At 38.1% G+C, this 65671-nt stretch overlaps 1 long non-coding RNA gene and 1 pseudogene across 2 annotated transcripts; one reads left to right on the top strand and one right to left on the bottom strand.

Moving 5' to 3' along the window:
* Positions 1-19429: 19429 nt before the first annotated feature.
* Positions 19430-50614, bottom strand: LOC139133897 (cytochrome P450 3A8-like; annotated as a pseudogene).
* A 3752-nt stretch (positions 50615-54366) lies between these two features.
* On the top strand, positions 54367-58093 carry LOC139133896 (uncharacterized). Of its 2 annotated transcripts, XR_011552671.1 has the most exons (4): positions 54367-54550; positions 56863-56968; positions 57633-57697; positions 58007-58093. It is a non-coding gene; the product is annotated as an uncharacterized lncRNA (long non-coding RNA). The 2 variants fall into 2 exon arrangements; XR_011552670.1 differs by lacking the exon at positions 54367-54550 and having other exon boundaries at positions 56737-56968.
* The last annotated feature ends 7578 nt before the right edge of the window (positions 58094-65671 follow it).

Raw genomic sequence — 65671 nt, 5'->3', positions numbered from 1 at the left:
AAATCTAAAGAAGTATTTCTTGCCGTATCAGCCTAATTATGAAAATTTATTATATATGCAATACGCAATTAATTGACATGATATGATTAATGTTTTTGCATGCTACTACAACACTTTGAGATCAACGTCTGTACCGAGTTTCATCACATTTGGTGCAATATTACTGGACATAGCACACTAATTATGAAAGTTCATTAAATATGCAAATTAGCGATTGATTGACAAGAGACTGCTGAATGCGTTTATTAGCTATTACAACACTTTGAGATCAACATCTATACCAAGTTTCATTAAATTTGCTGTCGTATTTCTAGACATATTTCCTTAATTACAAAAATTCATAAAATATGCACATTAGCAATTAAATGACATGATCCTGCTAACTGTCTTCGCATACTGTTACAGCTCTGGTATATCAGCATCTCTACCATGTTTCATCGAATTTGAGTGGGTATTTCTTGGCTTAGTACCCTAATTATAAAAATTCATTAAATATGCAAAGTAGCTATCATTGACATAATCCTGCCATATGCCTTTGCAGAAAGTAATAGTTCTGGTATGTATACATCTGCAAGAAGTTTAATTAACTTTGAGTCAGTAGTTTTAGAAATATTAGTGGAATTATGAAAATTTGTAATTTATGCAAATTAGCAATTAATTGCAACAATACTGACAAATGTCTTTATGTGCTATTAGACCTGTGTGTGACCGATATTTGTACAACGTTTTGTCAGATTTGGTGCTATCTCTAAAGAAACAGGGCTTTGTTTTCAAAAATCACTAATTATGCAAATTACACTAATTCTGCGGGTCACACCCAAAACAATGGACGTACATATGTATGCCATAGTGCATTATTCTTGTACCAAGTTTGAAATACGGCTAGTTTTCAATCGGGTTCGAACCCACTACATACGGCATCAGTCGCCTAGCGCAGAGGCCACAGAGAGAACCGCTCGGCTAAATCTCCACTCCCAAAAAAAGAGTGGTTCACTATAGCCGGCTAAGTTGTTACATTTTTCTGACTGAGACCGCTCCACACGTTGTAGAATTCGAGAAGCACTCACGCACGCATGCTCACTATCACATTTCGCACATACAAACTATATTGTCCCAGACATGTCTGAGATATCTTCGTGGACGGACGGAACCCAAGCCATAAGTCCCCTAAGACTTCGTCCGGGGGACTAATAAACACTGACGTCAATAACCAATTAAGATACTAAACGATAATGTATTTTAATATACAAGGACGAAATAAAGCTCTATCGACAGACCTGCCACTTTTCCTTGTATGTAAATGGTGACACTTCATATCTACTGAGCCATGGTTGTGTTTTCTCCAATGGTAAAATTTGTCTAGCCAACGAGCTAGAATAACTTGCCCTGCAATACTATGATTAAGGGACTGGACACAAATTACAGGGGGGGGGCGGTGTTTTTTGGGGGTGGGTGGCCATTTTTCGCACAAGCATTTTTATAGGGTCATAAAATTTTGTGTATGCCTATGGGGGAGGGTCACCTTTTTATGCATTAAAGCTGAAATTGCATGTGCACGTATTGAAGGATATGGAATACTGAAAAAAGAAAAAAAATACCTCCTGGCACTTTCATTTTCTGCCATTTCCATTTTCGGCACGCCCTTCTGGCATACGTTTAAGGGTATAATAAACAATGTATTGATGGTCCAAACAGCCACATTGATTTAAGTTGTCATGATTTCTACTTATCCAACTCCTCTATTGTGCATAACTGTCCCCTATTATGACTCTTTCAATAACAATTTGGGAGATCACTTATTTGATATCATTCTCCCATTGGCAATACATCAGGTATAGGTCGGTGTCAAATGTTCATGTCGCTGTATGTACATTTTGTATTTTTTGAGGACATTGACAGAACACAAACTATTCAGAATAGTGCAAAATGTCATCAATAACAACTGGAAGCTTCAGGTCGAACAACTTTTGAATAATAATTTAGGATCAGATAACCTATGAGTCATTTGTAGTTTCCTCATAGCCTACAATGTACAGTGAATCAACATTTCGAAGAAATTCAAAAATCAAATTTCTTGCACAACTATGGACTTGAAACCACTCTGGTCTCATCATGAACATTAATACTAATAATTAGGTGTACATAAATGCACAGATTTACTTAGTTTTATATTGGAAAAAAAATCAATAGTTTTTGTCATAGACTGCCATGTATAGTGGATCAACATTTCAGTGATATGCCAAAATGAAATTTCTTGCACAACCATAGACTTGAAACCACTCTAGTCTAATCATTAGCATTAATACTAATAATTAGGTGTACATAAATGCACAAATTTACCTAGTTTTGTATTGGAAAAAAAATATCCATAGTGTCACCATAGATTGCTATGCATATAGTGAATAGACATTTCAGTGAAATTCCAAAATATAATTTCTTGCACAACCACGGACTTGAAACGCCTCTGGTCTAATCATGAACATTAATACTAATACTTAGGTGTACATAAATGCACAGATTTACTTAGTTTTGTTGTCAAAATATTATTCATAGTTTTGTCATAGATTGCCATGTATAGTGAATCAACATTTCAGTGATATGCCAAAATGAAATTTCTTGCACAATTATAGACTTGAAACCACTCTGGGCTAATCATGAACATTTATATCAATAATCGAGTGCACATAAATAGACAGATTTGCCAAGTTTTGTATTTTAAAACAATTATTCTTAGTTTTGTCATAGACTACAATGTATAATGGATGAAGTTTTTATGCGAAATTCCAAAAACAAAGTTCTTGTACACAGATGCACGTGTTACCACCCTCTTCTAATCAAGTACAAATATGTCAATTATTCAGGGCCCATATATGCACAAAAAGTGCATAAAGGTTTGTCATAGACTCCCATGTATACTGGATCAACATTTTGAGTGAAATACCAAAATCATATATCTTGTTCACATGTGCACTTGTAAACAACCCATGCTAATCAAGTATATTTATATCAGTTATTAAACATCAAAGATGAACAGACATTGCTAGTTTTATATTGGGAAATACACGTTCATAGTTTTCCTATAGTAAACTACCATGTATAGTGAATCAACATTATCGATGAAATCTGAAAATTACATTGTTTGTACACGCACGCACTTTTTACCTGCCACTTCAAGCAAAGTACATTTACATGAATTATCACACACATATGATTTGAAATTTTTTGGAAAAAGCGTTATATCAGCCACATTTTGCCTTCCTTTTGGGAGGGCGGTTTCAAAAGTATAGCAAGTCAGAAGGCAGGTCTTGAACACATTGCGGGTTTGTTGGGGGTATTGAGTAACAGGGAAGGGTCATTTATTTCATGAATGGATAAGGGGGAGGGTCACAAATTTTTGTGCATGAACTTTTGAAGGGTCACTTTTTTTGATGCAGCAGTGTTTCGAAAAACACCGGCCCACCCCCCTGTAATTTGTGTCCAGTCCCTAAGCTAAATTTGACTTGCTATCCTTATGGTTTTACCTGCCAAATATCTGCCATTATCATTAAATGATAACAGCCATAGAAAGATAGATAGACATACATACAGACAGATAGACAGATAGATAGATAGACAGGCATACTCAGGCACTCTTTCCTCCCTCCCTACCTCCCTCCCTCCCTACTAACATAAATGCAGAGATACATACATAGGCCTACATACATACATACATACATACATACATACATACATACATACATACATACATACATACATACATACATACATACATACATACATACACACACACATACAAACATACATACATACATACATACATACATACATACATACATACATACATACATACATACATTTATACATAGACAGACAGACAGAAAGACTGACAGACAGGGAGACACACACACATACATGCATACATACATACATACATACATACATACATACATACATACATACACACATACTCAACAGGTCAGATATACGTCCGCTTTAGTAGCTAAACAAGTTAAATCACTAAAACATAAGATTATTCTGACCTATTTTCGAGCACGAGCCGAGGAGCGATGTCGTGCCATATCTTTACAGTGCCGTCCTGTTGATCACTTTCATTATTACCTCGTAATATTTTTCACCTTCAAACAGTCGATATACATTTACCTTCGTTTCTTCTATCAGACGTTATTATCAAAGTATAGTATGGAGTTTCGCTCACTAACATGGAGGTGCATGCTGGTGACAGACGTCGCGCTAGGGGTTTCCTCCATGTCAGCCATTCAATGACGCAATGTTTATCATCACATATGAAAGTTAAGAGGTTATCGCATGTCTGTTACGTGCCCGTTTTTACGAAAGCTCGATTCTATTGTTTGCGTAGGGAGATGTATAATAATTCATTTTATGTTAGTTTATTTTATTTTATCTGAGTATGTACCTGTAGATTATCGGTTGTCTGCAATACATACGACACAATGTCGTTATCCTCTATTTAATAAATCAACTGAGTGTGTATTCCAGTGATTCTCTCAAATATATGACAATAAACCAGTCAAAATCTAGTAGTTACCTGCCTCAATGATCAGTTTGTAAAAAAATTGATTGACAGCTCAGGGAGCGATCATTTTTTGTAGTTACTTACCGAGTAAACGCACACTTTGTAATACCATTCCAAAGTCAATAAAATATCAGTTAATGCTTTAAAAATGGGAAAAGTTTTTAAAATTATTACAAAATGCGTTAACTGTTATTACAAAATGCGAATTATTACAAAATGCTGATACCCTTGTTACATTTTGCGTACACAATTTTTTATTACAAAATGCTGATACCCTTGTTACAAAACGCGTAGACTTGTTTATTACAAAATACTGCAGACGTTATCACAAAATGCGTCAGTTATTACAAAAAGCTGATACCCCCTATTACATTTTGCGTACGTTATTACAAAACTCATCAGTATTACAAAATGCCGCAGCACAGAGTAGGACTCGAATTTCACTGTTGTATAGCATGCTGCGATTTGACCTCAGTTTTTTAAAAAAGGTGGTATACAGATGACATCCTCTATACACCTCTGTAAAAGAGGTGCCCGTGAAACATGATTGTGTCGCCTGCAATTATAGTGACTTTCCAGTGAACTTAACGTTTTCAAGGTCAAACATCATTCTTTCATCTGACACAGTTGAAGTGAGAATCTTTTAACCACAATATCGTCTAGCAGCATAAGTACGTCGTAGGGTTCAAGTTTTTAGCTGACACATTAATTAGTCGCCCACTCTCTGTCCAAGAGAGGTAGTAATCATCTTTCATGCATTGTTTTTCGGATTTAAGGCTCCAAGACAAGAAATTGGCCTTTTTAAGCTAACAATTCTCTAGTGCTTAATAAACTCAGAACCGCCATAAATTTTATATTTTCAGAAAGCCTAGATATAGGGGAACATTTGGGTTACCATAAAGTCACCATTATTTACATAACTATTACGTGACAGGTAATTTGCATAGCCTTTCAAATAATGGTTTTTTCCTATGTTTTGTTTCAATGCTTTGAGATATGTGGCTGAAATTTTTGTGAGTGCAAGCTGTCCTTAGGATCGTTCAAAGCGTGTCCCAGAATTTTTTTTTAATTATCTTAAACAATTTTTATGCCAGAAAAACGTCCAGAGCGGTGTATTTAATCCTTGTTGATTCTTTAAAATTGTGCTTAAAAATACTAAGCAAGATATACAAAATCTGAGACATACTTTTAAAGAGCGTTGTGACAGCTTGCATTCCAGCAAGTTAGAGTCAGATATTTTGAAGTATTGAGACAAAACAAAGGGAAAACTGATTTTTGAAAGGTTATGCAAATTACCTGTCACGTGATAGTTATGTAAACAATGGTGACACTGTTGTTACCAAAATCTTCCTCTAGATCTATGCTTTCAGGAAATGTATAATTTACGGGGGTTCTGAGATTTATTAATCACAAGAAAATTGTTAGATTATAGAGGTCAATTTCTTGTCTTGGAACCTTAATGTCATTTAAAATAGTTACAAGTAAAACAGGACCATGCTATCACAGAAAGCGGTATCCAGGCAGATACTTCAAAGCCAAACAACTCCATGATTCAGTTAATATAACACCACAAATCACAGTGTACTGTTCATTGGACTTGACAAGAGTAAATGAAAGTGCTGTGTACTCTTCTCTAGACACTCTGTACAGTTGATTTATGAATTAGAAAATGCGCATCACATTCGCTTTAATACCTATGTTGTGCAGAGTATGTCCATGACCTATTCAAAGGGATTGTAGATGGGAAAGACTTGAAATGTGACCTTCTTCGCGGTGTCTAACAATAGAAATAATTACAAGTTTGATTGGCTCCATGACATTCTTTGATGTTCGTCACACAAACTTGATAAACATTTTAGCTCACGTGTTCACACACGTGGGCTAATGTTGTAGCGATGCCTGTCTGTCTGTCCGTGTGTGTGTGTGTGTGTGTGTGTCTGTCAGTCTGTTTACACGATAACTCAATTACGCCTCAACGGATTCAAGTCAGATTTAGTTGACAGGTACCATATGCAAATGGCAAGAACTAAGTAGATTTTGGTAAGTGTGGCTTGCATATTAATGAAGTAATGAAATATAATTTTTTTCATATAATACAGATTGGCTCCGAGTGTGCTGACAGCTCTGAATCGGCTCTGCATTTTACTCCAAAAATTTATTACTTTTTGGACCTGTATTTGGTTGGAATTGAGATATTCTTTTTTATGAATCATTGGTGAGCACGTTTGGACCGACAAATAGTCGAAGAAGCAGTGTTTGTTGGAGTTTTTCTCACGTTTCTCATGTGTCTTCATCAGTGGCTTTATTGACGTGTCACGTTGCCTGAAGAATACTAGATCGGCTCCCAGGTGTGCGTTGTTCATTGCGTAACATCGCATAACTGATTACAATGGTTGCGTGCAACGACTGTGGAACTGTGACCAGGTTAGTCAGGTTATGTCAAGGCGATCTCGACCTTTGCTCAGTATGTGAAAAGAAACGTTTCGGCAATTACGAACCAGTATTGACTCCAAGTAAGTCCGATAGTCGTGGATGTCCTGAAGAGAACATCGTGGTTAATGGTGTCGTAATTAATGAGCTATTGTGTTTTATAACAAACAAAATTGATGTGCTGGCCAATGTCATTATCGTGAAGCTTTGTATTGAAATTTTGACAACCAGCAGATTTAGAAAGCCAAAAGAACAATTTATGATCTAGTATGTTCCGATGCGAATGGTCGCTATAAGAAGAGACAGGGTCAACACAAAAAGTCAAACAGTGTGCAAGACATACTGGTCCTATTCCATCAAACTGACCCAACTGTACTGCCGTGTTTTGTAGCAAAAGATTTGGCAAAACTTCCGCCAATTGATATGTCCCATATCGACGTGTCAACTATGCTTAACGAAATGCGTTCTCTGCGTCAAGATGTAATGAGTCTAAAGGGTACAGCTCATCTATCTGAAGGTGAGAAAGCAGTTGACCAAATCGAAAGTCTACGTGCTGAAGTCAATGAACTGAAGCAGCTGTGTGTGAAGTCACTCGCCAACATATCAGAAAATGTATCTAGTGGAACGAATTCAAAATCCGATGCTGTAAATGTGCTCGACTCTACTTTGGCAAGAGATCTACATCATTCGGAGCTATCTTACGATCGTCTCGAAGAGAATTCTAAATCTCAGGAATCCAGCCTATGCAGCCGAACAACTGCTGCTACGCGAGGAAAATCGTGTGCGGATGTTGTGATTTATGACAAAAACAAATCACGTGCGCTAGGATATAGACAAGAAACGCATGCTATACGATCAGTTGCAATGCTTTCCAGTAACGACGGACCTTTTACGACAGTAAGTTACAAGAAATCAAGACCTAGACTTACAAAGCTATGCATTGGTACGGTCTCCTGTGGTAACATGGTTGCTGCGTTGAAAGCTGTCGACTCGCGCCTACCAGCAAGATTGTTTATCAGCAGGTTATTACCAAAAACCTCTGTGGCCGATGTCGAGAGTTATATTAGAAAGAAAATTGATTTGATTATGCAATGTGAGAAACTCAAAACTAAGAATGATACATACTCGTCATTTCTTGTCACTGTAGAAAATGGTCAAAATGACAAGTTGCTGGATCCGTCAGTTTGGCCTGCTGGTGTTCTGGTGAGAAAGTTTTATCCATCAAATAAGTAATGCCTCTTTCGTATTACAACGTATAATTGTCACGGTATTAAATCTACCATTGACGCTGTTCGATCTCTGTGCAATGAACATGATATTATACTTTTACAAGAACACTGGCTATGTAAGCCTGAGTTGCCGTTACTTTCGAACATACACAAGGATTTCTATGCATCTGGTATTTCTGCAATGAGTGATGACACCTGTATCAGAGTGGGTAGACCCTATGGGGGAGTTGCTGTCCTATGGCGGAAATCGCTTGCTAATACCTTCAGTATCAAGTTTAAACATAATAATGACAGTCGCATTATTGGCATTGAGATACGATGTGGCAATAAATCGCTTCTTATCCTCTGTGTCTATCTTCCGACCGTTTGTGGCACTAATTATCACAAGTTCGCTGAGTATCTGTCGAAAAGTGAAACTATTGTATCAGACCAATAAGTCAACAGTTTTCTTGTTGTCGGCGATTAGAATGCTGATCCTGGCAAACCCTTTGGCAGAGAACTTGATTTATTCTACAACGACCATATCTGACGTTACTATCCTAGGCGAGTGTTCCGATGTTTTCACTTATATCAGTGATACTCATGGCACAACCTCGTGGTTAGACCACTGTGTATCATCGCGATCAGCTCATAATGCCATTATCTGATTACGTGGCTTCAGACCATTTACCCGTTTCCATTTTCATGTCGTTCGAAGATCTTCCATTGCTAGATGACAGTAATATATTTAATTCAGAGATAACTAAGTGTGTTCATTGGGCGAAGGTCAACAACCAGGAATTAGATTCTTTCAATCATCTGTCCGACTGTTATTTGCAGCGAATCTCTCTTCCTGTTGAAGCTTTATATTGCCAAGATAAGTTCTGCAGAGATAGCAATCATAGATCGTTGATCGATCGTTTCTATAATGATGTAATTCATGAGCTTGGTCATGCAGCTACGGATTGCCTTTCTTGCAAGAATGTGCAGACCGATTACGTCATTCCCGGCTAAAACGATTACGTGAAAGGCTTTCATCAAAATGCTAGAAATGCATTCAGATTGTGGCTTAACCTGGGGAAACCTCGAACTGGGCCTATACAGGGAAATGAGCACAGCCCGTGCGAACTTCAAACGAGCGCTCAGGTTATGCAGACGTCATGAAAATGAGTTGAAGGCCGACGGTCTCGCTGCTTCACTCAGAGGCAAAGACCACAGGACTTTTTGGAAAAACGTTCGTTTGATGAACAGTCACGCCGCGCCTCTCTCGGCTAATGTAGGTGATGTTTCTGGACAACTTAATATTTCTAATATGTGGAAGGATCATTTCTCCACTCTGCTGTCTTCTGTTACGAACAATTGTCACGAAGATTTCGTCTCTAGTTGGCAAAATAGTAACTATAACAAAAGCAACATTCCAAGAATTACAACTGCAGAAATTAGTAAAGCCATTCATGAGCTGCCACTGGGGAAAGCAGCTGGTTTCGATGGTCTGCAATCTGAGCATTCTAAACATGCTAATGATCGTTTGCATACTATTCTTTGCATCTATGTTGTGAAGGAAATAATTGTTATCGCCACTTTAACAGTCCTGTATATATATATATGTTTCCTAGATGCTACCAAAGCGTTTGATAGGGTCAACCACTGGAATTTGTTCAAAAAGCTCATAGACAGAAAGATGCCTTGGTACTTTGTTCGTCTCATTGTTTTTTGGTATCGCACACAATAATAATTCTGTGTTAAGTGGGGCAATGTGTTGTCCGCTTTCTTCTCAGTGAATAATGGTGTTCGCCAAGGAGGTATCCTGTCACCTCTGTTTTTCAATGTACGTAGTTGTAACAAAGGTTGCAATGTAGGCAGTTTGATGATAAACCACCTCATGTATGCAGATAACACTGCTTTAATGAGTCCATCGATTGCAGGTTTGCGTGCACTGATTTCAATTTGTGAAAATTACGGAGTGGAACATGACATTGTATATCACCAGAAAAAGTCAGAATGCATGTACTTTATTCCTCGTTCATTTGGGCTTTCTGTTGACCTGGTTCCACCTGTCTACTTGAGCACCAAGAAAGTGAATGCCGTTTCAAAACATACTTAGGGAGCGTTCAGTTTTTACGGCCTGGGGGGGGGCCGGCAAAATCTTGTCGCCGGTGTTCAAAAAAATATAGACCCCCCCCTGCATTTTTTGTGAAAAAAAGATGACCCCCCCTTTGTCAGACGAAAAAAATGATGACCCCCCCCCCCCTGAAAAATAACCAAAACCCATATGTCAAATTTACCCGCATGGTTTGGATTTGAACTCCGGTACGCGGCGCACTTTATTCGATGCCAGTGCACAAACTTCTCAGCCACATCCATTGAAACGTCTGTTAATTAGGACGACTGTAAGGCAATTTTTAACTTCATTTCCATAGACAACTCATGTCCATGGACATTGCATAAAGTAAACTTTGTATAAAGTAAAAGTATAAACATTATTCAGTGCGTGATCCCAGGGGTCCCTCAAAAATGTTTCTAATACAAGCCGCGGCTTCAATTGGGAATTTTACGGTAAGATTGCCATGGGGTATTACATAAAGTCAATTATTGTAGTGGGCCGCCACAGGCGGCCCGCCGGTAAAGAGGGTCAATCATGGCCATTGCATGAAGTAAACCTAATTGGAGTGGGCCGCCAAAGGCGTCTGCCCGTTAAGAGGGTCATGGGTAATACATAATGTATATTTATTGTAGTGGGCCGCCGAAGGCGGCCCGCCGGTAAAGAGGGTCAATCATGGCCATTGCATGAAGTAAACCTAATTGAAGTGGGCCGCCAAAGGCGTCTGCCCGTTAAGAGGGTCATGGGTAATACATAATGTATATTTATTGTAGTGGGCCGCCGAAGGCGGCCCGCCGGTAAAGAGGGTCGATCATGGCCATGGCATAAAGTGAACTTTATTGTTGGTATTATGTTTTTGAAAATGTGGTGACCCCCCTTTCCTACCAGTGAAAAAGCGATGACCCCCCCTTTGCGGATTCCAAAATTATGATGACCCCCCCCTGGATTTTGCCGGGCCCCCCCCCCGGCCGTAAAAACTGAACGGTACCTTACCTGGGATATGTAAACACTGATAATTTATGTGATGACTATGACATTAAGAGACAAACACGTAAATTGTATGGTTATGCGAATTCACTCCTACGTAAATTTCACAATTGTAATACTGCTGTGCTCTTTTCCGTACATACTGTACCAACATGAATTGTTCACAATTATGGTGGAATTTCAGCCGTCAGTGTATGAACAACCTCCGATTGTCTTACAACAATGCGTTTCGTATTCTCATGCATTTGCCTCGTGATTGCAGTGCAAGTGCAATGTTTGTTGAAAATTCTATTCCATCTTTCCAAGCTCTGCGACGCAAGTTTTTGTTTAAATTCTCAGACCGATTGCAAAATAGTGACAATAGTGTGTTAGCCACAATTGGAAAATCGGATGCATTTGTCTATTCTAGCTTTAACGCGATATATAGAAAGTCGATGTATATTTTAACCTAGTAACTTTTGACTCTTTTAGCTGCTGTGGCAAGTTTATTTAGTTTATGTACTGTTATGTCCTTTTTTGTGTCTTCTTTTTTATATGGGATGCAACAAACTGTATTTTTAATACTTATTGTGCTTTTATCCTGAATTAAAGTTTATTATTATTGTACTTGGGCCTCAGCCCAAGTACATTTGTTTTCATTCCGTGGGAAAAAACTGTAAGGTATAACCATTTCTGGCTGAGACCAGGGAGGGCAAAATGTATTGGCTTCATCTTTCTTGGCATAATAAATGGCGTAATGATGTTAACTGAATGGAAGTGCTGCTCTCAGCCAGTCTTGAATAAGTGAGATGTGAATATAAATGCTTCTCTATCTGAGTTCTGGCCACAAAATCTTCTGAATATAATCAAAATGTGCATCGAAATGCACAATTAATGCACCCTCCGTTTCCTAGGCGATGGCACGACCCTTGCTATACCCACTGGACGAGCCAAAGTGGGAGGGGTAATTTCGGTTTGGTCGAACAGGAGGGCTCGAGACCAGAATTTAACATTTAAACTTGAAACATGTTTAATCACTGACAAGATGTGGATTAGTGTTAATCAAAGAGAAAGTTTGAAAAGGAAGGTTTTATATCCCGGACACAATGAAAAACATTACGACTGGAAACTGTACCCCCGGTTGAGAATAGTAATGCCCAAAGCGATGGAGAACACTTATCCTTGAGCTGAGAAAACCAGACCATCATTTCGAAATAGAGCTGCAGATTCGAGAAGCTCGTTAAAAATAGCTAGATACACCCCGTAAGGGGTGGTTTCGCGTCTTGAGGGCAAATTTCGCCTCCTTCATTTAGAAATCGTACGTTTGTTTTTCCAGGGGAACACATCATTTGACACAAAATTTGCATGAAAAGGGGTCGCCAGTAAGCACGTGGTCAAATCTGGCATAAGAAACAATATGAAATGTTGGGTAAAGCCAGTCCAAAATAAACTGATTTGAACTTTTGTGTTTTGTAATTTATACCACTGCAGTAACATGACTTTTTTTTGACAACATCACACAATGTAATACGTTTTGAAACTGAATACTCCGACGTATTCTGTGTCCCCTTTGCTAAAAAATACGGTATGCCGATTACCATGTAAGGAGATGATGACGTCAAGACAGATTTGTAGTGCGTTTGGTCTTGGATGGTGCGCGAAGTTTTGTCGAGGTAGCTTGTGTATTTATTTCCTAAATGGGAGATATTAGGGTCGATCTAAAAGAAGGCCGATGTTATGATACTCTAAGCGAGCTGAACTCCAATGCGAATGGTTGGATAATTTGGAGGATGTCTAGACTGATCTCGTCTCATTAAGATTATTTGGCGGTCAGTATTGAATTTCAACTGCGTCACAAGTTTGCGTCGAACGGTCAACGAACGATATTTTAGAAATCTGGAGACATGGCACATCGCAGTTTTATTTTAGTATTTTATATTTTACAAAAGATGTAAGAAGCAATGATTTTGTTGAAAATTCTAAAAAAATGTAGGAAGATTTGATCGCGAACACATTTTCACTTGGGGGTCAACTAGCCCTGCGTACGATGCTGTGTGTTCCGCTACAGCTAACCGCCCCGCTCACCACAGCCCTGCAAAGACCCGTACGTGTGGGTCGGTGACTTCAAATCCATTTTGGGACTTGACGTAAAAAGCCAAATTACTGCCGAATTCAGCGTTCTTGGGCCCAAGTCGTATCCCAGCCTACCTCAGCTACTCGATCGCTTCCAAAAATGACAGTCTTTTATTCACTTCTCGTAAATAACGTCGATGTCGGCAACTCTCTCGCTGGCCCTGCGTAAGATGCTGTGAGTTAGCTGTAGCACATAGCATCGTACGCAGGGCTAGGGTCAACATGGCCATGGGGTCGCAGCCATGTTGCCTCAAACTTATTTCTGTCTGCACTCAAAACTCAAAAATGTCGCATATGAACCTGAAAAATCGATGTAATTTTGTCAAACTTCGGCGAAATTTCAGCCTATAGACAAAATTTCATCTAGGTAAGGTAAATTTACTGAAATTTGATCGACAAATAATCCTGAGCTCGAACGTGACAGCTCGCCTTCTCCGGGAAGTCATGCATCCGGCCAGCTGCCCATATGGCCGGGTGCATGAGATTGTTTTCAAGCGACGGCGGCAGACCGTACGGGGCTCTGGATATGAACCTACCGCCGGTGTAGCTGTAATAACTGTTGCGTTGTTTTTAATCACCATGGACGAAGGCCGAGGCGACTTATAGGTTTGGTCATGTCCGTGCGTCCGTTCACGCCTTGTACCAACCCCATACAGATGCACGTCGATTTGTTTCACAATGCTTTCAAATTTGGCCGTGTTAGAGGACTTTTTAGTTTACACCTCCATAGACTCCCATGTATAAGGCAGTTCTCCATAGATTCGCATGTATGATGCCAAGAAAGATAAAAATTTAGTTTCTCATCGTATTCATATTGCCTAAAGGTGCAGTGACACAGTTTTTTTGTCCCCACGGATAAAGTCCAGGGGCTTATAGATTGGCTCATATCCGTCCGTGAGTCCATCAGTGAGTCCATCGGTTCACGCAGATATCTCAGACATTTTGACAAATATCATGTGACCTTGGTGACCTTTGACCTAAAATATACATTATTGTCCATAACTCAGTAACCACAAGTGCTAAACCTTTCATATTTGGTATGATGGGACACCTTATGACGCCACATATTGTACCTCATTAATTATGTGCATATCTAATTATGAGCGAGCCAATAGAGCAGAGGTCTGATTTCTGGTATATAGGGATAAGTTAACAATATAATTTGTTTGACAAAACTTCACGTGACCTCAATGACCTTTGACCTAAAATATACATATTTGTCCACAACTCAGTAACCACAAGTGCTACACCCTTCATATTTGGTATGAAAGGACACCTTATGACACCATATATTGTACCTCATTAATTATGTGCATATCTTATTTTGAGCGAGCCAATAGAGCTAGAGGTCTGATTTTTGGTATATAGGAATAACTTAGCAATACAATTATTATGACAAAATGTGACGTGACCTCAATGACCTTTGACCTCAAATATATATATTTGTCCACAACTCAGTAACCACAAGTGCTACATCCTTCATATTTGGTATGATAAGACACCTTATGACACCACATATTGTACCTCATTAATTATGCGCATATATAATTTTGAGCGCGCCAATAGAGCTAGAGGTCTGATTTTTGGTATGTAGGAATAACTTAGCAATACAATTATTTTGACAAAATGTCACGTGACCTCGATGACCTTTGACCTCAAATATATATATTTGTCCACAACTCAGTAACCACAAGTGCTACACCCTTCATAAATGGTATGATTGGACACCTTATGACACCACATATTGTACCTCATTAATTATGCGCATATCTATTCTGAGCAAGCCAATAGAGCTGGATGTCCGATTTTTGGTATATAGGGATAACTATAGGGTAGAAATCTAAATATGCCCATCTAAATATTAGACATCTACCATCGAGAACAAAAGAAATTTGCTGTAATTTGAATATTTAAGGAGTTTAAGCAATTCCCGCTATAAATAAAGAACCCCTGCCTCAAACTCCACAAAAGTTGCTAGACATATTTTGCCGTTGTCATGCCATTGCTTCGTTTAATAACCAGTTAATCAAATGCCTCATTGACAGGAGGAAATTCAAGACCATATTTGAATAGTAGTATATATTGTCCTCAAAATTACTCTATCACGGCCCAAGTACTCATTGCCTTCAGCAATACTGCCTTGTTATTATTATTATTATTATTATTATTATTATTATTATTATTATTATTATTACTGCACAAAATTCCATAAAACTTTCTGATATGACAATCTCAAAACATTATGATACTGTGAGTGTAATGTCATTTATAAGGTCATTTGCATATTTAATGAACTTTGTTATTAGTGATACAACTTTCTACTCCAACTTTGATGATACCTGCTATACATATTGATCTTATTGTTATCTAATTGTGCTGAGAAGCATTGGGCAGTGTCATGCCAGAAAATGCCAAGACATTTTGACCGGTTGACCTCGCTGTTAATTTTATGCAGGAAATTACAATAACAATGCTTGGTCGAATGACGCAGTGCCTTGAGGGTGGGATCGCCAGTGGTATATGGGGAGGAGTACCTTCCCGATGGTGATAAGTGGTGCAGATTACCGTCGCCTAGGTGACTTGCGTATACGCGTGCCAAAAGACACCTATGGTTGATTTCCTGTTGACCAGTCGGATGGCAGAGTTGCAAATACCTGGACTGAACCATTTGGTTTTTTGTGGGTGTCGGTGGTACTTTGACAATATAAGTAAAGATGCACATATATTGAGTTTATTGTCTTGTTTATGAGCGGCCAGTATTTCCAACAGCATAAATTATGTGCATTTGCCCTTGAAGAAATAAATAATTTCCGAATAAAACATCGCGAATGTAACTACATTCCTTAAGCTCGACGTACACTTAAGTGCCCCAAAGAACCATGAAATCGCCCGACTTCCGATTGAAGAGATGAGTTTTGCCAAACCGCTTATACAGAAAAAGTGGCAGATGACTTTATTTTTAGAATCATAGACAGTATAGCAAGATGTAAAAATGTGAAAGAGGCTCCCCACCTAACTATCCTAAATGTTTTTGTGTCGAGTTTGTGTTTGATTCGTTTCGAAAATGTGTTCCTACATTCTTATCCGATTGTTTGTGTTAATGAAATGTTTGTTTCGCTTTGGATATTTGTAGAGAAGTTTGGATTAGTGTGTACGGTAATGTTTTGTTTGTGTGGGGAAAGCCTATGGCGAGACGCAGCCGGACCTATGTTGTTACAAAAGTTGATAGAGTCGCCCTTTGACGCTTGCGTTTCGAAACCCGAGTGTGGTTTCTCATCAGTCTCAGTGTAGATTCTTTCCTTAGTTTGTGTTTGTGAAAATTTATTTTAATGCATTTTAGTGGTCTTGCTTTCCGATTAGCGAGGCAAGTATATTAATTTTGGTCACGTTGTGAGTCCGTTTGGTGGTTCGTTTGTTTGTTCTATATTTCTTTACTTCGGTAAATTTTGTTTTGACTGGTGTGTCTTTTAGATTTTTGCGGAGGTTTGTGAATTTTTAGGCAATAAGTACCACTGCGGGGTACGGATTTTATGTTTATTGGATCAAGATAATTACAAGTATCCTGTTTGATGTGCTTGTTCTCGTACATTTTAATTAATAGTTCGTTTACTTTGTTTACTGTTTGTTCTGGCTTGTTGTGTATAATACTGAGTGTTACGTAATTGCCTTTCGCATTCGAGTACGTAATCGTTTGTGTTGACAATAACGAAAAACCGACCCTTGTCGAAGGGTTATTTTCCCAAAATTTGTCCATTGTTTGCAAGCTGGTTTATCGCGATTCTTTTGGCACGCGACATGTTTTGTTTCCTTGTTTGAAAGGGTATCTCTAGAAGTGCGAGTTTAGAAGCTACAGATAGCTTTCAAGTTTTGTTTTGTTGTTGTTCGTGGAGTCCATTTGACTTTTCTTTGAAATGGTGTTGCGATTCTTTGTGTCTCACGATGTAGCGAAGTCACATTATACGACCTTATTTGTTGAAATCCTGAGGTGGTTTTATTCTGTTTTGTTTTTGTTGGTGTCCGAATGAATTTTAAGGCTTTTGCCTAGTACTATTTTTCGGAGTTTCATAGTTTGAGCGAGGTTGTTGTTGAATTTCATGTTGTTGTCGGCTTTTCTTTGGAAATAGCTGATTTATTTCCACGGCCATGTTTTCTGTTACGTTACTGTGATTGTTTATTTTGTATTTAATGTTGTGTTTCAGTTGTTTGTTATGTGTACGATTTTTGTTATTTCTTTTAAGTGTTTGTGTGTTCTATGTCATTTTATCGTATGTTTTGGTAGTTCTCTTTTTGGAGTATTTGGTGGCCCTGAAAAGGGCCGCTTGGTATGGGTTTTTGTTAGCGCTTGGCGCGTTTGTTTTGGCGATGAGCCTAGCTTTTTTATGCTTCTTTTCGCCGATTCGATGTGCTTGGTGAGTAGGTGTTTGCCGCCTTCTTGTCACTGTGTGTGCGTACATGGACAGTCTGCATAGCCCTTGAATGTGGTCTAGATTTTGATCAAACTTACAAAATTAGGAGTATATATCAAAACTGATAAATGATTTATGTGATTACTGTAGCTATAGATAGGCTACATTCAGGACGGGCAGCGACGGGCAGTAATTAGTAGGCAAAACAGGTGGTTTTCACCGTGGGTAGCACTCGGTGCAATGATACTGAACATTAATAGTAAGCCTGTCACCTTGAAGGTAATGCTGTAGGTGAAACAAGGACTTCAAACGCACGATGGTACAAACAACACCACAAAGTGAAACGCACACATAGAAATACACGCGTTCCTACGTTGTGCCCACCCGGGCCACGCGATTAAAATCAGTCATACTGCTGGATAGTGTTAATTGGGTCGGTAAACAGTCAATTAATAGTTTAATTGACTACCTGGGTGATTGGCAGGTCGTGTCCAACGACGCATATGCAAAGCAGGACAAAAGACAAAAGCCCCCAAAGATATTGACAGCTGGCCAGGGGTCACCATGAATACGTAATGACGCTTCACTACGCAGAAACTGCGCGCGTAGTCAAGCCCTTCTTAACCGGTCAAATTCTCTTGGCATTTTCCCTTAGGCAGTGTCAAGCTAATAAATATATCATTTGCATATTTTATGAAGTTTTGTAATAAGTCATATAATTCCCAAAATAAGTGCACCAAAGTCGATGAAATCTGCAGCAGATACTAATCTGACAGGTAGCTGACTATGTTGAGAAGCATTTAGTAAAGTTAATTGACGGTTCATTGCATATTTAATTAACTTTATAATTAGTGATATAATTCTGAAATTGTGGAACAAAATTAGGTGACACCTGCTACAGATATTGATCTGATAAATATTTGATTGTTGCATGAAGCATTTGGCAGTGTCAATTTAATAAATAGTTCATTAGTATATTTTATGAAATTTTCTAATTAGTCTTATAACTCCAGAATAACTGCATCAAATTTGATGAAATCTGCTGCAGATACTGATCTGACAGATATCTGACTGTGATGTAAAGTATTTAGTAGTGTGAAGTTAATTAAGGGTCCATTTGCATATTTAATGAACTTTGTAATTAGTGATATAACTCTGAAATAGTGCACAGCACTTAGAGAAATCTGTTTCAGATATTGATCTGATAAATATCTGATTGTCATGTGAAGAATTAAGAAGCGTCAAGTTAATTATGGGTTAATTTGTATATTTATTGAACTTTGTATTTAGTGATATTACTTCGAAATGACAGCCTTAACTTGATGACACGTGCGACAGATGTTGATCTGATAGATATCTAATTGTCCCATGAAGCATTGAGCAGTGTCAAGTTAAAAAAGCAGCTCATTTTCATATTAAATTAAGTTTTGTAATTAGTGATTCAACTCCAAGAGTACTTTGCGAAAGTTGATGAAACCGGCTACGTATTGTGACATGACAGATATCTGATTGTTCTGTAAAACGTACTGCCATGTAATCAACCTGTTTTAAACCACGTGAGCACATTCAGTTCATATTTGGTATTTGTATACTTTGTATTATTTACATCATTAAAATACACTAATTACAGAGGGGACAGAAATCATTTAATTGAAGTCACCATCAAACAGATACTTCCCCTATAAATGCCGATTTATCGTAAATCTATGCAAATGTGAAAAAGCCACGCTACTGATCGGACGTGCCATCTTTACTCCCAGAATCCCATAATTTTGTAATGTTTCAGGCATTCACAGTCATATAATCTCGCATATGATGTCTGTGAATAACATAGCGACTAAACTTGGGTAGAATATAAACTGAAAAATTGTTTCGTTTTTGTCGGAGAATGCAAATGTTTCAAAATGTGTTCCCTGCACGACCATTTGACCCCTCTTTACATATGTACGTCACGAAAGTGCCCAAGATGATTACTCAAATTTATCATACTGTAAAGCGATGCTATGAAATTCAAAAACTCCCGCCCAGTGTATGCAAATGGCTGTATCATCAGTAACCGCCCCATTGTGTGTCTGTGTGTCTAGTCCTGTAATTTCCCAGCAAGTTTGATCACGGAAAAACAATTTCTATTGTCAAGATAATGACATGTGTTCCACGAAATTCTGTTCACGGTTATCTGACAAATGACAGTTCACTTCCTTCGGTCGATAGGTAAATACATTTCAAAAGATATATAAAACATTTTGAAATTCGCAAACCATTTTTACTACTTTTACAAGGTGACACGTATCTTATACATAACAGTAGCTTATAAGTTCATAGATCTTGACGACTTCTTCAATCAGCACGCTCTATTTCCATTGTTCCTTTTTTCTGCCTTTTAAAATCTTAGTGTTGGTTCACAGAAGCAGAACGAATATATCTATGACAACTTCTATTCGCGAAAGTAACTGATTCAATGATCAGTAACGACTAAAAGAATCTATTAATTTACATCAAACAGAATGGTTACATCGCAGAACGCTTCTCCTGGATAGAAAGGTGAGCACATTTTAACCTTTCGAGTACAGTAGTTTTTAGTGCAACATTTAACCAATTTTTATGATTTTCTTCTGTATGTTTTGTGATAATTTTGGACCAAATGGTTATCATATTTCATTGGCAACTGTTTTTATCAAAATTTGGCAAAAAATCTGAAAAATTGACTTGTTGTTATATTATAATTGGCAACAGAAATTGACTTTGGCGCTCACATTGTTAATTGTAAAATCATCAACATCTCCTAAAATATATTAGATGTTCGCCTATTCTTTTCTAAGTGTTTTTATTTTATTTTTATTCAATTCTAACAAAACCCCAGAAGACGCCTCCTCCTCAATGGAATTTTCAGCTATTGGTACATAAATGTTTGGAGGCATTTAGAGAAAGTGAACATTGAGCAACAATCTTTGATGTATGTAAAGTTTACAGAAAACTGTTATTTGTACGCAAAGTCTTTAAAATTTTAGTGTGATCAACGCACAATTTCTTCTATAAAATAGTACGACAATCAATGTGTAAAAATGTTCATCTTTAAACCAGACGGAGGTGTGTCTGAGTCGATTCATACTGTCTCTAGGGATTTATCAAACGTTCATAAACTCTGGAGTTTACGTGTGATGTATGTTGAAATAGCAAAACAGCTCATGCTCTTGGCTTGACTGAAAGTTTCACGCCGTTTGGTGGTGACAGGATTCCAACCTTTCCAAGCTTTAGAGGTATCTGATGAAGAGATTTAGAACAGTTCATCATGCTCATTCTGCGTAAGAGCGATATTGAGACCACGTTCATTGGCAATAGCAATAATATTATTCCTACTATTAACACATACATTATGTCGTTGTCTTCACCACAATCAACGCCATCATCATAAAAAATTGTCATCATCATTATCATCGTCGTCGTCGTCGTCGTCGTCATCATTATCAACAACAACAATAACAACAACAACAACAATAATAATAATAACAACAGCAGCAACCTACTTAAACTCATCATTATCATAATCATCATCTACAATAACATGATGGTGGATGATCTTGGTCATTCTGCTGTGATATCGTGGATGAAATGCAATCTATTTTACACAGTTATTTTACACCATGATTCCATTGTCTTATTATTCATACCTCAGTCTCAGTGCAAGGTTCAAAGGTAAACTGTTGAAAAATACGGACAAGGCCGATCTTAACTTCCAACAAGGCAAATCTCATTCCGATACAGTTACGAGGACCAGCTCCAAATGGCAGCCATGCGTAAGGATGACGTTTCTCCTTCTCTTCCTTAGAAAACCTGAAAGGTGTTGTGAATTTGTCATTGTGCAGTGGTCCGTGAAACTGCACATGGACCACATACGCGTGTGTACGGAGTATTGAAGTATAAACACGTATTAGATATAAGCTCACAGAGCCTAGCAGGCAGGGAGATAGACAAACAATCAAAGAAAGAACATTTACTGTCTTGAACGATTACTTTGAAATCAGTTTTTATAAATCTATGAGATCGTGACTTTGAAAACAATGGAAGACTCAACCACATTTACACAATGTGGATAAAGCAGTGATATACGTGTAAGGGAGTGTTCAGAATATACTTCCAGGGGGGTCTGGAGATTTTCAGGGGGCACCCATTTTCTCCAAGAAAAATAGGGGGCCAGACAAAAATACCACCATCCTTTAGGGGGACAAGGAAAAAACATCAATTAAACATTTGTCAAGAAGTCCTGATCTATAAAATTATGCAAGGCTGTCAAAACATCCGGTGAAAAATGTACATATTTGTTAGCTTCTCCGTGGAAAAATGTGCATTTTCCAACACTTCTGTATGTGAATCAAGAAGATCTTGTGCACCAATACTAAGATGCCACGTTGTTGAATATTGATTATAGAATCCGGTGTACACAAGAAATTTGCTGTAGTTCATTAAGAATCCCAGTTGTAATAGATGAAATTATGAAAATTGTGGGTAGAACCACACATTGTGTAATGATGCTAATACTTTAGAATCTCATTCGTTCTGATTTGTATGATCAAGGATTTCTCAGTGGTGGCCGGCAGAAAACGCCAAAAAGTACACTGTAACATGTTTTGTTTCCTGTCATATGGAAACATGCGCATGATGACTATTTTAAAGTTTGGGGAAAAAATGCGAAATATGCATGCTCTGTCAACTTTGAACAAAAAATTGCACTGCTGACAAAATGTGAACTTTGAAGTATCCAGGGTTATCTGCATTTATGAACATTGACTTGTGACTGATAAGCAGTTCTTTTCAACAAAGTTTCTGAAATATTTCTCAGAATAGTTGCTTTCAGTTGTAGCCACTTTGTTTTACGGCAACCAAATTTGAAAAAAGAGAGTTCCCAAAATTTCACCGTGAGTCTGCAAGTTATTCAGCATCATCAGATGGAAATGTATGCTGGACTCGTGCATGTAACATCTCACTTTCCATAAATATCTAGAGACCTTCAAAGATAGATATCACTTTGTCAATTATGTGCTCCTACAATTTCTAGCTAATTGTGTGTGCTTAGCTTGTCTTTGTGTGTATCATGTGTATCAGTGAGAAAACTTCCGTTGTAGTCATGTTTATTTACACAAATTGCACTGTTAAAAGTACAGATAGGATTTGCATGGTACCCCAGAATGCATGACTGGTTTTGCCTTCCAATGAAATAAATAATTTAAGGTTAAATGCAAATGGCAATTTTTCTTGGCATAAGGTAGACGACTACCCAGGGGCTATGCAAAATTAATTATTGCATAGGATTGCATTAACATATATCCACAACATGCCGTTCTATTTACTTTCATCTTCGAAAAATCGGCCATATCCGTAATTATCTCACAACCGACACTTGTCAACAGCTCGTCCAAGCTGTACTTTCATCAAAACTGGATTACGGTAATGCACTTTTATATGGCTTAGCTTACGACCACATCAAACCACTTCAACATGCACAGAATTCCGCTGCAAGAGTCGTCACCTGTACCAAGAAACGTCAACACATTACACCTATTCTCAAGAAGCTTCATTGGTTACCAGTGCAGTCAAGGATACAATTCAAAGTTCTCTATACTACCTATAAAACTCAACGGATTGGCGCCAACCTACATAACCGACCTCATCCAGGAAAAGCAATGTACAAGGATTCTCCGTTCATCTGCTAAATGTCTTTTGAAGGAACCAAGCTACAATCTTGACTCTTACGGTGGACGATCATTTTCGCGCGCCGCGCCTAGACTGTGGAATAAACTTCCTCTTGAAATTAGACAGAAGCCATCAGCCACCAGCTTCAGAAAGAACCTGAAAACATACTTATTCACTAAAGCTTTTGCTTAATTCTGTCCAGCGCCTTTGAACTATTGATTTATAGGATACAGGCGCTTTATAAATGGATTGGATTGATTGATTGATTGATAATGTAGAAATATCAGAAAACATACGAGGAATATTTCATGAAACCTTCACAAATGATCTACTGAAAGATGCTTTATTAAAAAATATAAAACAAATACCATCTCACTGTGCTTGATAATTGTACGTTTTCCTTTGAAAGATCACTGATGCAAAAATGCAGACTCGGCATTTTTCAAAATTTTATTACATTAAATGAGGTGGCATCTTTGTTATTGGATGAGTAACTTCATACACGATGTGTATATCATAAATATTACTTGTAAGGGATACTTAAGAATCAAGAGTGTAATGAAATAATATTTTTATCCACCTAGGCTACTGTTTTGTTTTGAACAGGTCAAATTTGCAGTAAATTCATGTGTGGAGCTCAAAATCATGGTGTAATGGATGATTGGATGTCAAATATCCAAAAAAGTAGATAGGGAACATTCATTTTACAAGCTACAACATATGTGATTTTTAGAAAATGACTAGATTCTTGAGTTGGGTAGTCCCCAACCTTAAAAGTCCGTATCCGCCACAGTCAAACTTTTACCGTTGCAAGTTGTTCAATTCTTTTCCACCTATGGGATAGTACTTATGAAAAAAGTGAGACAACGTGTCTAAATAGTGAACACACCATACTTTGTGTATTATTAGTATATTAATTCTTCCTCTGAGTACTTGCTACTAGTATGTAATTTTATTGAAAAACACAACTTGAAAAATTGGCAAAATTTACAACCAAAGTGTTTGATATAGACCACTATATAACATCTGGGACAAAGTGACGATAAAAATAATCAAGAAACTGGCTATAAAATGGATCATTCATAGCTAACATTGTGAAAGAAATATTCATGTATAATAATTAACTTTTTTCAGAAATGAACAACCTTATTTCTTCAGTGTCTTCATTACTAGCCTTCCAGAAAGTATGTCACTTGCAGTCACTGCAACACATGCTTTTAATGACCATTAAGTTATATCTCCGAAAAGTTTTGTTATATCATTGATTAAATGAGCACTGTATTTTTCCTGCAAAGTGTGATAAACTTGTAAGACTGTACATGTCTTAGTGCATGCATGCATGCATGCATGTATATATTGGAAGGGGGGGGGGGCATGGAAAAAACAGGAAATATGAAGGGGGCCATAGATGTTCTTCATAATTTACAAGGCGATAGTGGAAAAAATCACCAGGAACATAGAAAATCATCTAGGCCCCGCTGGAAGTAAATTCTGGAAACTCCCTAAAGAAGACACAAGCCCTGGCTACCTACCTCTCTGGATCGAATTTCTCAGGTTCAGGGTAGATTTTCGGATCATGATGAATTACATAGATTGGTACAGTAACAAATGTTCCTTTCGGGATGTGGACTCCAGCAATTATTACATCCTCGTAACACACTCGTTCAAATCTGTAATTATAAGGTACCAACAAATCATTGTAAAGTCAGCTGCATTCAACAAAACAATACATACTAACATAAATATGATATACTCCATATCAGCTACCACAATTGTTTATTTACCAAAGCTTGTCTATATACATGTGGGATATGAAGGCTTTGAGAAACGATGGTACGAAATTAATATCTTTGGGTTTCCTAAGTGCTTTAAGGATTGAGTATCGTCGCAGGTGATACGAAAACTGTTTTCAAGTCAAGGCTAAGACCAGCATTCATAGTCCAGATGGCTATAATTATTTACTAGGATAGTTGTTATGCGAGTGCTGCTGTTGATGTTTGTAGTGGCGGTGATGATGATGATGATATATCATAGTTGTTCTGGTTGTTGATGCTAGATTCAATGAACATGTTGAGACGGCTTGGACTTTGAAATCTAAGGGTCGACCTCTCTGCGGCTGTACGACGAACTTCTTGTTGATAAACATTGTCGAGTAAATGTGCTGCAAATTGAACATTTTATGCAAGTACATAGTTCACCGGTTTTGCAATTTTCAATTACTACAAGACTTTGCCTAATAAACTATGGTAGCATCCCTATATTTATATGAAAGTGCTCCTACCACAGTTAAGTTTCCCGTCAGCCGCCATTAAAAATGTGTATATTCGCAAGGGATGTCGGGATATGTTTTGCACAGAAACAGATACATCGTATCGGTCCCGTGTACTCAGTCGCAGACAGGACAACCCGCCCCCCTTAAAGTGGCACTTCCACTTTGTAACATTTTTAAAGCACGTTTTTTTAATGCCAACGGTCTATCTTTAACGTGGCGACTGCGTGCGGATCGCGAGATATCGATAAAAACATGTCCTCAAAAAAGTAAAAGTTTGAATTTCGGTGGCCCACCTAAATTCAACATTCCGAACATCGAACGTTCGGCTCTGGGGCAATTGTCAACTAAGCTATGGAGTACGAGTCTACGTTTACGCTGCTGTATGCCAAAGTACCACTCGCGTCGGTGATCGGTCATGCCCCCTGGGGGAAAGCTGAGTGTTACTGACTCTGAGAAAAAACGGAAACAAAGTTTGATTCCACCAGAATTCGCATAGGTGATAAGCACAGTTACGTGCGGTTGATACATAGCGGCCGCCGAGTGGTACGCATAGACGCATACCACGCGGGCGGCGTACTGTGTGGCAGACGACAAAATGTAGTCACCGGAGGCGGCTAATATTTGACACGTAAAAACTGATGTTTATGTGGTGTTGGTTAAAAATACAGTACAACTGATTTAGAATAATGAAAACGACAAAAACTAAGGAGAAGTTTTACAAAACTTACCTGAGGTAAAGGCATAATGCTGTATATAAAGTCTTGCAGTGGGAAATACATTAATTGCGTCGTTCGAACTTATTGTAAACTCCCTAGAATATCGTCAATCAGCACGACAACAAACCATCGGGGGATTTCGGGTCAAAATCACAAACGATCGTAAAACTTCGGGATGTGAAAAATAAGCTCGGGAAATGACATGTTTTTATCAATATCTCGCGATCCGCACCCAGTCGCCACGTCAAATATCAACCGTTGGCATTAAAAAAATGTGTTTTAAAAATGTTACAAAGTGGGAGTTGGAGATTGCAGACGTTAAAAGAATCTCGACGAAAATCATGAGCTGCTTTCACCTTGTGGCAGGCGGGTACATTCTAAGGGTTTCACAAACAATCATATCCAGATATGACATCTTAGATACTGCTTCATATGTAACTTGGTCATAGTTTGCCATTACGTCATCGATTTCAGCGCACAATTTGTCTTGCACGTCAGGATTGGTTGCCATGGTGTAGGCAACAAAACTCATCGTGGTACTCGTTGTCTCATAACCAGCCATAAAGAATGACAGTGACTGTAAAATTATAATGGTAGATTTATCGAATATTATTGTCATTTATTAAAAAAATAATCTTATTATTTTTATATCATCAAATGCTTTTATTTAGAGATCTTACATAGTTGTATGCTTCACTTTTATGATATTTCTTTTTTTTGTTAAGAGGAATCCAGGATATTACAACCTCGAATGGTCATTTTCCCGTTTTGTAATTGTAAATGGGAAATCCTTCATTACAAGTAAATAAATAAATAAATAAATAAATAAACACATTTATAAATAAATAAAACATCACGTTTTGCGTTGTGCGTTACAAAATAAGTTTTACATAGTAGCAACTTGAAGCAATTGTAAAATGTATTCACGAGTTGTCTAATTTTTGGCTCAAAATGCCTGGGCTAGGAATCAACTCAATTATAGCGGGGTAAGTAGATGTTCAAGCATAGAAATGCGGATGGCAGACTGTTAAAACATCAGCTTTTGTTTAAACACTTTGGCTACAAATCAACAGTTATATTCGAATGAAATATAGAATTCGAGAAAAGCAATTCACATAAACATAATGTGCTAACTTTACTATGACGATAGTTCATAAAATTAAAACATAACTAATGGACGACGTTACAATATGTAAAACCAGATATGAACTGAATGTGCTCACGTGTTTTACAACATGTTCATTAACAGTAGGACGCTTTACAGAGTGTTGGATATGCAGTAAACAGACTAGAAAATTTTAGCATTTACTCAACACAACAACTTGACCTGCGAATGTGACTTCTGAATGGAGGGAATGACGTGTACAGATTTTGAGTTTGACAAAATTACAAAGTTCATTAAATACGTAACTCCACAGAACTAAATGCTTTACACCACAATTAGATATCTGTCAGATCAGTATCTGCAGCAGATTTCATCATATTTGTGCAGTCATATATCGGAGTTATAGGACTAATTATAAAACTTAATAAAATATGCAAATGAGCTATTAGTAACTTGACACTGCCCAATGCTTCTAAGTATGATTAGATATATATCAGATCAATATTTGTAGCACGTATCATCAAGTTTTGTGCAGGAATTTCAGAGTTATGTCCCTAATAACAAAGGTTTATTAAATATGCAAATAAGAAGATAATTGACATGACACTCAAAGTATCATTATATTGTTCTGAGATTGTCATCTGTGAAAAGTTTCATGAAATTCTGTGCAGTATTTCTTTATTTATGTCTACACTGTCATTACCGTCTCCATAGGGAAACCATTGTACTGAAAAAATGATATTGCATAACTTCATCAATATGCAAGCCACACTAACAAAAATCTTATCAGTTCCTGCAAGTAGCAGTACTACCTGTGTACCAAATCTGTTTTGAATCTGTTCTGGCGTTTTTTTAGTTATCGTGTAAACACACACACACACGCACGCAAGCACACATACACACACACGGACGACAGACAGACATCGCTATGACATTAACCCACGTGTTAACACGTGAGCTAATTAGTAAACATGTAAAATACTACCCCAGATCCCGCTTACCTTATACCTACTTTTATCCGACGATGTCTTCCAATGACAAAGATTTTAATAAATGATAATATAGCGAGCACAGGGAGAGCGACCGAAAGCGAGCATTCAGACTAACGTGTGTACATGAATATATTTAGAATGGAATCTCTATATACCCTACGAGTTTGAAAAGAATGCACTTCCTGTTGTTTACATGGAGGCGGCCATTTTGACAACTTTATCACGGATTGCGTGAAATTAAAGATGTCATCTACCACAAATTCTACTGGACAATGTGTTTTTTAGACAATAGAATCTTTTTGTTCCAAAGGAAGTAAGAAATTTGGTTTAAAATAATTATTTTCGATCAATTTTGAAAGCTGGATTCGGTTATCGGTGTGCGCCGCTATTTAGAAACAAACCAACTCTCGCGAGAAGAAACGATCAACTCACGTTAGAATTAAAAATCTTTAGCGGAGAGCCCCACCTTGTTTTGTATTGAGGATGTCCTCTGTTCCTGGCTTTATTTCAATAAACTGATCTGAATTATTTAATTTCCTCTTTTTAGCTCACGTGTGAAACACGTGGGCTATTGTCATAGCGATGTCTGTCTGTCTGTCCGTGTGTGTGTGTGTGTCTGTCTGTCTGTCTGTTTACACGATAACTCAAAAACGCCTGGACGGATTCAAGTCAGATTTGGTAGACAGGTACCATATGCTACTTGCAAGAACTGATTAGATTTTGGTTAGTGTGGCTTGCATATTAATGAAGTTATGCAATATCGTTTTTTTTTCGTACAATGGTTTCCCTATGGAGACGGTAATGACAGTGTAGACATATATCAAGAAATACTGCTCAAAATTTCATGAAACTTTTCACAGATGACAATCTCAGAACATTATGATGATACTGTGAGTGTCATGTCAATTACCTTCTCATTTGCATATTTAATGAACTTTTGTTATTAGTGAGATAACTCTGAAATTACTGCACCAAACTTGATGATACTTGCAACAAATATTGATCTGATATATATCTAATTATACTTAGAAGCATTGGGCAGTGTCAAGTTAATAAATAGGTCATTTGCATATTTTATGAAGTTTTGTAATTAGTCATATAACTCCAATATAACTTCACCAAATGTGATGAAATCTGCTGCAGATACTGATCCGACTGATATCTATCTGTAGTGTAAAGCATTCAGTAGTGTGAAATTAATTAAGGGTTCATTTGCATATTTAATGAACTTTGTAATTAGGTATATAACTCTGAAATTACGGCACCCAAGTCTTTGAAATCGGGTACAGATATTGTTTTGATAAATATCTAATTGTACTGAGAAGCATTTGGCAGTGTCAAGTTAACAAATAGGTCATTTGCATATTTTATGAAGTTTTGTAATTAGTGACATAACTCCAAAATAACTGCACCAAATGTGATGAAATCTGCTGCAGATACTGATCCGACAGATATCTAATTGTGGTGTAGAGCATTTAGTTGTGTGAAGTTAATTAAGGGTTCATTTACATATTTAATGAACTTTGTAAGTAGTGATATTACTCCAAAATTACAGCGTTAAATTTGATGAAACTTGCTACAGATGTTGATCTGATAAATATCCAATTGTACTGAGAAGCATTGAACAGTGTCAAGTTAATAATTAGCTCATTTGCATATTTCATGAAGTTTTATAATTAGTCATAGAACTCCGAAATAACTGCATCAAATGTGATGAAAACTGCTGCATATACTGATCTGACAGATATCTTACTGTGTAAAGCATTTAGTAGTGTAAAGTTAATTAAGTGTTCATTTGCATATTTAATAAACCTTGTAATTAGGTATATAGCTCTGAAATTACGGCACCAATTTTGTGAAACGTGCTACAGATATTGATTTGATAAATATTTAATTTTGCTATGAATCATTGAACAGTGTCAAGTTGATTTTGGGATTATTTGCATATTTAATGAACTTTGTAATTAGTGACATTACTCTAAAATTATTGCATTAAATTAAATAAAACGTGCTACAAATGTTGATCTGATGGATATCTAATTGTCCCATGAAGCATTGAGCAGTGTCAAGTTAATTAACAGCTCATTTGCATATTAAATAAAGTTTTGTAATTAGTGATTAAAATCTGAGAGTACTGTGCGATGTTGAAAAAAACCTGCTTCATTTAGTGATAACATATATCTTATTGTTCTGTGAAGCGTACTACTATTAATGAACCTGTTGTAAAACACGTGAGCATATTCAGTTCATATCTGGTTATTGATTGTAGCAGTGCGCGACGGGAATCAAAGAAACGCGTTAAAGTGGACTTTTTTCTGGTAAAGTTGGACTAAAACGGTGTATAATAATAAGGTTATTCAAAAAATACCGGGATTTATGTTCGAGTACATCGTATACGCTTTGGTATTGTCCTCGACGCTACGCGTCTCGGACAATACCTCCTCTGTACGATGTACTAGGACATTAATCCCAGTATTTTGTGAATAACCTTATAATATTGAAATGTCATGCAGCATAGCGTAATGTCACAGTTTTTACTATACTTACCTGAGCCAGCACCTCATCATATGTAAAACCTTTATGGACACCATGTGTGTCTGATTTTCCATCTCTCATAAGTTGAACCCCATTCTCATCTTCGTCTGCTTCATTTTCTTTGATGTATTGATCATAAACCTCATGGGCGTCTAGCAGTTGCTGCAGAAAGTCAGTTCTCTGTGGAAAGGCAAGCGTACACGCCATGGATTATGACGCTACAGAAGTGTATAAAAAACGTGATAAAATAGCTGTTTATTTGAATATCTATTGCCATGATTTAGCAATCGTCTAGCATATCCTTCCTTTCCCGAAAATTTGCCGTATCTGTAATTCTACTTTGTAAGATATGTTAGATTATTGATAGTCCTGATCTGCAAACCTTGTCTATACTGGCAGCTTGTCAATGTTTGGTAAAAATCTCTCTCCGTCTATTCCAGAAAAAAATTTAATCAAGGGAGATAATGACCTTACCTACCTTTTCTGCGGGATCTCGTCGTTTTCGTATCTCGATTGCGGTTTTAGCGAAATTCACGTAATAGTCTATTACTCTCTTGGGTATAAAACCGATGTTAAGCCATTTTAATATTGGTTTAAGAAAACGGGAAAAAGACTGAAATCGGATAAGAAGAAAGACTTTGATAACGTCTTTTACGCTTCACCTTTGACGGCATGCTAGTATATCAGACTATGAGTAAGCTAGTATGCTGGTCGCATCTAACATTAAGGTAGTAGGCCTATGCGCCTCGAAAGTGAAAGACTCAAACTTTTGGTTAAATTTTCCTCGAGGAATATTTCAACCATCCTCTTTCAAAATCAAGAATAAGGTATATATTTCAACTTTTAACATTCGGTTTTGATTTCAGAGACACATAAAACTTTGCCTATCATTGTGGTAAAACCGAATCACAAAGAAATAAACGCATAAATTTTAATATGTCTGTACCATCACTCATTCACTTGTTGATGTATATTAGTGTTAGATTCCTACGCAACCAATAACCCACCCATTCAATACATTCACACCTGCCGAATACGCATACATTAAGCCATATCTTGATTACGCATCACCAATTGGGCACTTACAAACAATCAGAAACAAAGGGTTGAAAAGCCCAGACGCAAACGCTATCTGGGCATTCTTGACAAATGGATGGTCAGGTTGTTCTTGTGAGTTCACGTCAACACCAAAGCCAGCACTGCCGATGCTGTCGATCACATAACCACCAAAGACTCTGAAATAATTCAAAGGGGTCAGGTAAGCAGTTTTAAAAGGAGAGTTTCATTGAAAATATGTCGAACAAAATTGTCAGCATCATGAACCATCAAGTTTCTATGTTATTCATATTTTATTTTATTTTATTTTACTATGATTTCGCATATTATGGTCGAAAATGCATTCATCTGATTGAATAATCAAAAAGGGAAATCAACGGTATAATATTCAGATTGTTAGTACGAACCAGAATATAACACAATTTTCTGCCATGTAAAGGCTTATTAAGTAAACTTTGGGTTAATGATAAGGGAACTATGAATTTATGTATTAGATGTTTAATGATAATCATGCTTGACTCTGTCCATTGCCCACAATGTGCGCATAAAGTTTTATTTTATTTTATTTTTTGTAATGTCGACTCTAGAGGCTAGTCTTACACTCGCCGGTGCACACGCTCAGAAACTGATAGAGGCTGTGAAGAACTTCAGTGAACTGTTGAGGTAATATCCATGTTTTGGTTCTCACATTACATGAAAGTTTCGTTCAGCTTTTCGTAAAGCACGAATTACTTTTTAAAAGTGGAAAGCACACATTTCAAAAAGCCCATGCAATGTAACAAATGCAACAGACCACTAAAACTACGCTTGGACTGCTTCCAATCGCTCTTGCGTTAGTGTTGTAAGTTGATCAACATTTCGCCGGATGATGAGGATTGCATATTAAACCCCCAAAAGACAATGTGAACGAGGTCCTATCACCATTTACGCGGTATTGGGAGGCCAAATTGTCTCATGCCTTAAACCCGTAATTTTCAATCCAAGGTTCTTGCATTAGTGGAATTCTCCTCCCAGTCAAACACTTGGTCGGTACGATGTTTGATTTCTGTAACATTAATTACACAAACTGATCTCAACCTTTTGTCACCTTTTGCTTATCCTGCAAACAGAGTTTATTAAAGCGTTTGATTGACGGTCGGTTCAAATCGCCAACAGTCATTGATTCCCCATCACCAACGCTCGAATTTCCTAAAAAATTGTCTTCCAGTCGCATAAGACTCTGAATATAGCCGTAGAGTTTGATCGGCAGCAGCTTCTTACTGACCGCCTAGCAGTCTGCGTTTTGCGGCCGGAGAAAACTAAAAAGTGGCATTTTCTGGAGTGTGTGCCCGGTTGTTGCCTGTTTGGTGTCCACTTTCACGATGAACACCGCCATAGCTTCGCGTCCTTTTAAAGGGAGGCTCCATAGCATTTAACAGACCTCTGTCTTCAGGCACCACGGTAACAGATTACTTTGCGATGAAAAAATCACCAATTTTATTGCTTTTCTAAGAATACACCGTAAAAAGAGGACTTACTCTTTACATTGTACTGTTTTTCCATTTTTACAGTGCTTGTCAAGAACTCGTACCATGGTGCTTGCAACGCTGTCGACAATAGGAGCCATCTGTAAAGAAACAATATCGGGATTCATTATAGTCTTTCGGGAATCAACTCTTCCATGACGCAAACTGCTACACAAAGAGGGGATGCTGAGAAAGGTACGTGTCGAAGTTCAAAGAATTTATATCATGTGACTTTCTTTCCCCTTGTAATCTAATAAACTTGATCTAAGTTTTTGCTGCATTGAAGTTGGTATTCTCAGCTTACTACAATAGAAGAATGTTATCTGATATATTTGTTGGGACAAATAAAACATTGCGAAAACTCAAGCTTACAATTCTCATTTTCGCTCCACTGAAAGCTGGTGTTAGAATGTTCCTTTTGTCTTTCCACCGTTGACCAGTAAGAATCGTCACTCTGTTGTTGAAGGGTTTACTCTCGAGTAGAAACGGCTTTAAAATCGATAAAAAAACATTTCAACGTATCAACCGTTGTCATAAAAACGGAATTTAGATACCTTAAATATATCAACCTTAAAATAAGCTTTCATGTCTTGCAACAATCTCTGAAAAACATTCTGTTAATAGTAAATTAGCGATTTTTCATAACACAATCGTTCTTTGTTTCTGTAATGTGTCTCCCACTAACGCGTCACTTTTTAACAACCCTGCCCTTCGCTTTGACGAACTCGTTTTTTGTAATTTTTCTCTCATAAATTAGCTCGTGTATGGTCAAGTTACGCTGGCTAGGCAGATGAAACTATCGCCTTACATCGTTCCACTTATTGATCAAAGTGAAGTTGATCAAACATTCATGATCGAAACAGCCATGCACTTACCCTTCTGTTTTGAAACGACGTGAAGTGTTTCACGCATATCTGTTTACACATCTCTAGATCAACCACTTCCAGCACCGGTTGACGACCTTCGTAAATCCTTTGTGAACGATCCACATTGAGAAAGTTTTAGTCTGATTTACTTTGAAATAATTATGTCAAATATGAAAACCGAATGACTGCAAGAAGCCCGGGCTCGAAAAATCGGAATTAACCGAGGTGTTAAGAAGATTATGAGGCGTTTCTGTCTTTTGTCTTCTTTTGAAATTGCAATCATCATAGTAGTAGTAGTAGTAGTAGTAGTAGTAGTAGTAATTTATTATAGTGACTAGTGATCAAAGCAAGCCACAACAGGCTTATTTGTCACTTTAAAACAAAGTTAAGTACATATGAGGAAGACTGTTTCCAGAAAACCCAAATGAAAATAGTTACATTTTCACATTACAAATAAAGTAAGTCATTTGAAAACCAAGATAAATGGCTGAAAATTAACGTCTTACATATGTTAGCGATTGTCGTCTTTTGTAAGCTTAACAAAAGAAATTTATTTTACGCCCACTGGCGTTATTAATCAAAAAATCGGATTTCTGAACATCTGCTTAATCTACAAAATGTCTACAAATACTATAATAATCATCAAATAAAGTTGTCGGGCATTCAGTGTACAAAGAACAATTTGATAAAAAATGCATTTCATCCTCAAGCGCGTTGTCATTACAATAAATACATTTTCTATCTTGTACAATTTCTTCTATATATCTGCCGGTTTTGGTAAGATCCCAAATCTAAACTGAGCATAAAGTGAGCGGTACTTCTCTCTAAATTATATCATAAATAGTTAACCCTTAGATAGGTCCTTTTAAAAATCTTATAGGTACGTAGTTTAGGTTGGTTGTTAACTTTATCAGACCATTGAATTACTCTGTCTGCTTTAACTGCGTTTATAATCCATATTCACCAATCTATTACAGTTTCTGACCATGTTGGTCCAGTGCCTAGTTTTTGATGAAATTCAACAAGTATCATATTCCATGACTGAAGTAGGAGCAATTTGTGAACTACCAGAAAAAATCTAAGAGCTCTATTTTTGATATTGCCACATTTTACATAAAATGCAAATCCCAAGATAGCAGAACAATAGCCCATAATAAGCATTAAACAAATATCATAAAATTTTGTAAAATGTACGAAAACCCATATTTCTAACAGTTTTAAATTTTGAACAAATTTTACCTAGAGCTCTGCCTGCAGATTCTGCAAGCATCTCAACCATATATTTGAAATTCAAAGATTCTTTTTACACAACCCCAAGGTATTTACATTTTGTAACATACTGTAATTTAGCATCTGCTAATCGAAACGTTAAGTTATTTCTCTCTATACCTCTACGTCTTCTGTGCGATTTATTTTTATTTATCAAAAGACGCCATTTTCTACACCATGAAGTTATGTAGTCCAGCATCTTTTGCATGTCCTCTTCCTTGTGCGAAATTACAGCAATATCATCGGCATATAACAGAGCTGATACATTATAATCGCTTATTTGAATGCCACACTTTAACTGTTTTAAATCTACAACAAAGTCATTGATAAATATAGAAAATACAGTTGGTGAAAGATTATCAACCTGCCTTACACCATGCAATGTATTGAACCAGTCAGTGTAATTGTCATTAACTTTAACACAAGCTGACGCATTTGAATATAATGATGCTGTTGAATTGTACATTTTCCCATCAATGTTTTTAGTATAATTTTATACAGAATTATATTTATTTATACAAAATCAAGTTCTTTCTGTAAATCAACAAAGATTGCAAAAGTAGGAAGACCGTTGTTCATTCTGTTTCTAATAATCGATGTAAGAACAAAAACATGATTTTGACAAGACCTGTTTTTACGAAAACCATTCTGCTCGTCAACTAAAACATTATTATTATTATTATTATTATTATTATTAGTAGTAGTAGTAGTAGTAGTAGTAGTATTGCCCTATATGAATTTTGATACCTACTTCCCTCCAGTATCTATCTACTTACTACATTTGAAGAAGATCAGAGAATATCGCGTTCAATTCTGGTGTTTTGCAGGAGCCAGTCAGGTTGTTCAAAACACGATTCGCTGATGTGGATGAGGTGAAAAAGTTCGTAGTTTCCGTTGGTTTATTTTGGCTGTACACAAGTATTATGAAGGCCGATTTTAAGAGTTAATCTGACGTTATTAATCAAACTTACCCGAAAACTTTACCGTATTTCTTGTACCATTCCATTTCCTTCTTGTGGAAACACTGCAAATATTACCACAATAAGAGAGGAGTAATGCTTTTACGATACGATATGTTTATATCTTATTCATGCGGTAGAACATTCAAACAAATCTCATGGCGAATTTGAAACTGGGGACTTTGAATTCTCAATAAATACATTCAGTCGCGAAAGAATAACGATAGCTATTACTCACTTCTTTATTTAGTTACTGAATGTCGAACTTTGTCCGTTCATGACGGGTCAGCTTGGTCGTTATAATGCACTGGTATATCTAGACCACGTAAAATAGCACGATTCAAAGCATACAGACAAACAGCAAGACTAACAACGACGGATAAATACATGTGATAATGCGTAGCTGACCCGCCTTTAGAGCGGTATGCCGCAGATGTGCTGATTACAGTTTATTGCTTAATCTATTGACTAACTGATAGCTTGATTAACTGATAACTCAACTCGTGATTTGGAGAGTTTTCCGAACTCACCGTGCCTAATTCAATGAAGTTTCCTACAAGAGGCCACGGAGCTGGACCAGGGATTCCCATATTTCGAAATGTGGAAAGTGGCCAAGTTGCGTACCTGGAACAGATGTTGCGGTTAGCAGAGCTGTCGTGACGGTTTAGCTTATGGTTTGTCAAATTAATGTTTACAAATAATCAATTATCTGAAAAGCTGTTCAAATCATAGGAAGAGGCGTTGACTCGTATTGCTTGACTTCACCAAAATCTGCCTGCAGTGTTTTTTTTGTAATAGCACATATTCCATGGCGCTCAAAATAAAATCTGGAAACAACGTGAAATACAAATCATTGAAGACAAAAATCCCTTATCATTCTGGCGACGAACCTAATTATTTTGGCTGCGCTATAAATTTCATATCTTGAAGAAAGGCACTTTAGTCCAGGAAAGCGTTTGATTTCTTTTTTGACAATAAGTTGCGATGGGAGGATGACATTAATTAATGCCAACAGCGCTTGTTCTTCTTGAGGAAGTTGATTTTTTTCAAAGTTAAGAGAAAGATGCTGGTGCTTTTCTACAGATCATGTATTAAAAGCGTTTTAAGTTCTTCACTCATTTTCTGGTCTGCAAACCGTACTGAACAGTGCAAGAACAAATTTGGCAGAATACTTAACATTTGTAGTAAACTTATCGGAGCACAACAAACCAGTCTCAGTACATTGTACAAAAAACAAGTTTTAAACATAGTCAATTCTATTGTGAGAAACCATCACCACCCACTTTATCAGGAACTTAATATTTTACCATCTCGTTGGCGTTATAGGGTCCCAAGAACTAGAACAAACAGATGAAAACATTCGTATATTCCCACTACAATTTCAGTACCACACCAAAAGAAAAACGACAAGTCAACATTGTTTTTAACATGTTCTATCGACCACTGTTTTTCATAACTGCTTTTAAAGTTATTGTTCTTTTGGGATGTTCAGCCCCCCCCTCCCTTTGTTTTTAATATCTTTCTCTATAACTTGTCAACATCCCAGTTTTTGTGTATGTGATGTTTCTAGTGATATCTTTAATAGTGTTATATACGGTAGTTTTCGCTGCCTTTCTGTTTTTATGCATACCTTTTTTAACTTTTTAAACTGACCGCTGTCGTACAAAACATTTTTTGGATAATAAACACCTATTGCCTTGTCATGAGGGCTATAGCGCCCGTCTATTACCCCGAGGGGCCGTGTGTCACCAGAAACACATCGCTATTCCCCGAAGCCGTTGGCCGAAGGGTAACGCGATGTGTTTCTGGTAACACACGGCCACGAGGGGTAATAGACGAGGGCTATAGCCCGAATACAGTCCAGGCTATAGGTATTTTATAACACACCACATGCTCATGTTGTATTGTTATATAGTTTTTAATGTGTGTTGATGTTTTGCACCGCAACAATCCATTGTGACAAGTTTACTAGGTGATGTTTTCACAGCGGTTTCAGTTGTATGTGGTACCACTTTCTTTCAAAAAATATTCTAAGCATACCTTGCGACATCCTTAGTTGAACTTGAATCTTTTTCCGTCGACAAGCTGTTCAAGTTCCTACGCTGTTGGAATGTTGGAAAATGTTGGAAAATCTGTTTTAGAGAATGTGTCGTCACTTATCCCGGACGCACATTACGTTCTAGTTACTCTCCATTGTTGCAAAGCTGCAGACGACACTACGGTCACTTGACAGGGCACTTTTCCGAATTTTGTCAGAACTATTTCCCTAGGGAAATACCTTTTCAAAAAATACCCTCTGACGTCACTTTTGTCGATCCGGTAGGGACTAGACGTATCTATTTTCCCGTCACGTGACGTATTCTGGCGAATCGCGACACGGAAGGAGCATGTGGCGTGTTATAATAAAAAACTATTGTGTTGTAATTGTAATTTTTTATAATGTACCCGACCTTCGTACCTCTCAAAATGACGTGTTTTTTGTGTATACACTATTAAAGGTGTTAGACTAAAGGTGCTTCTCAAGGAATTGTAATTGTCGCGCTATATTATTTGATTGATACTCCGAGAAAAAATTGCAGACACGGATTTGGTGTTGCTAAGGCTTGTCAATGCGTGAATTTCAACCGGAAATCGTGCAGCGTGTTCGCTAAAGGGAGGAAAACCCGATTTTTGGAAGTTCAGCAAAACGCTTGTCACGTGACTATTATGCAAATAATGACCGTGTACTGTGCACGGTCGCATTTCCCATTATCAGGGCTTTCAGAAAATGTATACTTTATTGGGGTTTGGGACTTCTATAACTGAGAAAAAAAATCTGAAAGTATCTATAAGGTATATAGCTACCTTAAAATACCTCCGCATATTGCTCTAATGAAGGGGCAAGCCAAAAAGTTGAATGAAAGAGGACTGAAGGCTGTGTGCATCAGCGACAAGAAAGTTGATATGCATAGTGGAAGGCTGGTTCAATTACGTTTTCGGTGATGAACAGGGGTCGTACTGACTTTACGGGAGCATGGACGTCTGTGGTACATCCATGGTGGGAGTGATCGCACTCGACATTTTATCAACAACGCCACGTGAGTTTTATGCATATATTTCGGGGAATCGAAAGGTAACTCCTCCCAATATGCCAAATACGATGATGTCATCCAATGAATAATAGATCGGTTAATACAGACGCCATCTCATCAATAATTTATAGCAGTCTGTGATTCCGGGAGAAACTCCCCTGTATAGCGTTCACCCCACTCATTGCGTTGACCCACTCACGCGTTCACATCATGAAAATAGAAGACAAATCATCGCGTTCACCCCACTCAAACATTCACAAATCACAGACTTGAACCAAGTCTAGGTCACACTGAGCACGGTTACTCTACCGTGGGGTAGAGTAACCGTGCACTGAGTCATCACTTTATCCTATTTCTGCCCTATTGAAAGCCGGCACGACCTCAAAACCCTCAAACATACAATAGATGCGAGTATCTAAAGACGCATGTCCCCTATAAAAAGGGGCAAGGCATAGGCGGCATTCATTGTGTAAGAGGACACAGTACGTAAAGGTTAAACACACAAGCTCACGCTCCAGTAAATGCGGCTTTTTTTCGCCTTTATCGATCCCAAAAGGTCACATATTCTTACAAGTTATCATCGTTAGTATCTTTGCAATGAAGCGATGCACTTACAATCAAAACCTGATAAGACCAGCCGAGGATATTTTAGGGTTTTCGTGCGTAGATGACGAAAATCTATGCCAGAAATGGTCGTTGGCGGTTTGAAACTCACTGTCAATCAAACACTCGTGTAAACTTGACCGTGACGCGCAAACTAGTCGCGCGTTTATATATTCTCACGTCCCCAGTGCGCTGGGAGTGTGAGAACACAGTGTGAGAACAATTTGTTCTCACACTCTGTATTGTTGCGCGACCGTACACCTCGTATGTGAAACGTATGTTGATTGGTCAACTCTGCTCAGCGCCCAGTTCTCTGTACGAATTATTTGACGAATAGAACATCGCGTAATGTACAACTGGCACTATAGCGGACAGACGACTGACCCGCAGAGTGAACAGGTTGTTCTAGATTTGAGTACGGTCAGCGCGGCGTCGGCAACAAATACTCGGAGGATGACCGCTTTTATGTTGTGACGGGAGAATTCAGGCCATTACAAACCTATCGGCTTTTTACGCTCGTCGACATATTTCCTGGAGAAGAACTGACTTGACAGCGATACAGTTAGCGAAAGACTTCGATGAGCGAGCCATTTGCACACGAGGCTGTAGCAGACGACAGCTTTCACGCAATGTCATCAACAGATGGCCACCAGAGTTGTTTCGCATCATTTTCCTCAGATGACCTTGACCAACAAAACAAAATTGCCATATCGGTAATATACATGTTAACGTGTTTGATATGCTCATCAATGAAAGGAACTTCATTTTTCTGTGCGGAATGATACAAATGAAACAAGAGCCATCGGCTGCTGGTTTTTGATAGTTTAAACCTACCACTCTGACAATAAAATGCAATTTTCTAAAGATATTGGAGGGACGTGAGAAAATAATCCCACACCCCAATGGGTTGGGATGGAATGTCTCACACTCGTTGGGGAATTCTGTCTCACACTCGCCTTCGGCTCGTGTGAGACAGAACTCCCCAACTCGTGTGAGACATTCCATCCCAACCCGTTGTGGTGTGGGATTCTATTAGTCCTCGCCGTGTTGTATTGCACATAGGAATCAACACGTAAATCGCCTTATCTGGCTACTGTGAAAATACATGGCGAATAATATAGATGGTGATTTTGTAACTCGCACCAACATCAATACCAACAACCAGATCCCAAATATGACGACTGACTCAATGAACACAAATTTCACGGTTCTGGTCACAGTGTTAAACCATCTGCTTTGACATGTACCTTCACCGATCACGAACATTCTTGCACAATGTTACGAAATTTTACACAGTCACAATCCCTCCACTCACAAAGAGGCACTGTGTCAGATACGGCAAATTTCCTCCGTGCCGAGGGACTAATATAAATGTATTAGCTATTCTCTTTTTTTTTTAAATTCAGTGGCACTGAAAAAGCCGTTGGTAAGCAGTCCTGAGAAAAGACTTTTTAGCAGATCAAGCGATGTCCGGCATCGTACGATATCTCGGGCAAGTTCGGATCACGGTTTCTCTACCCCACATGTTCGGATACAAAAATCGGACGAGGACCCTAACAGGCATAACTTCGCATCTTGTGACGACAACATTATCGGCACGCATATGGTGCTGTTTTCGTTTTCTGATCACGCCATGCAAATTTAAGATCTAGCATGTAGCCGCATTCGAATTGATTAGTTTCATAGCGCTGCTTGACCGTCTCCAAGCCTGCGCTGGCGGGTTGTCGTATTTGGGTATTACGAAATCGAATGCGACCCTGAAAAATGCGTTTTCTGTTACCCTACATACTCAAGTTCAAATCTTCTGACACTAAGCTATTTCCCTTGATTAAAAGCAAAGCCCGAGAATCCGGGAAAAAATAAGCTAAAAAGTAAGTAAATTTAGGGAAATTCGTCAAACTTCCCTCACTGAAAGGCGAATGAATAATTCTCTCGCCTTGGGCCACGTCAAGAAATGAATGCGGAACAGGCCGATGTCCGTCAGCAATAGAGTACGTAATGGTAGGTCTAGAATTTGTTTCCAGTTTTTAAAATCTGGAAATGAGAAAAGTAAGACATTTTCAAATATGTCAGTAATTTTGAGCTTACCACCTAATATCTTGCTGGATTTTCTTGCCAGTGAGGGTCATCAAAGGGTACACACGCCACAACCTTTTGACGACTCGCAAAGACGAAGACAAACTTCCATTAAATATTGTACAATAAAAACCAAAACTACTGCTTCAAGTAAATTCTGCAAAGTTTTGCAGCATGTATTCATTCTGAACTACCCCTAGACATTAAGACATTCGTTGAACGGAGAAAAACCAATGGACGTAAATTACGTCAATGCTCTACCCATTGGAAAACAGCGACGCGCGACTCATTGTCTATACATAGATTCTAATAGCCGAATGGACAGACTTCGACTTGCAACATACAGCAGTAGGCCAAGGTTTAGGAGTTATAGCTTTCAAGCGGCTTGGCGAAATGCTCCAGACCTCGTAGTTGTGATCGCATCAACCATATTCATTTTGAAGGACTTCAAAATTACCAGAACAAAAGCTTGTCGACAACGCGCCATTATCGTCAAAACAATGAAGACGGCAGTTTATGTTCGAAAATCTTTCAGATTTTCCTCTACTTATGTCTGATCATGAAAAATGGGAGGATACAACTTCATGTAGATTGTGTATGATTTGTACTGAATTTATAAAATCCTGTTTTTGTGTCTTGAGGCATTACCTTGTGTCAGAGCGAATACCGATAATCTGTTCTCAGCGGCAGTTTGCTGTCACGTTAGGCGTTACGTCACTACTTCTGAGCACAGGTTTGAAGTCTGGTCCGTCAGGTAAGCCTACATGTAGCTCCAATGCCCTACGCGAGACGACACAGCCCCTTCCTACACACCCTGTAATTTCGCTTCATTTTCTAGGCGCAACCGTGTCAGAGCACAATTGTAAACCTAGCAAATACTGATATGTCAGCAGGATTAATAGCAGAGGTGACAAACGGTTGCAATAAATTGTGTAACTAACGTTAGGGCAAATTAAACAAAGGAATTAACCCAGTGTGTGCCTGGGAGGAGAACTCACTAATGCGAGAACCGGGGATTGAAAACTGTCTTTTTAAAGCCACACTTTTCAATCCCAGGTTCTCGCATTAGTGGAGTTCTCCTTCCAGTTAAGCACTTGGCCAGTACGATGTTTGATTTCTATAAAATTGATTACACAGACTGATCTCAACCTTTTGTCACATTTTGCTAATCCTGCAAACAGAGTTTATGCAAGCTTTTAATTGACGGTCGGTTCAAATCGCCAACGGTCATTGATTCCCCACCACAAACGCTCGAATTTCCTAAAAATTGTCTTCTAGTCGTGTTACACTTTGAATATAACCACAGAGTTCGATATGCAGCAACTTCGTGCTGACCGCTTGGCAGTCTGTCTGTGTTTTATTGCGGCCGAGGAAAACTGAAAAGTGGCATTTTTGGAGCGTGTGCCCGCGTGTTGCCAGTTTGGTGTCCACTTACACAATGAACGCCGCCATACCTTGGCATACTTTTATAGGGAGGCTCCGCCTTTAATTTACAGCAAAAGTTCGGATTTACCACTCTTGGTGAGGCCAGCAAATTTCTCAATGCTAAAACATACCATAATTCGACTATAGTCTGAGACAAAAATGAAAAACGACTTGAAATTTTGCCCTGTTATCAATTTAAATTGCTGCACTCGAAAAACGAAGACGTTATTTCTTATTTTTCAAATGTAAAGTGTAGTTTTACATATTACTTTCTTGAAATCTGTAGTAAATAGGGTTCCTTAGAGTTTCAACAATCATACCATAGTCGTATTAAACTAAGTCCTCGGTTTACACAAGTCAAATTGTCTAACTGTACCATTGCAGATATTGATGACCTTGCCTCAGTCAACGCACTCCCTAAAGAGATTAATCGGCCACCGTATTTCTTTCTCACATTTACTTCTATCTGCAGTACTGTAGCTCCAGGTTTTGCCTGAGTATTTGGGTCGGACGGAAAACTCTAGTTTTGCCGTCCGACTCATATACCATGGAAATAGTGCAAGCACCAAGGCAAAAAAAGTACTGCAGCTTACTTGTTTTTTGACAACGTCCGATATTGCACAGTTACTCTGAGAGTAGTAAGAGTAACTTTTGATATTACCAATACTCACAAATAAAACATGACCAACGCTATCATAGAAAGTAGAATCCATGCCGATATTCCGCAGCCAAAGAACTCCATGGTTTCGCCGATTTCACCGCCAATTTCAATACTGACATGCGTCAACGGTGCTCGCGTCGGGAATATATATATCAAGCCGTCTGTTTTCCGCTGACCTAGTTGTCCTCATTTATACATTTATACCACTCATGGTCATGTGACACATTGTTTTCACCGTACGTTTATTATCGCAACACCAATTGTTCTTATGCAAATAAGTAAATCACTACGGTTCATCGATATGGAAATTAGTAAACCTTACATTTTAATGAATAGACTTCACTATCATATGAATACAGACGTAAGGTTTACTACTTTCCATATCAATGTACGCGTAAAGGTTTACTAATCTACATACACGAAAATCAAACATCTGGCAGATTGTACACATGGCAACTTTTAATGAACTAACGAAATTACATTCCAATGACAACTTATCACCGTGTTGATTTTGAATGAAAGTATGGCCTGATGAACTTGTTTACGAGGTTATTAAACGTAGTCGTATCTGACAAGCGGCACGGAGAATTATACTCTTCAACTTTTGCATCAACTTTTGTCACAGGTTGTGGGGATTGTAAAGCGTTAGAAACGGTTTTCTGCAGGAAATTGCTGATACACAGTGTACGTGGGGAATTCTTCATCAGGACGATGACCAGTGCATTCTTTAAATAGTTGTTCATCGAAGCCCTTATTTATATAAAGAAGTTGCTGCAGCAACCTGAATTTGATGAAAATAATCAATAATTGAAAAATATTGCCGTCGAAAATGAACACGATGGAAGGAACAATAACGAAAACGGTCACGCCGGGAAAATGTAAGAAAATTATTGAAACTAACCCGCCCGAATGGCCGGTATGTTATCCAGATATTCCACACATTCACAAATGAATATTTCACTGCTTTTGACTGGAGTTGTTTTAAGTTTCTCGCTTCGGGTACGTCGCCATGCATCCGACACTGACACGCCTGATCCGGTAGACTTGCGTGTATTTTGAAGTACGCGAGATCCCTGTATTTCAGTCAATTGTGCACTGTTCACGGCAGCAGGAAATCTTTCACTTTCATTTTTGCCGTTAGGTTAAATCCTCTCTGTCATCCAGTGGTATGGCGTTATCAAACTGCGAGCAAAACCGTTCCGCTTCGCTTGATTACATTGTGTCGGAGATATACAAGTATAGGTCCATACTGGTAGCGTGGCCGATGCACAGTGACATGCACATGCATCATACCACGTGGCAAATTGATATGCACCTGGATCAGTGCAGTCACTATGTTAGCCAATGGGAAAGCTGTATTAAACTATCTATCGTGTAAGAATCTCAATCCCTAATGACACTAGGTGTTTTAAGGCGCAATGCAAAATGATCATTCTGATAGCACCGCACAACTAGGTCATAATATTTTTCAAATTTCCTCTTTTTTCGTGGTATAAGTAGGTAATTGTACAGGTTCTCGTGTGTGCTAAAGCCGTGAGGTTTAGAATTGTAAACCCAATCGAACCCGTACAATTACCTATACAAAATAAAGGTGCACGGGCAACGTATCGAGGTCACTCAAAGTTCAGTCTGCCACAGGACCCCCAGATTTGCAGGTGTGTCCGGTACCAACAATTTGACTGGATCTAAAGTAATGAAATCAGGCATGGTACTTCTCATTATGGAAGGGGGATATTGCCAGTTACGTGTGATCCAAAAAAGTTATTAAGCTGTCGTACAAAACATTTTTTGGATAATAAACACCTATTGCCTTGTCATGTCTATTACCCCGAGGGGCCGTGCGTTGCCAGAAACACATCGCTTTACGCCGAGGCCGTAGGTCACGTGACGTATTCTGGCGAATCGCGACACGGAAGGAGCATGTGGCATGTTATAATTAAAAAAAATATTGCGTTGTAATTGTAATTTTTTATAATGTATCCGACCTTCGTACCTCTCTCAAAATGACGTGTTTTTTGTGCATACACTATTAAAGGTGTTAGATTAAAGGTGCTTCTCAAGGAATTGTAGTTGTCGCGCTATATTATTTGATTGATACTCCAAGAAAAAAATGCAGACACGGATTTGAAGGGTGTTGCTAAGGCTTGTCAATGCGTGAATTTCAACCGGAAATCGTGCAGCGTGTTCGCTAAAGGGAGGAAAACCAGATTTTTGGAAGGTTCAGCAAAACGCTTGTCACGTGACTATTATGCAAATAATGACCGTGTACTGTGCACGGTCGAATTTCCCATTATCATGGCTTTCAGAAAATGTATACTTTATTGAGGTTTTGCACTTCTACAACTGAGAAAAAAAATCTGAAAGTGTCTATAAGGTATATAGCTACCTTAAAATACCCCCACATATTGCTCTAGTGAAGGAGCAAGCCAAGAAGTTGAATGAAAGAGGACTGAAGGCCGTGTGCATCAGCGACAAGAAAGTTGATATGTATAGTGGAAGGCTGGTTCAATTACGTTTTTGGTGATGAACAGGGGTCGTACTGACTTTATGGGAGCATGGACGTCTGTGGTACATCCATGGTGGGAGTGATCGCACTCGACATTTCATCAACAACGCCACGTGAGTTTTATGCATATATTTCGGGGAATCGAAAGGTAACTCCTCTCAATATGCCAAATACGATCATGTCATCCAATGAATAATAGATCGGTGAATACAGACGCCATCTCATCAATAATTTATAGCAATCTGTGATTCCGGGAGAAACTCCCCTGTATAGCGTTCACCCCACTCATTGCGTTCACCCACTCACGCGTTCACATCATGAAAATAGAAGACAAATCATCGCGTTCACCCCACTCAAACATTCACAAATCACAGACTTGAACCAAGTCTAGGTCACACTGAGCACGGTTACTCTACCGTGGGGTAGAGTAACCGTGCACTGAGTCATCACTTTATCCTATTTCTGCCCTATTGAAAGCCGGCATGACCTCAAAACCCTAAAATATACAATAGATGCGAGTATTTAAAGACGCATGTCCCCTATAAAAGGGGGCAAGGCATAGGCGGCATTCATTGTGTAAGAGGGCACAGTACGTAGAGGTTAAACAAACAAGCTCACGCTCAAGTAAATGCGGCTTTTTTCGCCTTTATCGATCCCAAAAGGTCACATATTCTTACAAGTTATCATCGTTAGTATCTTTGCAATTAAGCGATGCACTTTCAATCAATCAATCAATCAATCAATCAATCAATCGCGTGTTTATATAGTCCTCGTGGTGATGTATTGCACATAGGAATCAACACGTAAATCGCCTTATCTGGCTACTGTGAAAATACATGGCGGATAATATAGATGGTGATTTTGCAACTTGCACCAACATCAACACCAACAACCAGATCCCAAATATCACTCCTGACTCAATGAACACAAATTTCACAGTTCTGGTCACAGTGTTCAACCATCTGCTTGGACATGTACCTTCATTGTTAACACGATCACGAACATTCTTGCACAGTGTTACGGAATTTTACACAGTCACAGTCCCTCCACTCACAAAGAGAGACTGTGTCAGATACGGCAAATTTTCTCAGTGCCTAGGGATTTACATATATGTATTAGCTATTTTCTTTTTTGAAGATTCAGTGGCACTGAAAAAAAACCGTTTTGTAAACAGTTCTGAGAAAAGACTTTTTTGCCGATCCAGCGATGTCCGGCGACGTACGATATCTCTGGCAAGTTCGGAACACGGTTACTCTACCCCACATGTTCGCATGAAAAGATCGGACGAAGGAAGTCACGCATACAGGCATAACTTCGCGTCTTGTGACGACAACATCATCGGCATGCATATGGTGCTGTTTTCGTGAAAGGTATCGCTGATCACGCCATGCAAATTTAAGCTCTAGCATGTAGCAGCAGTCGAATTGATTAGTTTCATATCGCTGCTTGTCCGTCTCCAAGCCAGCGCTGGCGGGTTGTTGTATGTGGGTATTAGGAAATCGAATGCGGCCTGGAAAAATGCGTTTCCTGTTACCCGACCTACTCTTGTCTCAAATCCTCTAACTCAAAGCTATTTCCCTTGAAAAATCGTCAAATTTCCCTCACTAAAAGGCGAATAAATATAATTCACTCGCATTGGGCCATATCAAGAAATTGAATAGGAAACAGGCCGATGTCCGTCAGCAATAGGGTAGGTACTGGTAGGTCTTTAATTTTTTTTTCTAGTTTTTAAAATCTGAAAATGAGAAAAGTAAGACATTTTCAAATATGTCAGTGATTTTGAGCTTACCACCTAATATCTCGCTGGAGTTTCTTGCCAGTGAGGGTCATCAAAGGGTCAACCCGCCACAACCTTTTGACGACTCGCATCGACGAAGACAAAATTCCACTAAATAGCAAAGTTTTGAAGCATGTATTCATTTGTAACTACCCCTAAACGTTAAAACATTCGTTGAACGGAGAAGTTACTCTACCAATGGACTTAAATTACGTCAATACTCTACCCATAGGAAAACATCGACGCGCCGCTCATTGTCTCTACATAGATTCTAATAGCCGAGAGGACAGACTTCGACTTGCAACATACAGTCTCTCCTTCTACCTCCGTGATACAGCAGTAGGCCTAGGTTTCGGAGTAATAGCTTTCAAGCGGCTTGGCGAAATGCTCTAGACCTCGTAGTTGTGATCGCATCAACCATTCATTTTGAAGGACTTCAAAATTACCAGAATAAAAGCTTGTCGACAACGCGCCTTTATCGTCAAAACAATAAAGACGGAAGTTTATGTTCGAAAATCTTTCAGATTTTCCTCTACTTATGTCTGATCATGAAAAATGGGTGGATACAACTTTATGTAGATTGTGTATGATTTGTACTGAATTTATAAAATCCAGCTCTTTTGTCTTGAGGCATTACCTTGTGTCAGAGCGAATACCGAAAATCTGTTCTCAGCGGCAGTTCGCTGTCACGTTAGGCGTTACGTCACTACTTCTGAGCACAGGTTTGAAGTCTGGTCCGTCAGGTAAGCCTACATGTAGCTCCAATGCCCTACGCGAGACGACACAACCCCTTCCTACACACCCTGCAATTTCGCTTCATTTTCTAGGCGAGACCGTGTCAGAGCACAATTATAAACCTAGCAAATACTGATATGTCAGCAGGATTAATAGCAGAAGTGACAAACGGTTGCGATAAATTGTGTAACTAACGTTAAGGCAAATTAAACATAGGAATTAACCCAGCGTGTGCCTTGGAGGAGAACTCACTAATGCGAGGACCTGGGATTGAAAACTGCCTTTTCAATTTACAGCAAAAGTTCGGATTTACCACTTTTGGTGAGGCCAGCAAATTTCACAATGCTAAAACATACCGTGATTTGACTATAGTCTGAGACAAAAATGAAAAACGACTTGAAATTTTGCCCTGTTATCAATTTAAATTGCTGCACTAGAAAAACGAAGACGTTACTTCTTATTTTTCAAATGTAAAGTGTAGTTTTACATATTACTTTCTTGAAATCTGTAGTAAATAGGGTTCCTTAGAGTTTCAACAATCATACCATAGTCGTATTAAACTAAGTCCTCGGTTTACACAAGTCAAATTGTCTAAGTGTACCATTGCAGATATTGATGACCTTGCCTCAGTCAACGCACTCCCTAAAGAGATTAATCGGCCACCGTATTTCTTTCTCACATTTACTTCTATCTGCAGTACTGTAGCTCCAGGTTTTGCCTGAGTATTTGGGTCGGACGGAAAACTCTAGTTTTGCCGTCCGACTCAAATACCAAGGCAAACAACAGTACTGCAGCTTACTTGTTTTTTGACAACGTCCGATATTGCACAGTTACTCTGAGACTAGTAAGAGTAACTTTTGATATAACCAGTATACTCACAAGTAAAACATGAACAACGCTATCATAGAAAGTAGAATCCAAGCCGATATTTCGAAGCCAAAGAACTCCATGGTTTCGCCGATTTCACCGCCAGATCAATACTGACATGCGTCAACGGTGCTCGCGTCAGGAATGCAGATATCAATCAAGCCGTCTGTTTTCCGCTGACCTAGTTGTCCTCATTTATACATGAAATAAAGGTGCACGGGCATCGTATCGAGGTCACTCAAAGTTTGCAAAATCCAGCCTGTGAGTAATCAATAAATAAGATAAGAGTGTTACGTTAGAAAAACGAAACACTCGACTCAGCGACTTTCTTTAAAGGGGAAGTTCACCAAGGATGATTTTTACATATGTTGTAGCTCTGTGGTCATTTACTGCGGAAAAACTATTTTCACCATTTATAACTCGCAAGATTTTTTACAAAAACCGATAGAAATAGTACAGGAGGTTGCCCATGTAATTTGAATCATGGGAAAAAACTCCAAACTTGGAGCTTGCATAATGTTATATGGAAGGGACCATCTTCGGACGGGTATGGCCCCCACACTGCCCACTCAAGGTAACACAGTAGTAAACAGCGACACAAAATCTGACAGTGGGCAGTTTATTATGAGTGAATCATCGTTTATACAAGGGCACTCTGTATAAACAAAAGTTACGTAAATACGCACAGCCTGGTTTAAGTATGGGAGAGTGGACAATGCCATACCACAAAGCTAACACATATGTAAAAATCATCGTTGGTGAACTTCCCCTAAAAAATGAAATTTATTACGAAAACAAACAAAGCAAAACTAAAACTAATCACCAAGTCAAGGGATAAAGTACAAACTGTAAAAGTTTACAGGCTACTTATCTCAGCTGGAAAGGCACAAAGAGTCAAACAGTGAAACAAAGTGAACAGTCTTTTGGCTTGCTTGCAGGCTTGAGGTTGCACAAAGTCCACAGTAGTGCAAAGTCCACAGTATAAATCCAGCGTGGCAGTGAAGTTCTTGAAAAATCTTTAAATCTTCAAAGAAAAATTTTTCTTTTACAAATGTGATAAAATAGTGTGAACAACACTAAACTCTAAATACGAGAGAGACAGTCTGCAATTAAATTGTCTCTGCCCTTGATATGTCTAATGTCAAGATTAAACTCCTCTAATATTAAACTCCATCTTAATAATCTCAGATTTTTTGCCTCTTAATATCTGCAGAATAACAAGAGGGTTGTGATCAATTTAAACCACTGTTGGCTGATTTGAAAATGTCTATTGTGTCTGGAGTCGCCTGGAGTATGTCCCAGTATTTGTTGATGATTGCAGGTATGTTTGATAGTTTGGGGTTCAAAGTAATTACAAGTGGTATTCTGTCCTCGGTAGTTGGTTTGCATGCATCACGTTCGGGTTGTAGCAATAGACCTTTTCCTCATTCAACCGGAAGTTAGATTAGCATATTATTTGCATGGCGATTTGACCAAGTTCAGCTGCGGAAGTCGCCTTGCCAATTTCCTCCCTATGGCGATCGTAGCTGTGGGTCCGTAGCTGTGGTGCTTTCGCACGGGATTTCTGCCTTTTATCGGCTGGTTTTGACTTTTACGTTTTTAACACCGCGTAAAAGTCAAAACTAGCCCATAAAACGCATAAATCCCGCCTGAAAACACAGCTACGGACCCACAGCTATAGCGATCAATGAGAACACATTCCGAACGTACTTGCTTTGGAAGCAGACAGTGCAGCAACTGAAAGCTTCCGTAAATTTGGAGGGTAGCAAATTCAATCAGCATCAAACGATGTACAGAAGTGAACACGAAGATGAATGGTTACCGATTGCATGGAGCAAGAAACGGAGTCTAGGCTCCGTGCCAAGCCGAACTGACGTAACATACTTCTCTGTATAGGTTCAAATTAAAGAAATCATGCAATTCTGGGACAAAAAACGTAGTTTTCAGAAATTGCAGCTTGAAATTTATCTATAAAAACCAACAAACTTATGCATGAAAATGTAAAGGATCAACTGTCATTACATGGATCATGTATTATGCGGAGTGGGTAAATTGCAGTATGAAAACACCGATCTTTCAAAGATCAAAATAGAGACACTGTGTCGTTGTAGTGATCAGTATAACTTTCGAAATAAAAAACCCATTCATTTTGACCATGCTGTGAGCGATGAAATCGCTCGTGTCAAACTCTAAAAAGAGAAAATGTTCGGCCGTTGAGATACTGTAGCTGGACTGGCATTATGGCGGTGTTGACATCGGGATCAACACCATTTTGAAACATCGTGCATGCAATGCTATTTTCTGTGATGTTTTGTTGTAATGTCATCTATTTCCACAATTGATACATGAATATCAAGCGACAGAATGCCTCTATTTCGAAAAAAAAACCAACAAAGTTATGCATGAAAACGTCAAGCATCTACGTAAAAAATCAACTTGTGATATGGATCAAGTATTATGCAGAGTGGGTAAATTGCAGAATGAAAAAAAATGATCTTTCAAAGATCAAAATAAAGACAATATTGCTGTGAAATTCGTTGTATTCATCAGTATAACTCTTCGAAATAAAAAAAATCATTCATTTGGACAATGCTGTGAGCGGTGAAATCGCTTGTGCCAAGAGAGAAAATGATCGGCCTTTGAGTAATAGCTGGACTTGCATTGACAACTATGGCGGATATGACATCGGGATCGACACCAATTTGAAACATTGTGTATGCGATGATTAGTGTGATTTTTTTGTTGTAATTTCATTTATTTCCTAATTAATACATGGGTATCAAGAGACAATGCTTCTATTGCAGAGAGTCGTTGAGGTCACCGAAATATCATATGGAAGTAGTTGGGAATCACAAAAGTATCACAGTTCAGTCATATCATGTATGCACGTAAGAACGGCCATGCACTACGCTAAAAAGAATTGATTGGAATCTTGCCATATTTTTGGGTTCAGAAGTTTCGTTAACTTAGGCAAAAATCCTCATGCCAAACATTTTTTCCCTCACATTTTGCAGTTTGAGAGCAGGCAGTGGAAAAATGGACTTCACAAAATTAAACGAGTCACTGACCGACCAGCTATTAGTAAATATTTTGGCTACGGGGGCTTGAGACTCAAAACATGATTTGCTCACCCCTGAGAAAGGAACCATGTTCAGACCGTTAACGTTCAGCAAAAACTTCTGTACGTTGGACATTTTTTATTAAAGACTAACTGATGACAAGGAAAGAAAACAACTGTCAAATATCATTTGGAACTGTCAATGAGTCATTGTGTTACCGGCAAGGGGCCAGCTCCAGCCAGACCAATGGTTGTTGTGCGCGCTGTTTGATAGCCAAACTTATTACAAAATTTCAATCAAATTGAAACTTGTGATATGTAAACGTGATATGTAAACGTAATATCTGAGTTTTGTCATACTTTAAAGCGTTTGGTCTCGTCATAGTAGGCTAGTATAACATCAGGCACGGTCCCTCCACAAAATCAGGGCTGTCGTATGGTTATCGAACTATCACACGATCGACCACTTCGACTTTGTAAGAAATTAGAAACATTTTTACAAGCTAATACCAAATTAGTGTGATGATTTTCACGCAGAGGCTTTTTTCCATGAAATGGCAAAAATAGCCCGGAAATACAGGAGCAGACTTTGCATACTCGAACTCTACGTAGAGAGTCGACGAACGTTCCAGAGGGTTGACTTTGACTGCAGCGGAACTAGGTCAAAACGTGCATACAATTACGCATGCGCACGGAAACTTCCGGTGAGATTGAGGAAAGGGTCTATTCACACTCCAAACAGTGGCGGCGCTCTCACTTCCGTTTCACTTCTGCTCCCGCTTTCACCACTGGTGAAAGCGATAGAGGGAGTACGCGCGGTTTGGGAGTCCTGTCATCTGGTTGTAAATATGTCATGTGGTTGTTGGCTATGACACACCCATATTTGGTTATGTTTCGATGTCAAAGATCAGAGTTGAAAGTCCAAGCATGGGTAATTCCTTGCATTCTTGATACCTTGTGCTAGCTCTGGTTGTCAAAGCACGTTTTCATTGGTGCCATTTCGAAGCAAGTGAGTACAAGTATAGTAGTCTGTTCGATTCTTGATCGTAGGCTTGTAACACAAGGATACGATTTCTCATATATCTCTGGTGTTAGCATGCAGGTGGTTTTAAAATTCAGGGGTCTTTAAAATTCAGAGGTCAGACGAAACCAGGTCTACATGACAGTTCGCCTCTGACTGCATGTGTCTACATACATCAGTCATCATTATCGACCTCGACAGATTCAGCACTTTAGTGTTTGATCGTTATGGTCCAAAGCCGTACAAAGCTACTGTGCTTGCTTTTGTATTCATGGCACTGCTTCAGTAACAACGGTCGAAAATGCTCAAAGCATTATGGTTGCATGGACACTCCGGCGCATCTCTCTTAGTGTGCTATGGCTGTGACTTCTAAGTTTTCCCAGCGGTTTATCATCTTTCTATGCTATCGCCAACTAATTTAATTTGCCTAATCAAATATTTTTGCAGAATCTGCATTTGGAGTATGCTAGTCACCATGTGTCACCTGTTGCACGGACACTCTGGTGCATCTCTCTTACTGTGCTAAGGCTGTGACTTCTAAGTTTTTCTCATTGGTTTTCATCTTTCTATGCTATCACTAATTGATTTAAGTTGTCTAATTAAATTATTTGCAGGAACTGCATTTTGAGTATGCTGAGTCACAATGTGTAACCTGGTTGCATGGACACTCTAGCGCATCTCTCTTAGTGTGCTAAGGCTGTGGATGCTAAGTTTTCTCATTGGTTTTCATCTTTCTATGCTATCGCCAACTGATTTAAGTTGTCTAATCAAATTTTTTTGCAGAATCTGCATTTTTAGTATGCTGAGTCACCATGTGTCACCTGGTTGCACGGACACTCTGGTGCATCTCTCTTAGTGTGCTATGGCTGTGACTTCTAAGTTTTGCCATTGGTTTTCATCTTTCTATGCTATTGCCAACTGATTAAGGTTGTCTAATCAAATTTTTTTGCAGAATCTGCATTTGGAGTATGCTAGTCACCATGTGTCACCTGGTTGCACGGACACTCTGGTGCATCTCTCTTACTGTGCTAAGGCTGTGACTTCTAAGTTTTCTCATTGGTTTTCATCTTTCTATGCTATCGCCAACTGATTTAAGTTGTCTAATCTAAATATTTTGCAGGAACTGCATTTTTAGTATGCTGAGTCACCATGTGTCACCTGGTTGCACGGACACTCTGGTGCATCTCTCTTACTGTGCTAAGGCTGTGACTTCTAAGTTTTCTCATTGGTTTTCATCTTTCTATAATGCTATCGCCAACTGATTTAAGTTGTCTAATCTAAATATTTTGCAGGAACTGCATTTTTAGTATGCTGAGTCACCATGTGTCACCTGGTTGCACGGACACTCTGGTGCATCTCTCTTACTGTGCTAAGGCTGTGACTTCTAAGTTTTCTCATTGGTTTTCATCTTTCTATGCTATCGCCAACTGATTTAAGTTGTCTAATCTAAATATTTTGCAGGAACTGCATTTTTAGTATGCTGAGTCACCATGTGTCACCTGGTTGCACGGACACTCTGGTGCATCTCTCTTACTGTGCTAAGGCTGTGACTTCTAATTTTTCTCATTGGTTTTCATCTTTCTATGCTATCGCCAACTGATTTAAGTTGTCTAATCTAAATATTTTGCAGGAACTGCATTTTTAGTATGCTGAGTCACCATGTGTCACCTGGTTGCACGGACACTCTGGTGCATCTCTCTTACTGTGCTAAGGCTGTGACTTCTAAGTTTACTCATTTGTTTTCATCTTTCTATGCTATCGCCAACTGATTTAAGTTGTCTAATCTAAATATTTTGCAGGAACTGCATTTTGAGTATGCTGAGTCACCATTTGTCACCTGGTTGCACGGACACTCTGGTGCATCTCTCTTACTGTGCTAAGGTTGTGACTTCGAAGTTTTCTCATTGGTTTTCATCTTTCTATGCTATCGCCAACTGATTTAAGTTGTCTTATCTAAATTTTTGCAGGAACTGCATTTTTAGTATGCTAGTCACCATATGTCACCTGGTTGCACGGACACTCTGGTGCATCTCTCTTACTGTGCTAAGGCTGTGAATGCTAATTTTTTCTCATTGGTTTTGCTCTTTTTATACTTTTACAAAGTGATTCAAAATCAAAATATTATGCAGTCGTCTGCTTTAGGAGTATGCTGAGTCACAATGTGTCCACCTGGTTGCACGGAGTCATGTGGTACATCTCTCTTTCCCTTATAAGGCTTTGTCATCTAAGTTTCTCCTATGTTTTGCTCTTTTCATGCTATTAAAAAGTGATTCAAGTTTTCAAATCAAAATTTTATGCAGGAATCTGCTGTTAGATCATGCTGAGTCAGAATGTGTCACCTGGTTGCACAGAGACTTTGCAGTGGTATAAAACTTGCTAATTAAGGGGCGCTGCACCCAACACAAGGTATTTTGCACCAAAATCACTTTTTGTAGACATTCATTTAATTTAATGAAATTGTTAACCAAGATTAAAATATTATTATTTGGGTTCATCTTCAAGGCTGTCAAGCAGTCGTAGGTTGCTTGATAAAGAAGTGTTAATTTTTGCAAATGTTTGCAAATCACCCAATTTCCTGGCTTCACTATTCTTCCAATTTCAAGCTTTCCAAACAATTTAACTCCATACTGACTTGGTCAAACTTCTTAAATTTTCACATTATTTTCTTTAAATGTTGTTAAACAAAACTTTTTTTGATTGGCAATAAAGTTCTTACATTTTGAATAAGAGGCATTTTAATTTGTATGAGGATCATGTACTGTAAAATATGTTCAGATGTAACCTGCCAAAAGAAGGAAATGACGACCATGTTAAAAGTGACATTTTATTCAAATCATATGTGTCACTGCCCATTTGGGACAACTGTTGTCAGCTCCACTTATACATAACCATTGCAAGACTAATATCATTTTTATATGCAAAGTAAAACATAAACTGTGTCTTTTGAAGGTTTATGGCATGTCTGATGAAAACAGAGAGTATTAAAAAAAGAATACTTTTTAATATGAAACGTCTGTTAACAGTGTTTATTCATTCTGATGTAATAATGGATTTCTGTTTGTTTTGACAGTATCTTTGAATGATATGACACTGCCTTAACAACAGATGGAAGAGGAATGTGAAAGAAACGTCAATGTAAGTAGGGTATTATGTTCATATGTTGCTACTCACATTGGTGTACCATTTTGTAGTTACAACTTGAGCTGTATCCTGTGAATGGTTTTGGGATAATTGTGTAAGTTATTATATTACAACTCTCAAAAATTTAGAGGGCCTGTAATGCTTACTTTTGATATTATTTTCATTATTTATATTTGTCCACTGTAAGTTGTTATTTTACTACAAAAAGATTGCTAAAAATCAATATTTAGCTTGTCAGCATAGCATTTGAAATATACAAAAATGTATTAATAGTATATCTATATTTCTATTTTTCTCACTCAGGTTTGTTGTAGACTACATCACAATTGTGTTGTTGGAGGAGGCTGAAGTTTACCTTATGTCAAGGAAAAGAATGGTTATGCTTGAAGAAGCAAAATAAACTCTAGTATTGCCACAGAAATCTAAAGATACTGTTCTGCAGGGATAACCTTATTGACATTTGTTCATATTGTTATGAAATATTTTAAAACTTAAATTTTAAGGCAATTATTGTCATATTTAACCAAAAATATCATTCAAAAGTTCTGGTCAGACACATTAATATTGATTATACATGTCCCTTAGGATGGCAGCAATAAGATTTTGTAAAATCGTGCCAAGATATGCAACTTTGTATTTTTGAGATTATTTTTGTCATTGTAGATCTATTTTTTTCTTCAAAACTCCTTGTCAGACTTTTTGATATTCAGTATACAGGTCCTTAGGATGACTTAAGTCAGATATTTTTATACAGTGAGAAAATGCAAAATTTTGTATTTTTGGAGCAATTTTTGTCAATTTTTGTCAATTTCGGGCAAAAGTGCTTTTGTCTCATTGGTGTTTATCTGATAGCTTTGCATTTTCTTATAAAAAAATCCCTGGAGACTACCTAAGCCAAATCATTTTTCAAACTGGGGGAACCAATGATTTTTTTGTTTTTGGAGCCAATATATTACCGGTAGTCCGCAAGCTTGAATGACCTATTCCAACCCGGAATACCTTGTAAATCAATTTTGATGACACTGAAAATAATGTAGTTTTATTTGATGCCAATTTGTAGTGAAATATGATCTAGAAAAAAGTTGTGAGCTTATGTTTTATGTAGTGGATCAACTTTAGCAAATATTTCATGGAGGAAACCCCATACACTGATGAGGGATTTCAATCCACAAGAAGGCATATGGCAAGATGCACCATACCAATAAAACAGACTCCAGTTTATTTGTATCAGTTCCAATCATTATGTTACATAAACAAAAAAACCTGTCATGGTATCACTTAATTAAGTAAATCTTCACAAAGATGAAGGCAGCCGAGTGAAATCATGTGTAGATTGAATAAGATGAGTGATGATGGTAATATCAGGTCACTTCACCACACAAACTTACTTACACAAACAAACTTGTGTATAACTTAACTCTGAGTAAATCTTAACATTTCAAGCAAGGACCATCAAATTTTTATTGTTGATATACAAAATTGAAAAGTGGCTGTTAAAACGGAATTCTGCCCATGAAAATTGAAAGTTCAAACTCTTTGCAAACACAATAGTATTTTGAGTGAATAAGTGGAAATAGGAATACCTCTTTTTGTTTGTCAGATAGGAGCAATACTGTGTCCTTGGTGGTATATTTTTAAATGACTTGCAGAATTGATATTTATTACTGTTGTTATTATTGCTAACTGTTGTTTTGCCTGATTGAGGCACACACCTAGCTATCCTATGGATTCTCTTGAACATTATCACAGTACAGCTACATGAGATACCAGGCCGCTGCTAGTTGAAACGCCTATTTGTAGGGGTTTTAATGACTGCTAAGCTAGTACGAATTAGTAATGTAGATATTGTGAGTTCAAGACTCATAAAATGCATCAGCAAGACTGCATCAAAGTTGACCACTTTACTGTACATGTTGTTCACAAATTAAGGCCATCAAGAATATTTTTATGGGTCTTTTAGAGTAATTTAACATAAGGGCCTGGGGGGGTCAGAGGAATGTGAGGGTAGTCACTCAAAAAATTGAAAGCTACAAGGAGGTTGTTCAAAATTGGAAAGAAAGAAGGGGGTTGCTCAATTTTTGGTACAAAATGAATTGAAATACCTCTCAGATTGCACCATTTCATCAATTTCTCAAAATTCTTAATGCGACCCCCTGTCACTTCCTCTCCCCCTGGGGTGTTCTGACAGTTTTACTTAGTAAAAACAAATAGAAAACACCTAATATTGCACCAGACTGCATCATTGAACTCATTAATTTCTCAAAATTTCCGACGTGGCAGAGGGGACACGCTTCTCACACTTTCCCCCTGTTGTGTGTTCTAACAGTTTTACACAAATTGATAACATCTCTCATATTGCACGAGACTGCATTATTGCACACATCAATCTCTCAAATTTTCAACACGAGAGGGTACAACTCCTCTGACACTGCCCCACCCCCAGCCTCCTGACTGTTCTCCTGTACTTTCAAATTCTGCCCTGTCAGATATCTTAGTGGAAACCTTGTCATGATACCCATCCAAAATAAACAATACTGTATGGTAAACAATACTATATGGTTGGATAGTGGTTACAGCATGAGCTTTTGTATCTACATTTTATTGTGACTTTGAATTTTCTTTTGCCGGTCACATCTTTTTCAACTGTCATGAGGTAACCGATGATATTTCAGCAGGATATGAAAGTCTGTACTATTGCTGTAGTTTTGTAAATGTTACAAATACATGTCTTGGTATTTAACTGGTCTAAGTGGGGGGGGGGGAGGGATCAGTCAAAATTTCTGTGTTAGAGACTGGGTTACTCAAATGCATTTGGGTTGGCATGGGGTTTACTCGAAATTTCAGAATACTATGAAATTCCCCAGACTTCCCCCCCCCCCAAGGTCGTAAATAATTACAACTCCCTAAGTAAGATTTTTACCACAGGAAAACGTTAATTTTATTCACTCTTCATCCTTTGTTAACCTTAGAAAGTTTGATTATGTAAAATTGTGTTGTTACTTGTTGTAATCTTGAATTGTTGAAATGAATAAAATCTTGGAAAGTAAAACATGATCCTGTGTCACTGTTGTTCCTGTCTTGTTTCACCATCAGAGAAAAAAAAAAGATTCTAATAAATTCACACCCAATTGCTCTACCAAAACAGAAAAATTATTGAAATTTTTCAGGCAAAACACACGCCGTCTCACCAGTAATACTTGTAAGTTCAATGCAACTCTGCATAACATGTTCGGACGAGAGAGGTGACCATAGAGGGCGAACGTCCTACTGGTACTCGTGTGACAGGCTTGCAACCACATGACATACTCCGAGTGCGCGCGTACTGGTCTACAGGTGAAAGCGGGCACTTATGGAGTTCGCGCGCACCCGGAGACTGTCATGTGGGAAAAATTCTGACAGGTCACGTGTATGTGCACTTCCGCATGCTACGCCCTCTGTATGCTCTCTGTATTTACGTATCGTTTACAGTCAAATCGGCGAGTAGGGTTCTGGTTTTTGCGAAGTCTCGCGATCTTGGCGATCGAATACATAGAAAGAGTGTCGATGAGAGTTCAATTTTTTAAAGAGAGGGCCGTAGTAGCACTAGCCTAGTCGACCCTATTCGTCCGTGCTTCCGACCCAGCTGGGAGGCACGGAGGCCGTAAGCGACGAATCGGGTATACCCTATGGTAGCGCCACAGGTTATCGTAACGTTGCTTGGATAGTCGTTCTCTTTTTCCCAAGTAAGCGGCGACCTGCGGCCGCCCGCCTCGAACGACTATCCAAGCAACGTTACGATACCTGTGGGTAGCGCCGGTTTGCCAGATCATTATTGACAAAACAGTGATACAAAAATCTTTTATGAAGTGTTGTCCGAGCCCTCTTTTACCGCAAAGTGTTACCGTAGAAATGCCTGTGTTTCATACTTTTACATATTATTCTGATCTGATTAAACTTTAATACTTTACTTTATTGCTCAAAAACACACTCAAGGACTGGATGAAGCTGCTGCTGGGAGAAACTAACGTACAAGAAATAAATTTGGCAAGAGGTAGTTTGTTTTCGTGAGTAAAGATATACATGAACTTTTCTCTATCATTAAAATCAAGAAGCCTGGACTATACAAACTAGTGGATGACAATAGACCATCTCGATACGTTCTGTATTTTGGACATTCTATAAAAAAGTGAAATTCATCCTCAACTAAAGACTTACAAAACTTGCAGAATCTGTCATTTGCAGGAACTTTTGGAATTGACCTTCTACCCAGTTCTATTTGTAGGTTGTGATCCGAAATTCTTAGTTTTGTCAGCCACCTCCTATAGGTACAAGATCTTATATCTAGCAAGTAACTTTCAAATTCAATTTTTGTCTTAAATAGCCTGTAAGTTCGGAGCTTATTCCTCTGCATTCCACACTTCCTCGTATCATTATGAATGTTTCTCAGCCATGTTTGTTCATACATTTCACATAAACTATCATATACAATATTAACTGTGGAATTGATATTGCAAACACAAGACCATATATCACTCCCACTGTAAGAGTTCAAAATGCTTTGTATATAATTAGACCAATCTGAATTCAACCTGGATGTATAAGCAGATCTCAGTAAGATGTCATGTGATAAAAGTAATCTATGCCAGTATTTGAGCATGTGCTTTATCACCATGGATATCTACCCAGCTCTCCAACAACACCATCAGACGGTGCATGTTTAGATACTCCTAGGATAAATCTATAATAAGATATACTAACATCATTGAGAAAGTTACATTTGTCATTAATTTCATATCCGCATATTTCACAGCCATATGTCATAATAGGAACAATTAAACTATCAAAGAGTGATAATGCAACTTTTACAGAAAGTGAACCATTCTGAAGGCCCTTACGAAGGCTGAAAAGAGCTTTCATTGCCTTCAATTTAAGATTATGAAAATTACCTTTGAATCTACCATTTGGGGTATTGACAAAACCAAGGTAACAGTACGTTTTCACTAAGTCAAGAGTCACTCCATTGTAAGTGAGTGTAACTCCTTTTAAAAGATGATTACTTTTGTTAAACACAATAACTTTCGTTTTCTTTATGTTAATAGATAATTTCCATTCACGACAAAAACTATGAAGTTTATCTAAGCAGCTTTGTAAGCCTGTTTCAGATTCTGAAATCAATAAAGATCATCAGCATACATTAGACAAATATTGATAAGGAGTTTACTAAGTTTGATAGGACAGTCCTGACTGGAACCAAATGTACTGGGAAGATCATTTATAAAAATATTAAACAAAGTTGGACTTAAGTTACACTCTTGCTTAACTCCTAAATTGGAGTCAAATTCTTCAGTAAAGCAATTGTTACTTTTCACACAATACTTAAAGTGTGGTACATGGACTTAATTAAGCTATAAAAATTACCATTAATGCCATATTTCTGTAATTTCCAAAGTAAACTTGTACGCCAAACCCTGTCAAATGCTTTCTGAAAATCTACAAAACAACAATAAAGGTACCTACGACTGGGACTACAGCTTGACTGATAAAATTTCGCATAGATATGTTGATCGATAGCAGAACGCAAAACGACAAGATTATCTGCAGTTCTCCTCTTTGCTCTGAAACCAGACTGAAATGGCGAAAGAATACCATTGCTATTAAGAAAGTTTAGAAGCCTATTATTCAACACAGAGGTAAACAATTTTGCAAGGCAACTATTTATAGAAATACCTCTGTAATTTGACGGATCACATGTATCACCTGATCTGAACACAGGGACCAAATATGCTTTTTTCAAAGCATTTGGAAATGTTCCTGATCTGAGGATGACATTGAATAATGAACACAATGGAGTAAGTATGGAAGAACCACCATATTTTAGCATTTCATTCAAAATACCATCGACACCTGGGGATTTCCCTGATTTTAATTTATGCAAAGCCTAAATATTTCTAATTCTCTAAATGTGGAATTAAGAATAACGTTCACATCATATCCATTGGCAGCTTCCATTTTTGTTAATTCAGATATGATACGTTTAGAAACATTATCAGTTTCTTCACAAGAAAATCACCTAACTGCTTAAAATGATAAAACCATTCAGCAGGAGAGATAGACGAGTCGATTTTCTTACAGACATGACTCCCTGAAATATCCTTCCACAATTTCCAGTAATCATTATGGTCTTCGGAATAAACCCTTTCTAATTTCCTTAATTGACTCTCTCTGAAAGTTGACCGTTAATATTTTAACAATTTTTTGTATTCTCTTTTTAGAGTGAAACATCTCCCTCTAATATGTGGATCATTTGGGTAGCGATTCAACAATTTACAGCAATCTTTAAGATCTTTACGAAGTGAAAAACAAGACTTATCAAACCAAGGCTGAAAACCACGTTTTGATTTCTTCTTTTTCAATGTAATATATCTCCGATATATGTATGTCTGGAGATATATGTATGTCTGATATATTAACGTTTTGCACTAGGACGGGGCTGTGAAAAATATATCTCATTATCGTTAAAGTTACGCGCCGAATATGAAATTGAATGATGAAATTCATGGCTAGCACGATGCATTTGATGCATTTTAGGCAAGTATGAGCCCGCGTCGAACTTTAAAAACACTGACCCCCCTAATTGGACATTTCAAAATAGGTGACACCATAACCAAAGTAAAAACACAGGGTCACCCCATTAATCCAATGGCCTCCCTGGCCAAAGAAACTGACCAGTCCCTCATTCCCGCTAATTTTTAAAAGTATCTTTTCCGAATTATCATAACCAAGCCCTCCCCAGTACCGGTATATATATGGTCACACTGAGAAATGTTACACCTTAATTCCAATTCAATACAGTTATTTTTACCACAGTAATGAAAAGACACTGGGCCATGCCCCAAATGAAATTGGAAAATTGGACATTTGGTATATTGTAAATTGAAAAAACAGAAATGTGCATTGTTGTTAATAGAGTTTGTCAGGGGGATATTTGAATGCCCGCAAAGCGCCATCCTCAGTATACACACCTATACATATACATACCTTTTTCCTACGTTCCAATGTCAGCCCAAAGATTTTAAATTTAGAAATATATGCCTAAAAGCTAATAATCAAGATGATAAAACCATTTGAAAATTAAAAAATTAGTTCTATTTTGATTTTATTTTTTGAAAATGTAAATTGGTTTATTGGTTGGCCAAAATATGCCAAGGATTATAATACTTGACGATGACAGTTTTGTTTTAACATCTTCTGAAATTCTGTCATTTGACTTGTCAGTGCAATCTGTCCATGTCGGAATCATACCAGAGAACAAACTTATTTATTGGTCAACACACAAGAGATGATATGCATGTATCTACAGAGTGTGTTCACTTATCTAAAATCATCTAAGGCAGAATTATTTCCCCTTGTATCTGCTGGAAAAAAAACTTTTTCTAAAATCTTCCAGACCCCCCCCCCCCCCGATATCAAATGGTCCACCCCTAAATGTTATACAATGGAATTTGTGGCAAAATTGTTATTTGGTGATAATGTTTGTGCACTTGACCTGATATCGCCTCCAAACGAAGGGCGTTATATTTTGCAGGCTATCGTACTTCAGAAGAAATTTAGAAATTACTGTGAAATTACTACTTTTGTGATACTTATTTTGGAAACAAATATTTATTGTGCCTAACTTCTGTGCAATTTTCCTGTGGGACCTATTCCAGACTGCATGTTTGTCATGCGGCAGTCAATGTCAACCCCTTCTTCCCCACCTCAGGGCATAAGCTTTGTTGGGGATTCTTGAATTAGTCTTAGAAATTTGTCAAATGCCCCACCCCCTGGGGCAAGACAATCTTGAAAATCCCCACCACAATTAATGGGACATTTTTAAAATCTGTGCAAGTCCGTGAAAGTGACTTGGGGGATCAATATGAGGCAACTGCCCCATCCCCTCGGGCATAGTTTCATGGCAAACAGTCTAATCCCCCCACATTTAACCCCTAT

This window comes from Ptychodera flava, chromosome 5 (assembly GCF_041260155.1).
Source record: "Ptychodera flava strain L36383 chromosome 5, AS_Pfla_20210202, whole genome shotgun sequence".
Taxonomy (NCBI): domain Eukaryota; kingdom Metazoa; phylum Hemichordata; class Enteropneusta; family Ptychoderidae; genus Ptychodera; species Ptychodera flava.
This window is presented reverse-complemented; position numbering and strand designations above follow the sequence as displayed.